Source organism: Pollicipes pollicipes, unplaced genomic scaffold, assembly GCF_011947565.3.
Source record: "Pollicipes pollicipes isolate AB1234 unplaced genomic scaffold, Ppol_2.1 Scaffold_4219;HRSCAF=4965_pilon_pilon_pilon, whole genome shotgun sequence".
NCBI classification, from domain to species: Eukaryota; Metazoa; Arthropoda; class Thecostraca; order Pollicipedomorpha; family Pollicipedidae; genus Pollicipes; species Pollicipes pollicipes.
Window position 1 is genome coordinate 18,831,096 of NW_023596448.1, and position 52,090 is coordinate 18,883,185.

Genomic DNA, 52,090 nt, shown 5'->3' on the forward strand with positions numbered 1-52,090 from the left:
ATTGCCTTTGGCCTGGTCACAATTATCACAATCACAAAACTGAAAAAGTTTTGCCTTCAACTTGGCCACAATTCTGGGAATCACAAAATTTCTGGAATACAAACATGTCATCACATGTCATTTTCCACACACTGAGAGAACACCCTGGACTGCTAGACAGCTATATAATAATCTTGCATGGCATAATAAACATCCATCACATTAAGGGTAATCAGGCTTGCAAAAGCCATTCAGTAGTTCTGACCACTATAGTGATGTGGACCATGCCTGCAAAACAACTTGCACTTAACAGGGATTCTGATGCCAGCAGTATTTGAGTATGTCATTCAAATAGACCATTGCTTTTCAAGATACTCGATAATGCATGATGAAACTTAACTTTATGAATATGTGGTCTTTCCTAATTATGATGGCAAATTAGGGCTACCTTAATTGGAATTGTGGTAAGGCTGCTGGAAGTTGCAATCAACTATGTCATATAAGCAATGGCATAAAAGCTATGCCGTTCCAAAAATGCCACCCATTTGAGATGAGTAGGGACAGCCCCAAATATTTCTTGACAGCACACAGCTTTCCAGGGCCCCCCTGAATAAAAGGGTCTCATCACAGAGGTGCCTCCTGGACAATACCATATTTTGAGGAGTGGAAAAATGTCATGTGACCCCTTATCAAATTATTACATGCATCAATATGCCTCCAAATAAATACCAACCACTAAAAATTTCAAAAAGGGGCCTTTGGTTTAAGGGCCTTCTGATCAGGAAAAGGCATACCTATCCTAAAACAGGGCTTCCAGTTCCAGAGGACAGCCTCCTTATGCATAAAGGTGCATCCTAATTCTCAACAACATCCTTTTGACTAGCAAAGGGATTTCAAAATCCAGCAAAGTTCCTCATTTTCCAAAAACAGGGCATCCTGGTCAGAAAATGAGGCCATCTGCAACATGAAAGATGCTTCCTGTTCCCAATAAAAGACCCCCTAATTAACAATGGACCCCCTGGGCCAAAAAAGGCCTCCTCAACACAAAACAGACACCCTGATCTACAGCATGAACTGCCAAAAGCTGTACACGCATGACCACAATCCAGGTCAGGCTTCTTAATGTGGAGGTCTTCCACATGTTTTTGTAGTTGCTAGCTCCATTGTGATGAGCCTCCTTAATCTGAATTGTGGTCATGTGAGGAGCAGCAACACCTTCAGTTTGGGTAAAAGGGCCTGTGATAATTTTGAGAGAACAAACACATACTTTTGTTTCTTTAGCATACCAGCAGGACAGCAATTATCCATCCCCTGCCTGTGAGCTCCTTGGTCCTGAAGTGATGTAAGTGTTGCAACAAGTTGGTGAAGAAGTTGATTTGTTTGGGAAATGAGCAGTACTACTTTGTGTGTGTGTTATGCGAGCTTAAAGTGCTTTACTCAATGCATCCTACACCAGGTGAAAGTAGCGTTCCCATCGTAAGATTGGCTTTGCTTCTCAGACTGTTTTCAGAGACATTGGGAAGCCCCGGATCTAATGACGTCCAGCAACAGTAAGTGCTTACACGAACATAAAGTCGTGTCACATCTGCGCGCAATCCGCACCACCTCACGCCCCAGGGCTTTGTGCCCAATTACACCCATTGATTACATGCACGGGCACACCGGGCTCTAGCAATACATAGCGGCTTGACGTTCGTCTTTCGTGCGTCAGTATCGCTGCGATAAACTAGAGCCCAAACTGAAGCTTTTGTCTACGTTTTCCCCAAACCAGAAAAAATATCGAGTCGCGCGGAGGCCCAGGCTCGGAGTCATACATAACGCGTAGCATTGATTCGGACTCATTTGACTGAGAGGCGAAATAAGTGTATTTGTTCAAGAGCAAGCCGTCACTGTTCCCATGGCAACGCCTGGTAACGATCGACGCGCTGTCGACATTCTGAAAAGGCGAGCAAGTGCCCAGACCTCGACTGCACGCGGGTGCGATTATCTACGGCCTTGATAGCATAACTCGGCAACTGCGCGGACGAACAACAAAGCGCGCCACCGCTACGCGCTTTACGTCTTATGGGCCTGAACTAGCTAATAATAAACTAGCTTATGCTTATTGCTCACATTTGGACTTTCAGGCGATCTTGCTAGATGCGTGTAACGCGCTTACATGCGACGTCGCAAGATGCTACCTCAGTAGGCAGAGCCCGGGCCCATGAAACTATGGGGAAATGGGCTCAGGTTCTTGACCGCCTTGACGTGCAGGCATACACGCAGGCGCGCAGGTTTCTTCTCGTCAATGACAGCTGGTTATAATGAATTGTCTCTTTATTTGCTAGAGTGTGATTTACCCACATATCCATACGCACACCAATGTCATAATTCATAATGGACAAATCACCGCACCGTAGCACCAACGTAACGTTTCTCGGCGGTGCCGAACAGCGCACCCACCAGGGTCCGCCGCCACGTCCGGCACCTAACTCCACTTGGCAAAGGCACTGATCAGGGAGCGAGTGCCCCTCCCCTCCCCCACACCCGTCAAAACAGGTAGCCACTGTCCAGGGTCGGTCAAAGCCCACACACAACACACCGTGCGTTTCCGCTGGCTGAACTCACTGGCAACTACGAGGGCGATCGGGAAGTTGTTGATCTAAAACGGTCCGCGAACGAGGCCGTCACTGCACTGGCGCGCAGCCTAAACATAAAAGCACATTCACAGCTGTGACAACTGGGGCCAATGAGTCAGTAGTCATCCATCTCGCGCGTCGAGTCTGCGCCCGGTCTCCATCCGTCCACACCGTCAGTAGCCACACATAACTCGGACATCAGTAGGCGCACATAACCCGGGCCTCAAAAGCCAACCATAAACCGGCGCGGCAGATCCCTGCGGCACCGAGGCTGCCATCGTTTACGTTATCGCGCCAACGTAACCAACCAACGCCACGTAGTTCAAGCGAAGGCCGGGTGGGCGGCCCGCTGTCCAATCACAGCACCGCTCCAATCCGAATCACGGACGCCGGGACAGAGCACAGGGAGTCGACGGCGCGGCGCCGGAGGCAGAATTTGTTCGCCAGCTCTGCGGCGCGCAGTGAGCGCCGTGCGACGAGCGAAGGCATTGTCGCCGCGTCACGACGAGCTCGATGCCTCGGGACTGAGACCACCCCGAGCACGAGGCAGCTCCCAGCGAGAGGCAACTCCGAGCGCGAGGCGACACCGCCGCCGAGACTATCCCGAGTCTGAGACCAGCGCGGGATCGAGACTTTCCAGAGCACGAGACTACCGCGGGCACGAGACTATCCAGAGCACGAGACCACCGCGGGCTCGAGACCGCCGCGAGCCTGAGTCTCGCCCTCCCCCTGCCTAGACCAAGACCACTCCGAACTCACAACTACCCCAACCCGAACAACACCCCGAGACGGAGACGGCCCGGCGCCCCGCGCGGCACCCGAGCCCACCCGGCGGCGCGAGCCCCGCCGCAGCGGTGGGGCAGCCAGCCCGACCGGCCGCCGGCGCCGGCCGCCGCGCCGGCCACACACTCGGCGCGCGCGACCTCAGGACAGAGCCGGGAAGTCGCCGTCTTGACAGTGCCGCGACGTGTGCTGCGCGAAGTCGGCGAACACCAGCACCTGCGAGCAGGTCGGGCACGCCGGGAACTTGTTGCGCTGGAAGCCGTTCTTGTTCAGCTTCTCGTGGGCCGCCAGCAGCTCCTGAGGGGATGGAGAGGGGGAGGGGCGTCAGTAGCGCCGCGCCCGTGCCCGACGGGTTTTAGAGGTGTTCGTGCAGATGTCGCAGGCGACAGGCGCGCTGGCGGACCGGCGTCATGGACGTCAGGGTCGGGCCTCATACCCGACAGCTGTCACAGCGACAGCGACGGGGCGTTGATCTACATCGGAGGCTCGCGCCCCACGGTATGCGGTGTGACGAAATGCGATCGACGGCCCGGTAACAAAATAATTGACCTTGGCAAACCCGGTACCGGTACTGGTGCCGGTAACCCGGTATTACCCGTTGACCCGGTATTGCCCGTTGACCCGGTAATCCGCTACCGATGCATTGCAATTGACGGTACGACTGAAAATGTTTTTTTGGATATACGATTTTGACCGCAAACTAAAGAGTTCGGCATACTTAATCACGAGCGAGCTCGCAGGCCACGTGTCCCACCTAGACAATTACAGAATATTCAGTTTGGGTCGATCAACATGCCGGCAAGCCTTCCAAAATTTACAGAAACTCCTTTCCACAAACTGTAACAACCTTTCAGCCACCGCAAACCTTTGCAATCACAAGCAACAAGAGGCCCAATTCGTCGCAACCAGAGCAGCCGGCTTCACTTCCTTGGGTTTCGATGCCTTACACATGACAGCCGAAACTTTCAGATCGACTGTCGCCGCGCTCGTCACATGCCGTGAGCGGCGTCTCACGTCTACGAGGCGTCTTAAAGGCGTCTCACGTCTAACGAGGCGTGTCCGTTGGTGTCGCCGCTGAGCAGCGCGCTCCGCACATGCCGTGAGAGGCGTCTCACGTCTACGAGGCGTCTTAAAGGCGTCTCACGTCTTACGAGGTGTGTCCGTTAGTGTCGCTGCTGAGCAGCCGCTCCGCACATGCCGTGAGCGGCGTCTCACGTCTACGAGGCGTCTTAAAGGCGTCTCACGTCTTACGAGGTGTGTCCGCTAGTGTCGCTGCTGAGCAGCCGCTCCGCACATGCCGTGAGAGGCGTCTCACGTCTACGAGGCGTCTTAAAGGCGTCTCACGTCTTACGAGGTGTGTCCGCTAGTGTCGCTGCTGAGCAGCCGCTCCGCACATGCCGTGAGAGGCGTCTCACGTCTTACGAGGTGTGTCCGCTAGTGTCGCTGCTGAGCAGCCGCTCCGCACATGCCGTGAGAGGCGTCTCACGTCTACGAGGCGTCTTAAAGGCGTCTCACGTCTTACGAGGTGTGTCCGCTAGTGTCGCTGCTGAGCAGGCGCTCCGCACATGCCGTGAGAGGCGTCTCACGTCTTACGAGGTGTGTCCGTTAGTGTCGCTGCTGAGCAGCCGCTCCGCACATGCCGTGAGAGGCGTCTCACGTCTACGAGGCGTCTTAAAGGCGTCTCACGTCTTACGAGGTGTGTCCGTTAGTGTCGCTGCTGAGCAGCGCGCTCCGCACATGCCGTGAGAGGCGTCTCGCGTCTACGAGGCGTCTTAAAGGCGTCTCACGTCTTACGAGGTGTGTCCGTTAGTGTCGCTGCTGAGCAGCCGCTCCGCACACGAACACCGCGCCCAGTGCGCTTACCTGCTGCTTACTGATGTCGGGCAGCAGCACCAGCAGCTCGGGAAACACCTTGCCGAACTTGTCGTTGCCCATGAGGGTCATGCAGCTGGCGTAGTAATCCTCGCCCGACAGACCGCCGCCCAGGTACGTCTCTAAAGAGCACAGCGCATGTCAGCAGCGAGATCATCCAACCCGGGGGCGGGAACGTGTCCAGGGCAAACATCGTCGGCGTCCAGCGACGCCCAGCACCAGGAAGCATCCGTTAGTGACGTGAATAAGAGGTCCGTCGCGGCCGGGTCGCGCCAGCCGCCGCTGTGTAACACCGTCGGCGCGCCCCAGCCGTGTCGCGTGCGTTTGGATCGCCCGTCGGCATCAGCAGCCCCAGCGACGTGACAGAACAGGCACAGGCGCAAGCTGGCATCGGCCAGGTGAAACACGGTCCAACAGTGCCGCCATCACAACAGAAGAAGTTGCAGAGAACGAGAAAGATGCTGGTTCTCCCACTTCCCCACCCGAAAGGCCCTCGGCGAACTGGAGAGACGCCACGCGAATGACTTCAGCAGATGAGGCATCCCAAAGCCACCCAGAAGAAACGGCCAGAACCGGGGCGGCAAACCTCGCCGCCCCGCGCCGTCCGCCACTCACTCGACAGGGTCTTGAAGGCGTCCAGGCCCTGCTCGGACTGGATGAGCTCGCGCGCCTGCAGCACCAGGCGGCCGTTGCGCGCCGTGAAGTTCTCCGGCCGCTGGTACTCGAAGCCACCGTGCCGGGAGCCGGCGGTCGGCTCGGCCAGGCCCGGCGGCGGCAGGCCGGGCGGCGGCCGCGGCGCCACCGACAGTCCGTTCACCGCCGCCGTCGCCTTGCGCACCTCCACGCTCTCGGCGGTGCTGACGCCGTTCTGCCGGCCGGCCTCGGCGCCGCCCTCGCCGGCCGCCGGCCGCTTCTTCTTCTTCTTGCCCTTCGCCCCGCCGCCGCTGGCAGCGCCGCTGGTAGCGCCGCTGGCAGCCGGCGTCGGCCGGTTGTCCGTGGCCCAGGCCGACTTCGCGGGGGGCCTGACACCGTCGACGCCCGAGTAGTTGCGGAAGTTGCCGTGCGGCGCCACCGGCGCCAGCGACGGGAAGTCGTCGGCCGCCGGCCGGTTGGCCGGACTCGGCGCGGGCTTGGCCGCCGGCTCGGGCCGCTTCGGCACCCAGGAGACCGGCCGGGAGGCGGCGGCCGGCGCGCCCAGCGAGGGGAACGCCTCCTCCGTGGCGGGCGGCGGCCGGCCGGCGCGTCCCGCGGGCCGCACCGGCTCCGGCGGCCGCCGCTCGACCGTGATGTTGCCCGAGCTGGACACCTGCCGGAGAGAGCGGGAAACACTGGTTACGCCTTGCCCCGATAGAAGAGAGCGGCACTTGACGGGGCAGACGTTGTTGTTGTTGTTCATTGGAGTTTTCGGGCGCGTCGACTGCAGTGGTCATTTTGCGCCCATAACTATGCTGTTACTTAATTAGTACGGTGTGAAAATGACTTGAAAATCAATATCTTTTAAAAACGAAAAGAGCTGTTTGGGACCAAGAAAGGAGGAACTGTCACCAAGCACATCGTTTATCGTCAGGGTCGAAGCCTGTGGACCAAACTGACGTCGTCGTTCTTCGAAGAGGCATGGACATGCTATAATGACATGATGGACAGTCAGGACGGCACCACACCGCTGGCATAGGGGTCTGTCGGCTCCATGTAACAGATGGCCATGGGTGGCATAAGTATGCCCAATGCGCAGCCTGCATAAAACCACCTCTTCCCACCGCACACTGCGAGAGCATGACGACCACAAGCCCAACTCTGTCTTTATTGCCCTGAGCTTATTGCCCCCCACCTGGTCCCAACAGCGCTGCAATCTGCTTCTCAGGAAGGTCTTGACTGCCGGGTAAAAATCTCTGGCAGGGATAGGCAAAAACCGGGTATATGGTGCTACCGCTGCTCGCTTAGCAGCGGCATCAGCCAGTTCGTTGCCCACGATACCGACGTGACTAGGGATCCAGCATAGTGCAACTCTCTTTCCAACCCGATTCAATTGTGTCAGGCGTGATAAAATGTCCTGTAAAAGGGGACATGATGGATAAAAAGACTTCAGTGCAGAGAGGCTGCTCAGTGAATCTGTAAAAATGGCGTGTGAAGATTCTTCACCCACTTCTATGAAACATATCGCCTTGGTGATTGCAACTAATTCCGCCGTAAAAACTGACGAGTGGGCCGGTAACGAGAACGATCGAGTGACGGACCCGCTAACGAAAGCACAACCCACGCCATCCGAGGTTTTGGATCCGTCTGTGTATGTCAGGGTATATCCTTCATAACACGCCAAAAGCTCAACTGCCCTGGATCTCAATAGGTGTGGTGTGACGTCTTTTTTCCTAATTTCCGTAAGCGAGGTGTCAATGAAGGGTGTGGTCATTTGCCAAGGAGAAGCCAGGCGGCTTACTTGCCTTACACCCCGAACAGGAATTCCGCTCTCAAGCAATAACGCTCTCATTCGGGAACCAAAAGTTAAAGCGTGCTGCTGCGGCCCATGACGAAGAGAACTTACTGCAAACCGCGAAAATATTGCAGAATATGTCGGGTGACGTGGGAACTGCCGCAGCTTCAAGGCATAACGCATGCCAAGCATTTTCCTCCTCGTCGAAAGTGGTGGTTCGTGTGCCTCCGTTAAAAGGCTGACGGAAGGTGATGCGCGAAACGCCCCAGTAGCAATGCGAATGGCAGTATGGTGGACGGTATCAAGAACACGCTTGCTGGATTCAGACGCGCCATCATAAACAAAGCATGCATAATCCAGTTTGGAGCGGACGAGGGAACGATATAAAAGCATAAGCGTGCTTCTGTCTGCCCCATACGATGTGCGAGACACACACTTTAGTATGTTGAGAGATTAAAAGCATCGATCGCGTAACATTTTAAGATGTGCGTTATATGTAAGGCGGCGGTCAAAGTGTATCCCAAGATACCTGGCCACGGCCTTATTTGGAATAGAGCGACCATATAGACGGATGCTCAGATCATCACATCGCTGGCGACGACAAAAAATGCATCGCAACGGTCTTGTCGCCTGAAAAACGAAACCCGTTCATGTCACCCCATCTTTCAACGCGGTCCACAGCCAGCTGGAGACGCCGCTCCATCGCTGGTGCTCTCGCTGCGCTGGTCCAAATAGTAAAATCGTCAACAAAAAGGGCACGTCCGACCGACTGTGGGAGCACGTCACAAATATCATTTATCATAACTGCGAACAGTGCAACACTTAACACGCCGCCCTGGGGCACGCCGTTTATTTGTTCGTACCTGTCGGAGGACGTCGCCGACCCGAACACGGAAGTATCGTTTGGCTAAAAACCTTTGGAGAAAAGCACCCATATGGCCACGTATACCATATTTAAAGAGCTTTTGAACAATACCATGGCGCCATGTGGTGTCATAGGCGGCTTCAATGTCGAAGAATACTGTGCCCATATGCGCTTTTTCTTGAAAAGACTTGCGAACCGTGGTGTCCAGTGTTAAGAGATGGTCCACCGTACTACGGTTTTTCCTAAATCCGCACTGCGAGTTACTAAAAATATCGTTGTTCTCTAAAAACCAAGTGAGTCGCACGTTTACCATCTTTTCCATGAGCTTGGACAGTGATGACGTCAGTGAAATGGGTCGGTAATGAAGAGGGTCCAGCCCACTCTTTCCCTGCTTTAGGATAGGCACCACAACAGCTTCCCGCCAGGCCGGAGGGAACTCACCTCTTGACCACACCCTGTTGAAGGCCGCCAATAGTGCACGACGTGCACACGGAGGCAGATGTCGGAGCATCTCATTGTGGATGTCATCAGGACCTTCCGATACACTACGAAGTCTTCCGATTGCCGACTCCAACTCCACCAAAGTGAAGGGCTCATTGTACGCCTGTGGTTGCCTTGTAGAAAAGTTCACTACGGTTTTTTCGGATTGTGCTCTTTGCCGTAAAAACTGTGGGCTCATGTTTGCACCTTCGCTACGGTGGGAGAGTGCTCGGGCGATCCCGTTAGCCACATCCAACGGATGAGTCACCACCTGGCCGTTAACATGTAACACAGGAAGTGGCACGGATGAAAACTGCCCGGAGATACGTTTGATCCGAGCCCACACCTGCGAAGTTGGTGTGAATCGGTTGAGCGTGCTTATGTACATACGCCAGGATTCACGTTTCGCTTCTTTTATCGTGCGGCGGGCGAAAGCCCTGGCTTTCTTAAAGGCTACTAAATTCTCCAAGCTACTTCTGGCGTCAAAAGCTCGGAAAGCACGTTTGCGTGCGCGAATTGCGTCACGACATTTCTCCGTCCACCACGGCACAGGAGTGCGACGAGGAAATCCAGAAGTGCGCGGGATGTAATCGCTAGCGCAATCTAGAAGTCTGTGAGTAAAATCCTCAATAGAGGGCGCCACCCTCACACCTCCGGTCTGACATAATGTCTCCAGTCGAGCCTCAAACTCTCTCCAGTCAGCCTTTTTTAAATTCCAACGTCGTGGTCTTACACCCAACGTTCCTCTTATTTGGAATCGAAGCCACACTGGGAAGTGATCGCTGCCCATTGGATCATCTGCCACAGACCACTCGAGGCTCTCCACCAGCTCGGGACTAGAAAGACTCAGGTCAAGCGCGGAAGTCTGACCAGACGGCAGTGTAAAATGAGTACGAGTCCCTGTGTTTAAAATACACAGTGACGAGTCACGGATAAAATGTTCGCACATCCTTCCGCGGGTGTTCGTGCTATCACAACCCCACGCGGTGTGATGAGCGTTGAAGTCGCCTAAAAGAAGACATGGTGAAGGCAACTCATGCACTAAACGTCTCATGTCTTCCAATGGAAAACCGACGCCAGGTGGAAGATATAAAGAACACACCGTGATGTGACGGTGATTAAAATGTAGGCGTGCGGCTACAGCCTGTAGCGTAGACCGCAGGTTAAACCTCCTGGCTGGCACGCTGTGGTGGACTGCAAGAAGGACACCGCCATGTGCGATACCGTCGGTTAACACATCATTGCGAAACAGGGCGTATCCCTTCAGCGTGCAGTGGTGACTAGAAGCAAGCTTGGTCTCCTGCAGCGCTACGGCTGCAGGACAGTGCTTGCTGACGACAGCCTGGAGGTCGAGGGCATTCGCCCTTATTCCTCTACAGTTCCACCGTAAAAAGGCCTGTAAAGGGGGCGTGTTAAAAAGCCGGTTGGAGGTCACATACTAAAACCGGGCACGTCCTAAAAGAACTGGGCTGCGCCAGTTGGAGAAGCAGACTTTTCTGACTGAGAGCCACGGTTGGAATCTTCAGGGAGGCGCCCCACTCTGGGACGAGTTCTGGGGCTCCCGCCGTCAGATGGAGACGGGGGACCGGCCGGGGCACGCTTGACGCCAGCGTACCCGGTCCGGGGTGGCGGCGGGGGAGGGCCCATCGGCGGGCCTCTACCGGGCGTCTGGGGGGTCAGCGGGGGCCCCCACTGGCCTTCTCGGCGATGGTGTGCCACTGCGAGGGGTGGGCTCCTTGCTTGCAACGGACAAGCGATTGGCCGTCTTAGCCCTCTCCAACTCCGCTAGGCGGGCCCGCTTGGCGTCGCGGGCGCGCCTGTCCGCCTCATGCCGTTCCATCGTTTCCGCTGCTCGTCCACACACACTCGCCAGCGTCGCCGGAGGCGACGAGGGCAGCGGAGTGACAGACGGCGAGGAAGGCCGAGCCCGCGGACCATGGCCGCGCTTGACCACCGTCCATCCCTCCTCCTCCCCCGCCTGCGACCCCGACGACACATGAAGGTCCGGCGGCACAGCGTTGGTAGAGCAGGACGCAACTGAAGGACCAGGAGGATCCGACTGGGCGGGGGTCGCCCGCCCCGCCGGCACCACAGACAAACCGAAGGATCGCAGGAGCGTGATGAGTTGGACCGCTGACATGTGACTGATGCTGGTGGACTGTGGTACAGAGGTTTTGGATTTTTCGGCATAAGATACCTTGGGGTGATTAGCCTCATACTGTTCACGCGCCTCGCGGAAAGAAATGTTCTTTGAAGTTTTGAGTGATATAATTTCCTTTTCCTTCATGAAGGCTGGACAACTTCGATCGAAAGTTGTGTGCGGTACCTGCCCCGTGCCACAGTTCACGCACCAGGGCTGCATAGAGGTACACTGGTCTCCCGAATGCTCGGAAGATGCACACTTCCCACAGACAGCTCGATTGCGGCAGTGTGGTTTTGTATGACCAAAGCGCTGGCATTGAAAACATCGCATCGGATTCGGAACGAAGATCCTGACTTTGACAACTGCGTAGCCAATGCGGATATCAGACGGTAAATCAGGCCGGTTGAATGTCAGTATAATGTTGTTTGTAGGGATTTGGTCATCACCCCTCCTGGTCGTGATCCTACGTGCTGCCGTGACCCCGAAAATTCCCAACTCTTCGATGATTTCCTCCTCGCTGACGTCACGAAGGTCATAGCAGTTTATGATACCTTTTGAGAAATTTTTGGTGTGGTGCGGTGTGACCGTGACCGGCACGCTCACGTCTTGCTTTGCACCCTCGGTTCTCGCGGCATATACAAATTCAGTTACAGTCAAAGCTCGAGTCGCATCGGTGCCGTTTGCGAACTCCACTTCGATCGCGCCGTCCCTCAGCTTGTCACAGCGGGTGACTTTTCCCAACCTGTCGCATCCGTTTCGGCGCTGAAACGGTGAAAGCGATGCCAGGTTCTTCACATCACTCCGGAAGACAAGAACGCGTGGGGCAGGTGGAACCGACTCCTCGCTGCACCCTAAATTCATCGCAGTCCGTCCCCCTCTCGGGGGGCGGGAGTTTTTTGGGTTTGTAGATGCCATGTAAGGTTGTTCTTTATTTCGGCACCGGGGCTCCCCACCCACCTCGGAGCCCAACTGGGGGACGGCCCACTCACCAGCTGGTGGTGGTGCCGCCAGAGCTACCTCGGTGCTATACGGGGCGGACGACGCCTCCCACACGGCCAGGTGTAACCGGGGAGACCCCTCCCCGTCCTGACCGTGGTTCAGCGCCGCCGCCCCTTGACCCCTTAAGCCGCTGCGCGCGGCCAGGCGCCCCAAGCGGAACCCGCAAGGAGCACCCAACCGCGATGCGAGCGACAAGCCGCTAGACCCGTGTGGGGCCCCACGGGCCCCCCGCGCCCCCGGATATCCTGGCCAAAGTGGAGTGTTGGGACGCGCCGTGACTGACCCGCACGACGCGCCCCTCAGCCACCAGGATCCGATCAACCCGGGGACGAGGGCGAGGGGGCACGGCGACCCCGATAAAACGAGGATCAGGAGTGATGAGTGGGCCGGATGCGGGAAAATGGGTAATGGGGAGGGAGCGAGCGGGACAAGGAGAAGGGGCTCACGTACCGGCAGGGTCGCTACGCCCTGAGAGGAACAGCTTGCGCTGTCCACCCGTTACCGGAGCTGGGACCCGAGGGGGCGCTAGTCCCCTACAACCGACCGAAGCCGGTGCCCCTGCGGGGAACGGGGCAGACGACAGCGTTTTGGTTTGCTTGGTCAGCTCATTGCCGGGTACAGCACCACTTCACTGGCAAGCCGGTATCTTGTTAAAATAACAAGCTATGGCGAAGCCAATATCATTAGTAGCCGTAGAGGTAACGACACGCGACAAAAATGTTTTCTAGTTGACAATGACCCTCTAGAGCCCACTGGACAAATAACAGACAAGAGATAACAGACAAGTCATTTCCGAGTCAATTCCTTACAGATGACAGTGTAGCGGCACGAGGTCAACACTTGGTCGTGTGGGTCACCAACAGATGGCGCCAACGAGTGCTGTTGTGTGTGTGGCATTGTGCGTCGGGTGAGAACTGTGGGCGTCCCCACGGCTTCGCTGCTCTGTTAATATTACGTAATGATATTAGTGATATGCCTACCACAGAACGGTTGACAGTATGACCACTGCTTGGCCGCTATTGGCATATCGACTGCCGGAACTAGGCAGATGTTTGCTGATGTCAAGTGTGGTAGTCGAACTGAGCCATATCGCTAACATACTTTTGTGCAACCTGACAGCGCAGTGTTCTTTGCTCTTCGTGATCCGTCCCTCTCTGGACACGCTTCCCTGTCTGTCAGTCCGGGCCGTCATCAGCTCGATGCCGGCCCCGAAGTTTCAAACCGGACCAGCACGACCAACGTAGAAGTGCTAGTCCCAGCCACTCTGCCGCAACCAGCCGGTTGACAGCCCGAGTCCTGAGGTGCGGGTGACTACGCCTGTGTCGCACCGCACGGGGGCTCGGGTTGTTAACTGAAGAAAACAAAGGGCAACTACGGCCACATTCTCTCTTTCGTCGCCGAATACAGTGACGTGCGCGATAATGGGACTTTTTCGGATTGTGAACAAGCCTGTGATTAACGCTCCGAAAAGCAGCCGAATAGCCAGTCGAATGATGCGTGTCCGAAGCTTGTCCGATATTGTCTCCCACGCCGATGGTGAACAGTGAAGTTCGTGCTTCGCGATAACACCGCGTCGTTCTGAGAGAAAACAGGTGCGACATGGCGAGTTCGTTGCATGCGAAAGTTCGTTGCATGCGACAGTTCGCTGCATACGACACATTAGTATCTGCCCGAAGTGAAGAAGCAGTAAAACATATCCAAGTTTGGAGGAACATTTTTGTCACCATCCACGCGAGTTTTTGTCACTTTTTACTTCTACTTTTAGCGGCCCGTTTCCATCACTCCACGAAGACACCAGCTCACACCTGGGCGTTAAAGATACCGGCGAGCAGCACCCCAACTCATTCGTATACCCCAAAATAACCACGCCCTGACGCCGACGTTGCCTGTAGCAGTGTCAAATCAAAACCGTCACACACCAAAAAGGTGGCCGCTCAATAGTGAACAATGACTGAACGTGGGCTGCTTCACACGGGGGCGGAGCGATCAGCCGCTTGCGGTCCCCACCGGCCAATCGCTGCTCGCGCTGAGGGGCGCCGCAGCCAGGGCTATATGACTACATCCAACGCCTCGACTCACTCACAGTGCTCTCCCACTCACCCATTCACTCACGCGTTCACGAACGCTCAATTATGTGGCAGAGCGCCGGAAATGAGGACGACGCAGTAACAATGAAGCATGGTCGCACCTGGCAACGGCAGATGAATGAAAGCCAGAAACACGGCGGGCGTGCACATGTGGCGTTGGACTTCCCCGACGCCGTGTCATGCGCAGCTGGACGATGGGAGGGGTCTTTGGTTGCCTGCCATCCGAGTTTCAGCATTAAGCCGGAAAGGCATAGCACAGTAGTAATAGCTTTATTCCCCGGATAAGATACTCAAAATAATATCGACATAAATAAATAATATCCCACCCAAAATACATCAGAGGAGCAATATCACGCGTCTATTCGGTGTAATGCCGCATATTATATATATATATATATATATACATATATATATATATATATATATATATATATATATATATACACAAGCGACATCACACCTATTCGTAGCCTTGGAACGCCGCAAATGGAATACGACACCACAATACACCGCCGCCTGGCCCAGCCGCAAATTGGTCGAATTCGGCAGCGCCCTAAGTACAAGCAGACGCGCAGCAGCCTGCAGCAACCACGACATGACGCTCAATGGACCAGCGCCTGACTTTTACGGCCCGGCTCGGACGGATGCAACGGCCTCCACTCGGCGGGGGGGGGGGGGAGGAGGAGGAAGGGGAGGGACGCTATCAGCACAGGCCACCGTGCAGCTTCCCACAAAGTGTCTTCCAGCGTGGTTCAGGCCGTCGGCCCTGATCGTGGTGAGAGGTCCGATACCGGCCTAGTCCACGTCTCTCTCCTACAGGCACCCGACGTCTAACGGTCCAGTTTCCCAGACTTCCCTTGAAGTTAGAGCCAACCCAGCCAAACACAGCTCTTTTCCGAAGTAACGTCTGGGAAGCGGCGATCATCACGGGCTTGTTGAGTTTCAGGTGGCATCTATCGGACGTCGCAAACGTGAACCACCGTCCCTGCAACGTTCCGAAGACACACGCAAGCTGCACCACAAATGTTGATATGATGGGCGTTGCAGTTTCAGGTTTTGGTTTTGTCCGCATTAGACCGGACATGTTTAAGGTAGTCGCCAGTAGACCCATGCAGGCTGCATGTCCCGGCCTTCGCCGTTCAATATGCAAAAATTGAGAGCTAAGTCGCAGGAAACACAACCGGTGGGAGCAGTGCGAACCAAGGCGGGACATCATGCTGAACGCGTCGCGTGCTGCCGCCTGAGAACTGAGAACCCGCTGCGGCCGGAGGTCGCTGAGCGTCCCCGGCCAGCACGCCGGCACCCGTCTGACCCGCCCACCCGTGACCCGCCAACCTGTGACCCGCCGGCCAGGGACCCGCTGGCCCGTTGAACCGTAGCCCCTACTTGTGACTCTGTGAACCGTGATCAGTGGCCCGTGACCCGTGACTTTCCCGGTGCCAATGAAGTGTTTTGTGTTCACATCCAACGTGTGTGCAGCTTCTTTAGCGGCGATGATACCCAGGTCTTCCAGGTCTTTCCCTTTACATTCATTTGGTCACGACGTGCTAGGTGGACAAGCATCGCGGCTTTGGACTCTTGACGAAAACGCATCTGTATATGTAACGCCACCAATTCCGAACGCACAACCCAACGAAGCACACCAAAACCGCGCGTTGTCAGCGTCGCCACTTTACGGTTCGCTACTTTTCGCGCATCCAAGAACACCGCCGCGGCTGTCCAGCCTGGAGCCCCTCGCTCTCAGATCCCCATTTCCCCGCCGAGAACCCTCCCCGGCCGCCGCACCGGCACGTACCTGAGAGATGCGCGGTTGGGCACCGCCCGCCTCCGCCTCTGCGTCGGCGGCGGCCGCGGCGGCGGCGGCAGCGGCGGCCGCCGGCCCCGCCGACGCCGGCCGCCGCTTGAAGTCGATCGTGACGTTGGTGGAGCGCGGCGCGCGCCGCTGCACGCTCAAGCTGAGTGAGGGAGCCGGCGCCGGGGGCGGCGGCGGCGCGGCGGCCGCCGGCGCCGGCCGGCCGCCCAGGCTCGGGAACTCCTCCTCGCTGACGGTGACGGGTCGGTTGTCCCAGGGCCGGCCGCGCGCGCGCGCCGGGCCCGACCTGACCGTGAGGCCGGCCGCGCTCGCCACGCGCTGTGCCAAGCTGCCGCCCCTGCGGGTACGACGGCGACGTCAGGCGCAGGAGGAGTCACAGCGCCAGCCACTCGCTGCACTGAGGCTCCCGTCACCGGGCGTCTCTCGGCTGATACCACCGGCGCGACAATGTGTCCAAAAACGTCACGTAACACATGTCTGACCTGTCTGAAAACGTTGCTTTATAAGTCTGGAACGTCTGACCCGCACCACATCCCAGCTCTGCGAACAGCCGAATGAGCAACATCAACTACGTGCCCTGTGAGATCTACCACGCGACCCCTGCTGTGCCCCTGTCAGTCGCCTCTCCCGTGAGCTACTGTCTGGCGGCCGGCTCCGCGACACCGCCGGCAACTCTGCCACGTGAGCGTCTGCCCACGTGTCGGGTGACCACGCGGGCCGGCACCTCTGCCACGTGAGCGTCTGCCCACGTGTCGGGTGACCGCGTGGGCCGTCACCTTTGACCTGTCGCTGAGCGTCTGCCCACGTGTCGGGTGACCGCGTGAGCCGCCGCCACTGACCTGCCGCTGATCTCAGCGCCTTCCGCCGCGCCCGTGCCCAGAGTCGGGAACTCCTGCGTGCTGCTTGTGTTCATCGGCGGCGCCTGCTGCGGCGGTAGAGGCGGAGGAGGCGGCGGCGGCGAGTGGGCCCTGGCGCCTTGCTCCCTCCTGCCGGCGGCGCGGGTCGAGGTCGTGAGGTGGGGTCAGTTCGGGTCAGGTCAGCGGAGGGATCAGGTGGGGTCAGTTCGGGTCAGGTCAGCGGAGGGATCAAGTCCTCACAGCTCGGCACGAGGCGAGCATCACATAACCCTGCCGCCGCTGTCGCTGTCGCGTCTGTCGTTGAGCACGCCGGACTTCTCAGCCCCAACGCCCCTCTCCACACAACCGCCCCTGCCGCCAGTCCCATCGGCTGCACCAGCATCCGTACCCGTCTGCCAATCGCCAAAGTAATTTTACCTGTCGTCTTTCTGTCAACGTGACATCCTCAGCCGCCCCACCGTCGCCGACCCAGCCGCACGAACCGTCCCTATCCTCCCAAGCGCTGTTACGCAGGTCACACATGTCCCATCTCCCTGTAAATCACATCACATCACCCGCTGCCGCTGCCGCTGCTGCCGCAGCAGCGGTCGCACCTGTCGTTGCGCGCGTCGCCGTAGCGGTCGTTGCGCCGGCGGCGGCCGCCCTGCTCGGCGCTGAACTCCAGCGTCAGCACCCGATCCTGGCGCTGCTGCGCGCGGCTCTTGTTGTCCGAGTGGGCCGTGGCGCGGTGCGCTGGCGGCGGACGGCCGGCCGGAGCGGGTCAGACGCAGGGTCCGCAACACAGAGGCAGTGGGGGCCAGACAAGGACGGCGGGCTCAGACACTGAGCACGGTGTCGGGTATGGACGGCGTGTCCGAGGGTGCACGCAGAAGGGGCAGAAGGGGGTCAGATACAGGGTCCGCAACACAGAGGCAGTGGGGCCAGACAAAGACGGCGAGTTCAGACACTGAGCACCGTGTCGGGTATGGACGACGTGTCCGAGGGTGCAGGCAGAAGGGGGTCGGACACAGCCGGTGGCGTCCGAAGCTGCGAGCGCGGTACATACAGGGAACCGTTCACGCACGGACAGCAGATCCGGTGCACAAAGAGGCGTCAGGCAATGACAGATGGCTCGAAAGACCTTGCATCGGCTACATATAGGATACGGAAAGTGGCTTATACACAGAGTGGATCAGACGCAGACATCAGAGCAGACACGCAAGGTAGCGTGCTTCACCGCGGCAGACACAACTAACGGGATCAAACGCAAAGAATGAGTTCATACAACCACATTGGGTTCAACACAAAGGGTAGACTCAAACACGAAGACTGGGGTGATACACGGAGGCCAAAATTTGAAAAACCCACAAAAAAACGTTCAGGCAAAAATGCAACCAAATCTTCGCATTTCTCTTAATTTGCCGCAGCACACATTAGTCACCGCAGCAAATGTACTTTGGACTATCATCGAAGGGCCGCTGTCGCCCTATTGACAACCACAGGCAACAGCAAGCACACGCCAGCATCACCGTCCGTCGACAGTGGCGCCAGTCGGGTTCGGGCCGTGACGACGGCGACACAGCGAGTGCCGGCCAGCCGCACTCACCTTGCAGGTCGATATTGGTCCTGAAGACGATGAACTTCTTCTCCAGACACTCGCCCTGCTCGCAGAGGAAGTGCTCTTCGCGAAAGTGATCCGCCAGGTGGCTGTAGTCGCTGCGAGAGGGTAATGTGACGTCAGAAAATGATGTCAGTGCAATGCAACAGCTGATGTGACCTGTGATGTGACCTCTTGCGCGGACATTTGGTGGCTGTACATTTGGCAGCATTTGGTAGCAGTAGCCGTCACTGTCACAGTTGCTCGGTCATCTACTGCACGTGCAGCTGATCGAGTTACCAGCGTCACGAATACTGATGGAAAGCGCAGCTCGCAAAAGTTTCACCAGGTGGTGATCGAACCCCCGTCCTCCCGCTCTCGACACGACAGTAACCACTCGGCGAACTGGCGCTTATTTGTTTCCAGGCCGACTCGGCCAATGCCTTCCATTCTTTGGAGCACTGTCCGTGAATCACCCGGGGAATGGCATTGGCGGGGGTGGCGGGGCAGTTCTAACGTCGCTACACATTCCTGTCTGCGTCGCACAGTGGAGCTTGGTGGACTACCCGTCGGCGGCTTCCTGAAAGTGTACAAGAACCCCGCGACCGTAGGCGGAGCAGGAGTGGGCACGTGGATTCCGAGTCACGAATAATACGTTAATATCAAGCATGCGTCTCTCCTCTCCAGGGGACTCCACGAGCTTACTGATATACCACAGCACCTGAGTTGTTACGGAGTCTTAACACCAGCTAGCCGAAATTCGTGGAGTTTTAGCGGCCTGACCTGGCCGGTCACGCTTTTGATGAGCTTCAGTCCGTAACGGCTGATCGTGCCGCGATGAAGTTTCCAGCAACACACAGCGCATTTTATTACACGCTGTGCTGTGATATTCGTACTTTCAAGCACTCAAATGCAAGCCATTTGTTCCGGCGACATGCTTCTCTCTACTTCCACAATATCACCACTATCTCGTGTCCCTATTCCGTCAGCGTGGGAAACGTAATGCTTTCTAATTGTAAACATCAAACCGAAGAACATGGGCAAGAAGTAAGTTCCGATGTCGCCAACCAGGCGTAGTGACGGCCCTTAAAGCCAAATACTTTTGATGAATGAAACAAAAGCCAAACGCGCGGGCCGAAATTCAGATCGGCGCGTGCTGAACATCACGCGCGACCGCTCGCAAAGCACGAATTCACCCGTTTCTTGGGACATCCTTAACAACAGGTGCCGGATCTCCGCAATCAGAGCTAGCGGAGGCGTACGACCAGCTGCGCGACGTCGGGGAGGCTCCAGCTGCAAATAATTGAGCGATCCGCACACCGTTCGGCAGAGCCGGGCTGAGATGAGCCGAGCAGAAAGAGTCAAACGAGTTGAGGACCGTAACAGTGCTCAATAACACCCACTCAGCCCAGGGCCTCGCTCTAATGATCATTAGCGCGGCACATCCTGCAGCCAACCGGGGCGCTCGACCAGATCTGGAAACGGGAATCCCAACGGTGATTCCAAACGGGCGTCCCGAAATCCCATACGAGACCTCTCGGGGTCAAACACGGCACGCAACACAGCCCCCTCCCCCCTCCCGAGCGGACTTAGTGTGTCACCGTCCGTCGTACCCCGTCCTGTCCGGCGGTGACCTGCCGTGACATGACCCGCCACATCACCTGTCCACTCTGACCTCCCAGAGGTGAGCGGTGACCCCGGGCCGTCCCACGAGTGCGCCCAGCAGTGGCCAGACGTGCCCCTCAACATCGCCTGTCCACTCTGACCTCCCAGAGGTGAGCGGTAACCCCGGGCCGTCCCACGAGTGCGCCCAGCAGTGGCCAGACGTGCCTCTCAGGAGCGCCACTCACTCGTAGAAGATCTGCTCGCCGTCAGCCTCGCACAGATGGCAGTAGAAGTGGTCCCGCCGAAGGTGCAGGAACAGCTCGTCGTTGTCCACGTACCTGGCGACGACGTCGTTAACGATCGCAAGGCTTTCCTCCCAGGGCACATTCAGTTCGCATCCATAACCGGATCGTAAGCGCGAAACAAGCAAGTCATTACTGAGCCCTTCATTGGCGAGCACAACGCCTGAGCGGCACCTCACGCCGCTTCGTCGCCATGGAACCGCCTGCGGCAGGAATTGAACCGCAGACGTCGTCATTGGGGGCACGGCGCCTCAGACCACTCGGCCACCTTATCCCATGCCTCACCGGCAGTGTAGCACACCGGACATCGCGGTACGGCAGAGCAAGCACTCGAGCTGTCAGTAGCACAATGCCGCGTGCGTCGCCGTAGCGAGCGGACGGGCATCCGCGTAGCCGGCTGCGCGCCGCGAAGCTGTTTCGTTTCGGTCGCCACAGACCACCGAGCGACTACAAGAGCATCTCTTGCCAACCCCACGACTCACTGAACGATCCTGAACTCACTTGAACTGAGCTCTTGACTTAACGCAAGATGTACGGTGCACCGTCCGCGTAATCCCTGCACGGAGATGCGAAGAAGCACAACACATCCAATGCGAGTTAGGAGCATAAATGCGGCCATGGCGCTGCGGAGCTCGCAGGCCCCGTCGAAAGAACCCCAGCACGGACTACACGGCTTCTGACCGCCCCACGTACCGTTTTTCGCAGTACTTGCAGAGCGGGTGGCCGCGGTGGGAGGAGTTGTCCGGGTCGCCCTTGCGCCGATGCAGCGCCAGACGCTCCCGGTTATACAGCTTCCGCTCCGATGTGAAGATCTGCCGACAGCGGCGGCCGCGTGACGTGGGAGCGCACCGGTGGTGTCACGGGCAGAAAAGCGACGTCACGGATCGGGCAGGCACGATACACATGATCGATCACGGATGTCCGCGCTGCCATAAAAAAAAAATGGGACCAATTGCAGCTTTAGGGAAAGATTAAGACGAGGCATTAGTAATACGGATGGAAAAATTGTTTGGACTATCGTCTTCGCCTGGTGCGTACAGTTTGTACATTCTACAAACTGCCCACACCAGATCACAACAAACTGCACACACCGGATCACAACACGTCATGATTTCTGCGTAACATTTATGTACGCCGGCACCGATACTGCATGCCCTTTAACGGCGAGGCATTCCGCCCTGCTCCGGGCGGCGCCAGTGCTTACGCGCGAGTGTATGCGTAAACTATGTACCAATCCATCAGTACAGGCAGTTGGTCCCCTGGGAGGGCGGGAGGGGGAGGGTGCAGGACACGCTCTGCCCGTCCAGCCCCGCGCCATCCATATTCCCGTCAGCTATCATTCGGCAGCACCTCCTTCCACCACCACCACCGCCACCGCCCTTCGACAAAAAGCGGAATATTCTAAGGTGGAGCCAGCATATGCAGAGAACCCTTTGCTGGACCAGAGGGATTTGGCGCGTCACAGTTCAACCGCGGAATGTCCAAACCCGCGTGCACGACCATCGCGCATCCGTCTTGGGACCTAGCTCAGGGGGAGAACGAGCCATCCGCGCGGCTTCGTGTGCCCCTAGCATGTGAGGAAGACGTACTGTAGAAGTGGCTCATTGAATGCCAGAAAAGTAGAAAGCGTGACCTATCGTAGTGGCAAATGCTTACCATCCCTTGACCAACTAGCCAACCTGACACACGTGACACAGGCAGGCATGCCTAAAAACCATCGAAGTGCTCGCCTTCGACGCTCATTCCTCGACCCACCACGCCTCCACTAACACCAGGGAGAAGGCAATGAGGGCAGGTGGTCCCCACCGCCGCTCGCTGCAGTGTGGGGAGCCAGCCCCGCGCCCGTCCGCACCCTCACCTTCAGGTGCCCCACGCACAGGTCGCAGTACATGAGCTGATGCTCGCGCAGCACGTGGTCGCTCAGCTGCTTGAACGTGCCGAAGCCGCGCCGCTGCGGACAGACGGGGCAGTTGTGCGCCAGCAGGCCCGCGAAGGCTCGGCGCACCGCCTCGTCCTCCAGCGCCAGCTTGTACTTGTCCTCGTTGTACAGCGCGCGCATGAAGAGCGACCGGAACGAGCCTTTGTCGCGCGAAAACACCGCCTGCGGGAGAGGGCGCGGCGAGGAGGTGTCAAGATCGGCGACGTTTGCGCCAACATGCGCGTGCCAAGGGCTGCTATCGTCGTGAGTCATGAAACACACTCTGCACCGCACCAGGTGCCTCTTTGTCACGGCACATGCCCCGAACAACCATTGCCGGAGGGTATGTAAAGTAAATACCGGCAGCGCTCGGCGCACCGCTTCGTCCTCGACGAGGCGGTGAGGACCTGTAAAGCAAATTATACCGGTGGTGGTGAGCATTGTTCAGTAAATAGCCTGTAATCATATGCGTATATGAATGACACTGACCCGAAACATCTGTTATATCATAAGTACGCTACGTGCATATGAAATGGCAAGCGGAAACAAAAATAGATGAAACGCAGCTTTTAAAAGATCTTTCACGTACCAACTTACAAACCCTACGTGGCAGCAGACATGTGTACCAAACGAAAGGCACGTCTGAATGGACGCTGCCCACTGTATGAGCATACAGAAACAACACCCTACTACGACCTGTGCATCAATATCGCGCCTTCACATCCCAGAGGTACAAAAGAAGCAACATATTGACGATGTTTCACGTAAAGCCCATGGCGAGAAGACCGCCTTCCTGACTTAATGCCACAATGGACCCGAGCTTTAAGCACCTGGCCCCACTGGCACAAAATGAAATCAAACATGATCAATGCTATGTCCATGACTACCCTTGGCTACTATAGGTACTATCAAGGCACAGCCGGGATACCCTTTGGATTCTGCGGCGAATTTCGCGTGAGAGTCTTATTCTGCGTGAGAACCTCATTCTGTGCAAGCGCATCAATGTACGACAAATAGCGCGGGGCGCACTCCGATAAGCATGTCACCTCAGGCTCCCGCATCTCCGCCATCGTCAAAAACATGTCATGTTATCCTCCCCGGCGCGACCCCAGCTGCGTCATCAAACCTCTCACAGATACGCCATCTAAACCCCGCGGCGCTCTTGCATACTGACAAAAACTTTAGTACAAACTTCGCTCTCTGAACTCTCTCCACAAACTTTGCAGCATGGGGGAACAAAATGTTTTTACTTCTTAGCTCCACGAAAACTCCGCGCTTCGCTCCCGAAATGTTTGAAAGGATACCTGCCAAGGCATCTCACGTGTGGCACCGGGCACCGAAGACGCGGCCAGCGCTTTTCCGTTGCGCCCAGCGGTTCTACAGATCACTTCTTTTCCAGTCATGTGACATGGTTGGGCTTCTTCTTATAGGAGTGAGCATATAGGAGTGAGCAATATTTAAGGCTTTGATATATCAAGACATGGTTTTTATGTATGTGGGTGCTGTGTTATGTACTGCTAAATGTTGTGTGTTTAGTTGTTTGAATCCTTTCTTCTATTAAACTCAAACATGCAGGATGACCTGATGACTTTATAAGCAGACATGCATGATGACCTGATGACCTGATAAAGAGACATGCAGGGTGACCTCATGACCTGATAAATAGACATGCAGGATGTCCTGATGACCTGATCAGCAGACATGCAGGATGACCTTTTATATCACAGTGTTACTGCTAAATGCAATAAAATTAGCATGTTTTGCCTCACTTCTGACTTGAACATCACATATCCCACCAAGTTTGTGGCATAACTGTTCAATTATTTCACTAAATTTGCAATGCATGTTTTCTTTAACTGAGGCTTAGGTGCATGGTGTAGATCACCATACATGCAATACATGTATTTTGCATAACATTGCTTCTAAAGCACAATAGACAACTATAAGACAAAATGGCATTTCAAACATGAAGTAACCTGATGGCAAACAAGGATATGGGTGTTGAATTGCACATGAAGCCCACTAATCTGAACCCCTCAGCTCATGAATTTGTGAATTTTTCAAGCTTACATATCAACACAGCTATTGGGACATTTTGCCCAAAACTCAATGAAGCTTACTGGTTTCATCTTAGCATGTTCTTGTTGGCCTAGTTGACCTTTAACATATGCAAAATACATGACAGTATCCCACTTACTACCTATGTTATAATGTAGGATCCTGTACAACTCTTCAGAAAGGTAATCAAATAAGAAGCTTACACCAACCACAATGATAAAAAGATGAAGCATGTAATTGCCAGTGTAATAGTCATATGCCAGATTACTGCACTATTGAGAACATTAATGCATTACTATCAATACAGTAATTTATCATGTGTTTCATGCAGTTTGACTTATATGCAGAATTAGGAAGAAATAATAGGTTCTGGTATTTGGTATATTATAGTGCTCAATACATAACTGTAATGCTTTGTATTAAATAGAAGGCCCCATTATTTTTACTGAGAAGATTCCAGACTCCCCAGTATTTAGGGCCAAAGTTGAACTCCACCATATGGTGACAGCACAGTACATAAAAGAGTATGCCTCCACAAGCAATGTTTATCAGCAAAGGGGTCATTGCATAAACAATCAGGGGACTCCCACAAAAATTGTGACTTTTAGGGCATTATTTCCAAGCATCACCACATGCTTAATGTTTAAGTCCCACATTATGTGAGACAGGTTACAAGCACACAATTGGTAGTTCAGTTCTCAGACCTTGGCGTTACAAAACATAATTGCCACAAGGAGCCTGATAAAATACATTACTCTTGATCAGCTTGTGAATGCATACTGATGATTTTTATCATTTTCTGGGATGTTACATTCATGCATGGCCCCTACCATAATATTGGCAGGATCAAGATTGCATCAAAATAATATTGGAATTGTCATCATGGTTAGATAAGTGAACATGTGGTTCTTAATCCAATACACCCAAGATTTGAATAACCAGATTCCATGAGCTTCCAGTGCCCACATTTATATGAGAGTAAACTACACAACCACTGAACACACCGGGTTGCAAGATATTTGACTTATATTTCAGTTCAATGCTGCTCACCAAAAACTATGAAGGCTTCCAGGAATGACATAATACCAGCAATTTGCTAATGAAAGATGTGTCTTATAAAACTTTGGGATGTGAATCTGGCACCTAACAAACAAACTACTTCCTTTACATGGTGAAAGTCACCAATAAGAGCAGACTAAGTTACAAAGTAAGCTGTATTAGCTAGAAAAGACATATACCTGATATAGGTACTTCATGAAAAGGGTTGAAGCTTTGTGTGACCATTATCCAACTTTAACATCTAAATGAAGATGGAAGCACTAATGATGTCTGTACTACTGACACAATGCCAAAGGTAGCAATAAAAGGGATGATGATGGGGCAGAAAATTTACTGCAGTCATTCATATGCCCTAAAATGGAAATGAGGATCATCGCAGAGGAACTATGTTGAAAAAGATGTGCCATGTTATTTGACCCATATATAGCCATTTAGCACACATAATTCATAAGCGGGACATGACTTTATCAAAATTTACATTACATATTTCAATCTATCAGAAAAGAACTGTCTACAAAAGACAACTACTCTAAGCCATATCATGCAAACAGAAATGAAAAAATGATAATAATATATTATATTGGCCTTAAACAAAAATTATTAATTAAAGTATCCCACTGGTGAAAACATTCAGAAGGAGTGTACATATTATTGCTGATTCCTCACTGTGGATTTGCCAGCAAGTTCACTGATCATGGACCAAGCCCACTCCCCCTCCCCTGTTAAGTGTGACCCAAATGAAAAGATAAAGTTAGGCTGTATTGGGCTATGTCATATCTGCACTAAATGCCAGGAAAAATTTAATCTTACAAGGTTACTGAAGTAATTTGCTATGGAAATTCCTCCTGAGTGGAGATGCCCTGCTCAAACACACACATGTGCATGTTAAAAGGCATTGTGCATGGCATTGTCAAGACAGTGCACCTTTTGGAAAAAGACACTGTATGCTAATCAGGGCAGTGTACAGATCGCTAAAACATTGTAGGCCATCACCTTCACATGCACATGTTGCAGGTTGTTGGTTTGTAGATTTATGTCAACATTTCAGTCCATGACCCAGCACATGCACATCAGCCATGAAAACTGGCCATATGACTGTGACACCAGTGTTTACTTTAAGTGCCACAGAGCAGCCCACTTTCCTGACCTACACCCCCACAACCCCCAGACCTTGCCAGGGCAAAGGCCACAATTGAATACAAGAGGTAAATGAACTTACATACACCACTAATGAATTCTCTCTGGTATTCCCCGTACTTACAATTGTTGTTTCCTGACGACAAATCGGACATTCCAGCTTTTCACACAGAACTCTCAGTCTTGTTGAGCATTCGTAGCATATGGTGTGTTCACAGTCCATAATGCAGCGAATAGTAAATTCTTGAAACAAACAATGCACACATCGTCATCCACAGAAGTGGACGTTTTGGTTTTCCTGGCTGACATATCAGGATCTTCAATGAGTGGAACCAGATGCTAACTTGTTTATCGCGCACGACTCTACAAAAGCTGCCCCTGCAAGACCGCTACCAATCCGCGACTTCCCCTTCTCCCTCGAGACGGACAGGAGCATGGGAATGTACCCTGTACGTGGGTGTCACGCTATGGCGTAATGAGCAGCTCGTCAAATATGCGTCATAGCTGTCTATGACTTTGAATGCTACCATATAGATGTTTCCTTACCTGCACCCCAAAATGGCGCAAAGAGCGGAAGAGCAAGATACATGTAAGCAGAGGCGGATGCAGAGGAGCACGGGGCCATGCCCCACCCCTTTGGCCCCGCAAAGACCCAAAGGCTCCGAGGTGTTCCACAGCCGGCCGAACAGATGCAGTTTTTTTAACCAAACGCAACAACATTGGACGTCTTTGGACTTCCAAATGTTCAAGAACAGGCAGAAGAATCAAAGACAAGCTTTTCGCCTCGTCGCTAATATTTGGACGAACTCTATCTCAAGCATTCCAGGCCTTCCTATTTCAGCACAAATATGACTGGCGTTGGCGCCTCTGTCGGCATATACAAACGTAGCTTTCTGTCTAACGGTGCTGCCGCATAGGTTGGATGGAGAGCCCCAAAGTCTGTGGTGAACAAGCAAGGGTGCAGCTCCCTGTTTTGTGGTGGTGAGGGAAGGGGGGGGGCTCCAGCCAGACCGACTTGAACTTAAGTCTTCCCCTGAACTTGGTGACAAACGTGGATCAAATCCGTGGAAAATCCCGTTTGGTGGCCTACCTTTGGATTAGATGTCGTCAATTTTCACTGTTCAGCAGGCCCCCCCCCCCCCCCTCCCCAACTCTGTGAAACAACGACTCTGTCAACAAGTGTTGGGTGACATCTTACGGTTCTGCTTGGACTGCCCTTAACAACTCGCATAGGTGCTGCTGGTCTTTCATTATCTCTTTTCAAGCTTCATTCGGCATTGGAGGCACTTTAACTAGTCCAGGCACGGAACGAAAGTGAACTGAGGGCAGTGTGATCAGATCCCTCGTAATAGCCCTACCAATTGGTCCCTGGAAGAAGAGACACCGGAGTCGTCTTTTTCCAGCTCGATTCGTCTATGCCCGCTGCTGTTGCCACGCACGTTCACAGCTGAGCCCTGTGGTGCCAGCACCTCTGGATGCGCATCGCTGTCTTGAATGACGACCGTCGAGCCGTCAGGGCCCGCCGGCTGGGTGAATGCATAATCGCTGGAACGATATTTATCGGCGCCGTGTTGGCGTCGCCCTTGCCACTTTAATCTGCTACACGCGAAAAGAACATGCGGTAACACTGTTAGGAGACATTTTCGGGGGTCGTCCAATATTCGCGGGTCGTCCACACAGGCGTAGGAATGTTTCAAAAAGTGTGTGGGGGGGGGGGGGCAAGCTCAGGGTGTCCTTTAGCAATATGGAGATGTACGCATCTGGAGCTGTTCTCGCTGTGCACAATATTGCCAATCCGAATAATTTATAATTTGGCAAATAAGGCTATTCAGCTTCCCAAGATTATTCGTTCATTGTAACGTTGCCTGTCCTGGGGAGGCGAAATTCCACGAGCGGGGTAGGCATTTTGGTTCATTGGGGAGCATCTCCCTACACAGTGTAGATGTCAAAATACGGCCAGGATATCTGCTGGTGAGAGTTTTTTAAGTGGAGACCGATGGCTCACAGTGCGACAGATTTTTTCATGTGCCTTCGTCTCGCTGGCTGCTTTTCAAGAGATAAGACTCGTGGCAGCATTTTAGGCGAAGACGAATTCGGGAGCTTGAAGCTACCAGAAACAATGCGACGAACGCCACAAGACTGGAGATCCTCTTTTAAGAACCAGGCCACATAGTAAGGCCCATCTGCCATATGTTCCTTATCTGGACCTGGTCCTGTCCGCCATCGGTGGCCACTGCCCTGGCCCGATGTCTCCCGCATGACTGACTGCGAACTGATCGCATGGCTGCTTTGTTGCATACTTTTGGATCAGCGTTACTACTACATGGTGCGAAACATGTGTTGGACACCTGCAGCAGCATCTGTTCCGAATTATCTTCCCTTACACCACATCATCTCAGAAAAATAGCCTCCGGGAAGCTGTCTGCCTTAGGTATGAATTGGCCCGGCGGACACTTCATTGCCCATCATGCAACGTACACTACTTCATTTGCCTTTGTGTGTGGGCAGGGGCGTAGCCAGAGCCTTGCCAAGGGGAAACGCAAGGTTGACAAAAGCCCATCTTATGGTGATTCCCCCCAAAAATCCCCGGATGCAGCTTACTTGTTGACAAGTGGCATGTTGTTCCTCGCCTTATTGTTATTTTTACGTTGTGACCAGAACAAAAACCAAGAGCTACCGTGAGCTCAATTTTGTTTGTATTTTGAGGTCAATAACATGTGGAAATCAGTTGTTGAACGACTTTGTTTCTGTAACACATTCTAAGAAATGAACACTCTCAGGCAAACATGCCATGATCCCGCTCTTTTGTTTTTTAGCTCATTTCGACCCACCCTTTTCAACAATAATGAGACCAGCAATCTACTCAACAGTAATGGGACCCCTTATTTCCTTCCGGGCAAGCGGCTCTTGAGTAGAACACCAGAGGAACAACTTCAGCCCTTAACCGTTTCCGGTCAAGGGCTGAAGGACCGTTCCGTCCCATCGCGAGGTGTCTTCAGGCTATCACTCTGGTGACACGGGGCGGGTCCTCTAGGTCGATCCGGGGGGCCATAGAAGGATATTTCATATGACATTGCTCCCATCCCTGACACGGAAGGCCTTCTGATCCGCTCAGTTAGCCCCGGACCAGCACAGGAACCCTTACTGTTGCAACAACATCCCTGATCACCGCAGGTAGTCGAATAATTGTCACATAGACTCCAATTCCGTGTTTTTCTGTGTTCTTCAGGGATATTGGGTTTTCCCTGACCTTAGATTGTAAATGAAATCGGGTTTTCAATTTGTATTAACATGGCTAACACATGCTCGCTTTGAAATGCCCAAGTTCGTGTCGAAACTGATTACTGATAAGAAAACTACGCAATATATTCTTGAACACGCGCGCTCGCGAGCCATAGCAACAGCAGCCTCCACGCCCGGCGTTGCAGTCTCCAGTGCGGCGTCGGCCTTGCGACTGTAATACTAAGCGATGGTCGATGAGCAAACGAAATGGAGAACGCATCTTGAGGAAGATGGCTGGTGAACTAGGTAGATCAGCACAAATACTTAATGTGGTGCCAAAGCAAGCCAAATACAACCTCAATCTGAAAAGTGTGTGTGTTTGAGGGGGGGGGGGGGCAGTTAACACTGCTATCACCCACTTTGAAAAGTGGGAGAGGCCACGGCCCCTGCCCCCCCCCCCCCCCCTGTTCTTACGCCCATGGTCATCCAGTAAGTCGGAAATGAATCGTTTAGCAGAGAGCATGCGTTTGAGCCAGACAGCCTGAGGCCTGCAACGACGGTGCTTATCAAAGCCTTAGCTGAGCATATATGTCCATTTTGCCCCACCACCTTTTGCCCAGCATTTGTGCTTTTACCTTAGGCCTAAAGGAAATTGCGGAATAGCGCAAGGTGTCTGTGCTATTCATTGAATTTCAGTGATGTCAGCTGATTTGTCATCGCGTTATCAGCTCAGAGACAAAGACGCGTAAACATGTTGCGTAGCCAGTCTTTTTTTTGAAACACGTGAGCGTTTGGGCAGCCACCAGCTTGAGGTACCGCATACAGGCTTTGCATCCACAGGTGAATGCTGCTCCTCGTGGTGTCTGGTGTTACCTGCCTCCATGTGGTCATGATGGCCTCCTTCAGTTTGTCCAGGATGGGCAGTTTCCGGTGATTATAAACTTTATCGTCACGAACTTCCATGCGGTCATGATGGCTGCTTTCAGCTCGTCCATCTTTCGGGGATCATGAACTTCGTCATAACCATGAACTTCATGAAATTCATCATCACCATGACTTTAATGAACTTCATCATCGTCATGAACTTCATACACTTCGTCATCACTATGCACTTCATGAGCTTCATCATCACCATGAATTTCGTGAACTTCAGCATCATACTGAACTTCCATGCGGTCATGGTGGCCTCTTTCAGTCCGTCAAGGATGGAGAGTCTCCGGTGATGAGACTGATGCGTGTTTCCTCCGAGGGCGCTTTCCATACGTAATGGTTCAGAGGCTTCAGGTAAGGGAGTTTGCTGGCCGCTCGCCCTTTCTAATGACGTGGCAGCGCCCAGCGGGAAACCGTCTGGTCCGGCTACGTTGGGAGGGGACATGGGGTCCTGCTGTAAAATGAAGCCTGGTGAAAGGACCTCCACGCAAGCCGCCAGCAGCTTCTATTCCAGGAGGCGAATGTACGCAGCTGAGCGGATTCCCGCGTTTCCGATCTCCAAAACAGGCTTTCATCTTTTCCTTTTCAGTAGGCGTCAGTGTTAATCGCGATTTTTTTTCGCGGTGCGGTCGGCTCGCCAGGGCCCTGCCCTGGCTGCCGCTCCCATAGACACGACTGTTGTCAGCTTTCAGTGGCAGCCCCAGCGTGAAATCCTTCTCATCGTTTAAAAATCACGTCTTTGATCTGGAGTTCAATTTACGTAATTTCACAAGTTTTTTTTTGCACCCTATGTTATTCACATCAATGTTTGTTACTGAAAGCAGGGCCAAATGCTATATGCAACACCAAAACAGAAGATCCTCTGGATGCTACTCAAAAGTTGTATTTACCCCAGTTTATTCATGTCTGTGGAAGTATTTGTAACCTGGTTGACCGAATGATACTCCAGTGACTTGGCATCGATCCAGGATTAATGCTTAAATTATTGAAAAGACGGCAAATTTCAACCCTTACAGCAGCTCTGCTTGCAATTATAAATCACCTTTTATATATATATATAGAGAGAGAGAGAGAGAGAGAGAGAGAGAGAGAGAGAGAGAGAGAGAGAGAAGAGAGAGAGAGAGAGGGAGAGAGGGAGAGAGAGAGAAGAGAGAGAGAGAGATATATATATATATATATATATATAATATATATATATATATATATATATATATATTTAAGTGGTGTGTGTGAAATGATAAACTCACATTCAAAATATTTATGATCAAATGATTGAAACCGACGAGAAGTTGAAATGATTGAAACGAACCAAAATGTTCATATTATTGAAATTTGCAATTGTCACGCGCCCGGGTGGCCGGTCGGATACCCTTGCTTGGGTGGAGACCAATTTGACCCCCTGAGATCTTAAGAATGGAGACAGCTAGAAACATCAAATCTACAAGGTGTTTTGACCTGTACCTGAACATTCTGAGGTCAAAATTTAGGGTCCCTAGGTTATAACCGTTGGGTAAAATAAGGTCAAACAAAGTCAATCTCCAGGCTGGTCACAGAAGTGTCCCTAGAACCTAGATACCTGTTATATGCAAAACGAGACATGATCATTTAAAGTCAGGAACCTTGTTTGACCTTTCGAAGGTCGTGGTGACCAAAATAATACAAGACTGCTTTGAGTTCTGCATCTGAATAAGCCACAAAGACTACGCTGGGCAGCATGCTCCTGAAAACAAAATTTTGATCTGGGTCATCTCAAGTCAATGACCTTTTTGGACCTTTGAAGAGTGCATGGAAGATGCATAATGCGGTTCCTGTTATCAATAAATTCGAAATGAGCACCGGAAACTACCCCACACAGCAAGCCCTAGAGTACAGGTTGGCTTTGACCTTGGTTTGACCTCAAAAACTGACCTTAGGTCATGCAATTTGTTCCTTTATTGTTGCAGTGCCCAAGAAAAGTATCTCAGAGATGTATGACTTCGTCTAACACTCCGCTGTTGCATCACATTGAACGATTCCTTAGAAATTGACTCCGCAGAATCCCTGGCCTGATTTTGACCTGCCGTAGGTCAGCGACCTTACAAAGTATATATAAATCTTTAAAACCAAACGATCCGCTATTCCACTGTCTACAGCTATGCAAGATGTGGCGCGGCTGCGCCGCGTCGTTCGGAAAGCATTCTGGAAAAGCCTTCCGGCGGCAATTTGACCGCCACCAGAGCGCGTGTTATAACAGATAGGAATGCAGTGATAAGCAGGCATTACCAAAATAGCTAATTAGACAAATACGCAATCCGTCCTCTGGGTTTTAGTTCTAACCGTGGACGTAAAATTAGGATAGTCCACAACTGTTTATCTGGATGTGAAAGACTTGTCTTGACCGCGGATAAGCAAGTGGGCTGTGTGATGTGCATAATGCGAACCCAGTGTAGATGGTGAGAAGTAGCAGTGTGAGCGAATAGTTCCACCTAAGTACAGCCTCCTATATACCGTCTGGACCAGTTTCTGATTCAAGGGAAAATTTGGTACTCAGCGGACCAGATTTTACGACGCAATGGCGCTTTCCTTGTCAGTTATGCTAATAAGTACAAAAACAGCAAAAAATATTATTTTCAGGCAGCAAATTTTCCCCATGTTGTTACGCCTGATACCAAGAATAAAAAATGCACCATGACAAAACTTTTGCACAAAAAGGCAAGCACAAAAATGTCATGGCAGACGTATACAGCCATAATTTGAAGGCTACTGCATGTCTGAGTGTCTTCAATTCGGGTGCAAAATACACAACCCCTAGTACTGCTACTGCGATTCTCGCACAGCAACAAACATACTCAGCCTCACGGGCGTCGATTCGCGTTCTTTTGTGAGGGACCTGCCTCCCCCCCCCCCCCTCCGCCTGTTGCGTTGTGACCCCAAATGTTGGCTTGGCCCCCAAATATTTTTTTGGCCTGAAATATTACAACATTGCGAAATCGTAGGGAAAGGTCGGTCATAAAACAACGATTACATTCTTTAATCCTTGTAGTGGCGTAGCCACGGAGGCCTACAACGAGTTAACTTGGCTTGCAACCTTAAAATGATTTCATGCAATTAGTATGTAACTGAAGACATTAATGGTGAAACATTCTATATTTGACTTTTTCCGTCGAACGTAAGCCCAAACGCTTTTCTCTGTATGGCCCAGAACATGACATTGACGCCACTAACTTGCCTATCTCGTAGTCTCCTTTATGAGACTTTGGAGACATTTGGTCCCCCTCCACAGGTGAGGTGCGAACCTGATATTGCTTTACTTGGAGTGGAAACTCGAAGTGCCTGATTGCAAGGTCTCGTGAGAAAACAAAGTCGGTTAGGCATATTTTTGGGCGCGACATCGTTAGACCAGGTTATAAGTCCAGCTCAGGTACAAAATGATCAACAGTTCGGTACAAGACTGCGGAGACGGATTCTGATCTGAATCCGTGCCGAGCGTGGTTCACTGCCAGCACTCTGAACCCACCATCCCATTACTGCAGTACACGTTCAACGAACCCATCTCGCCTCGGTCGTTATCTAAATAGTACGAGAGGACCTTTACCGCCTCATACAACTACATGACTATCGGCTGCCCTGTAACCAGACTGACACTATCGAGGCGAATGCCAAATGGCCCTCTCTGGCGAACCACATACAAACACTGACTCTGGGAGGCGAACCTGCCACTACGAGTCTCGGCATAGCACGAATTGCGGCCAGCGTACCTTCGGCGCTCTACCGCAGTTGGGCTTCCACCACGACGGTTGGCGTGCCTGCGCGGTAATTTAGTTCTTTTTGCGAGAACTTTTCTCGTTACAGCCAGTTGGTTCAATGAAAGGCGATGCCTGTGAACTGCCCCTTGACCAATGATCTCTGTCAAGAGGTATTACCAATAGCATAGAAAGCAATCAAGCATAATTAAACACGGATAAATGCCTGACACCATTAACTGGATCAATGATATTGTTTTTGGCATTCCTGACACCTTCCAGAACCATCTCTGGGCAAAGCATGAGGTTCACCCGAATTACTGTGTCCTATTATTACCTTAGCTGCGTTTTTTTTATCATTGTTGCATTTTGCAGTTATATTACACATTCCCATACAATAGACACGGTTGCGCCATCAGTGTTAGCAGCTGGACTCTGATTTATTTTCATGCACTCAGGCAAAAGAGTTTCGCGAATTTCGTACAATGTCTCGCTCAGTTTTAGTGTCACGTCTTGCCCGGTACTTGTCGAACATTCACAAAACACGGATCAAAATGGATTAACCAACGGTGGCACCAGTAAAAAGATAATTGTATTCCATATAAGGATATGGGGGACACTGTTGCTCACATCACATTCTAGATAGCATCGGGCTGTGCTTTAATAAAGCCCAACACCAATGTAGTCACAAGGACAAGAGTAAATGCGAGATTTGAGCGAGTCAGTGATCTTGTGACCCGAATGAATGGCATGTTAAGATCGCTTAATTAATGCAGTTATGTTTCCGCATGGTGTCTTTAAGAATCGATAATGCCGACAGATGATTTGAATGATTGGCATGAGCTCCAGTGATGGTGGGAGGGTCATGGCCTAACGGCCATTTTCCATCCCTTGCACGAACTCTACAGCCGTAACTGTCCATTCACAATTCAAAATGTTGTGTTATTGGAGCCTTCTAAGGGTTTCACCCTCGTACGTAACAGAACTTCGACTTTTGGTTCGTCACACGGCGGACCGTTGCTTATGCCACGGCAGGACACTCAGGGTTTCCAGAAATCCTAAACTCTAGCATTTGGAACAGCTCAGCACCACCAAACACTGAACATACAACATATCACGAGTGAAAATATGCAGACGTAATCATCGGGCGGGGACAAAATCTGTTTGTTAATAAAAGGGCACAGGTTCGCGAGGTAGCTGAAATAATTAAATCCACGGGCGAATCCGAGTGCGATGAGGCCATCTCCTTCCATGCCACGCGCCAAATGCTGACGACGCTTTAGCCTCATATCCTTCTCACTTCATGCTTGTGCACATAATGCCACGACAGCCGCTCAGTTGTGCATGTCTTCTATTCCCAGACTGTAATCTGGTGGCGTCAGTCAGACCGGGAGCCTCTTCCTACAGTTTTTGGTGGAGACGCGTGCGCCGTGATATTTTGTCTGCAAGCATTTAGCAGTACCGCAGGCAGATGGAACATGTTTATTTCCGTAAAAAAATCTGGGAATTACATTGAATGCTCGTTAAATACTCGGTGTATCTCGACCTGTCCGACCCAGCCCTCTCATAATATATGATGTCGTGACCTGTTTAGTCTTCTCTCGAGCCGTCACACCGTGATGACACCTCTCTTGGATCGCCGCCTGACCCCTCGCGTTCGCCCGACGGGTCTTCACACGCTGCCATCGATCGGCCATCCACCCGGTACGCGGCTGCCACCGTATTGCCCCCGAGCCGGACCATTAGCGCCGGCCGGGGCAACGGCGGCGGCGTATCTCGGCCCGCCGACCTCCTGACCGACTGCCGCATCTCCATATCTGGCGGTGCTCCGACCGCGCTCGCTGCGCATCATGCGGCGGAAGTTTGCTCACATTCAGCCCAGGTTCGGCCGAGTTCAGATCTGGCAGCACGAATGTAGGGAATTCCCTTTACAAAGCAATACCTCCTGGGAGAAAATCACGGCATACTTTTTGAAGCTTTCAGCAGATCTATCGCCTGTCCATGGCTTGGTTATTCCAGTGATATATTGATTTATAAAGTGCACTCCCTACAGCTGTGCTGCCAAATATGTGCTGGAAGTGGGCTATCTTCCGTTACATCCGCGCATCTTGATCTGGAGGCGATGTTACACGAGCGCCGATTCGCAGACTCTACCACCCATGGAATGCATGCTAATCTTGCTGTCATCTATCAACGACTTTTCAAATCACACCACCTGATCGCAGAGGGAAGCGGTAGCGCTTTGGCCGCATGGCCACTGCCATCGTGATGATGACGACCATTATCATGTATTCATTGCAAATCGGCTTATATACAAGGCCTAATGCTTCATCCGAGACAATGTGCTGCTTATTACGTGATCAAAACGATGATGCGGCCATGATGAAAATACACCAGAAACAGAGAAAAGCGCGTGGAAGCAAACGCTACCAACAATGCTACATTACAAAAAATCGATATGAACACGGCACGGCTCTGGGGGCCACAACGACTGGCGGCACACGGTTATAGGAAGAGGACCCACGATATGAAAACACTCCGCGCCAGCAAAAATATCACCCTTTCATCTTGACAACTCCGAATTCACAACTCCCTCTCCGTCCGCAAAAATGTTGGGAGTTACATTCTACTGTATCCTGTATTGGGAGTAAGATACCAAATTGGCCAAAAAATGCAGTGCCGTCCTGCTTTGTCGATATCGAAATCAGATTCGTTACCATTTCGCACATGAAAACTCTTGTAATGCGTCTTACTCTGGAATGCATGGTCGCTGCCTGCTACCTCAGCCGAAAACAAAAGGTGATTTTCGCAGCCTGAGTCATCTCGTAGGCGCAGGACCGGGGTATTTTTCCAGCCTTGAAGTCGAGTGGGCTGGCGCGGCGTGACTGACTTGGCTTGATTTGACTTGCCTTGGCTTGACGTGAGTGACTGTTTCACGCTGTGGCCACATTGACGCCTTCAGGATCTGAAATGACCTCTGCGTCCCGATGGCAGTCCGGTCTCTGCGCATCGCTCTCACCGCTGTCTGCGCATCCCTCTCACCGCTGTCAGCGCATCCCTCTCACCGCTGTCAGCGCGTTACGCGGTCGGTGGTGGCCGCCGCTTTGGGACTCCTCGCTTTGCAGCCCAGACGGCCGGAACGACAATGTGAAAGACTGTTAGAATGGCGCGCAGGGGCCTGTCTTCCTGGAATGTGAAAGACTGTTAGAATGGCGCGCAGGGGCCTGTCTTCCTGGAAGACCTCGTCCCGTAACCTGACGTCTATCACCGCCTGGCGCCAGTCGTGGTTTCCCGGAGCCGTGCTTTGTTAATATCGGGACTTTATCAATGTGACCCAGAGGATAGGGGTCGCTTTTATGATATCTTCTCACGCTCTTGGTGTTTTTGTTATTACTGCATCTTCATTTCCATTGTACAACAAGAAGCCCATTAACTCGAATCAAACATTAAGAGGAGTGTTTCGCACAGCTATGGAGGTTTGAGCTGAATTGACCACATTTATGAGCATTCGGCTCACAGCCCTGCCCTTCTTAATAATCAAAAGCGTTTAGCTTCTGAGCAGCCCTCCCGCAAAAATGTGCAGACTTTTTCATGCAGACTATTTCAAGGCCATTCAGGCATGCAAGACGCTATAGCAACATCGTTCAAATTCCACCACCCCATAGCCCAAGCGGCGTTCGAGGCTAGAAAGAGTGTTATCGTCCGTTCGTTCAAATCTGGCGTCCGTGAACACGATTTCCAAATATGGCGGACGCCAGCTCACTCCGAAACAGCGTTGAGCAAGCTATGCAAGCCCGAATAAAGAATCACATTTTGTGCTACATAATATAGGACGTTGGGCATGGTTTTTTTACTTACTTGTTATGACGAAAAAAGGGCTTGTGATCGAATAACTTAAGAATAACGTCATAATGGAGTATGTGAATACGTTAAAGCATTTCAAACTCACTGATAAAAATGCAAGAACGCCAAGAGAAACAGCCAAAATGCAAGCAGACAGCGATATCTGGCTTGGCAAGCCATTCCAAAACCGCCACTACAATCCCTCGGCGAATGTGAAGCACTCTAAGCAAGCTGCTATTTCGCACGGCTAGTCTGGCACCACCTTAACGTCATGCAAACGTTCCTTGATGCAATGAGACAGTGACGTACTGAGGTGCAACTTTCCTAAACGTAGCAACTTTGTTGTTCACAGCAGCGTCTTCCACTTACAAGTATATCAATAGATATAAGTGAGTTTATTTCATCATATCTGGTGTTTGCTTTGATATCTTCAAATATGGAACATTTGCTTTAAGCTATTGTTGTTGACCAACTCGTAATAAACACATGATAATGATGACCACGGTGGCGGCAGCCGCAGTCAAGAGTTCTACTGTGGCAAGCTGCTGTGACGCGGTGTGATTTGAAATATAGGCGACAGATGACAGCAGAATCCGTAAACATCCCGTGGGGAGAGTCTGAGAATAGTCGCTCGTTATTTTACCAGCCATCTCATCCCCATATCTGGCGGTATTCTGATCGCGCCAACTGCGGATCCGCAAGCCTTTTTCGCGTCCGTGTCTGGCGGTATTCTGATCGCGCCAACTGCGGATCCGCAAGTCTTTTTCGCGTCCGTGTCTGGCGGTATTCTGATCGCGCTAACTGCGGATCCGCAAGCCTTTTTCGCGTCCGTGTCTGGCGGTACTTTGGGCACTCCCATCGTCGATCTGGGCTCCGCCTCCATCCCAGTGTTACGTCTTCATCTTTGGCCGCCACCGTCATCACACAGAGCGACACGGTCTCCCTAGCACCACTGTGGTTTGTGTCGGGAGGGATGGGAAATGCCGCCCTCCCTCCGGGCTGCGGGGTTAAGGTGTATATCTATACACCCCAGGCTAATCGCGGCACGGTCCGGGTCGACACGCCCCACTTCCTGCGCTAATGGGTCTGTCAACTGTCAGGCCTGGTGATATGTCTCGCCGGCACACAGCCTGAGCGTAGCGGATCCAAAACAATCCTCGCCGAACGGTCGCCCCGCAGTGCGAGCGTAAGGCAGGCAGACTCTAACCGAAAATGCCTGAAGAGTATCGCCACTACGAAGCCGACGTAAAGCAACTTCGAAACAGGCCGCAAGGCGCAAGGCCGAAGGATGACTAGCGAGGTTACAGCGACAGACGCATTTGGCGAACCACGGAAGTCCCAAGTTATAAAGCCGTTCGTTTTGTAGACGGACGTGTAACTCCGGAGCATGAGCCGTCCCCTGTGTTTGCCTGAATCGGAAGTTAAACAGAGAGGAAAACACCACGTGTCTGGGCGTCTCTGCAGCTCACCTGAATCGAAACTCAAGCAGAGATGAACACCGCGTGCCTGCAGCGTCTGTATGAAGCTCACCTGGATCTGAACTCGAACAGAGATGAACACCACGTGCTTGGAGCGTCACTGGAGCTCACCTGAGCCGGTAGTTGAGCAGGGACAGCACCATCAAGTCGCTGGGGTGACCCTGGAAGGTGGAGTTGCAGGTGCCCGTGGTGCTGAAGAAGCCGGTGCGCTATCCGTGTTCGCTGAAGACAAAGCCGCAGGCGGCGGCGTCGCCGGCTTTGGCCTCATTTACTGCCAGCAGAGCCGAATATGATATGAATTTACATTCTTTACATATATGGAGAGGGAGAGAAGGGAGAAAGAGAGAGAGAGAGAGAGAGAGAGAGAGAGAGAGAGAGAGAGAGAGAGAGAGAGAGAGAGAGAGAGAGAGAGAGAGAGAGAGAGAGAGAGAGAGAGAGAGAGTGAGAGAGAGCGAGAGGGAAAGATAGAGAGAGAGAGGAAAGATAAAGATGGAGCTAGATATACGGATAGATAGAAATATAAACAAATACATATATATATATATATATATATATATATATATATATATATATATAACATTTTTTGTTTACATAAAATGTGATTCCAAACAATGCCAGTGCGACGCTTTAATGAGCATATCCACGACCGGTGTAGGAGAGCAGTGAGGAACGCGTCATCTAAAATCAGAGAAACTTGCAAAGACCATGAGTGTAGTTGAATGCCACTTCTGCAGGAACTGTGATTGCCGAAGCGTGTGCGGGAAACACTGACGATATTTCCCTTGAAACATAATTATTTCTCGAGGATACTGGCACCTCCAGACCTGCAAAACCAGAGGTGCGTGGTTGGATTCTCCGTGGTGCCCGCCCTTCCCGCCAGGCTGAGTGGCAAGTGACGCTACATACTCTCAGCAGCTGCGTGGGTCATAAAGTTACAATGACGACGACTGCAATTCTGAGCAATGTTTCACGTTACCATCCAGATTGTGTTCAGGACGAGCACCGCTGCTGGCGATGGACGTATCGAGGCGCTTTGACCTTTTGCCCTCGAGGAATGCCTTGATTGCCATCCTCGAGATCGGGACAGAGGCCCCTAATCTTGCACCTGATATCATCCCTGACGTTCATCTTTCTGATGGTCTTGCATAATGTGTATGGTGCGCATGTTCAGGCGCCTACAAGGTAGCTTATACAACACGCTTATTTTTTCCTTCCAATGCGCAGCTTTTTTATGAGTATCTCATTCGTATTGCACACTTATTGGTGTGATCCCACTTTGTTTCGGCGCGAAGGAGAACGACATTAAACGCCTGAAAATACTATATGCGCCACTAGGATCAGACTGCGATCCAGAGCTTTGCAATAGGTACAGCGAACATTAACGGGACCTCAACGCAAGCCGACACGTTCATTGCTGTGTTGTTATGCCACTGCTTGGGACACTCGGGCAAGTCACTTCTGGCCGATAAAGGGCGTTTCACGAGAATTTCAGCTACCACTTTCGCTTTGGCCGGTCTCGCAGTTACATTTCTGTGCGTGATAAATTGAAATTACCTGCATTTAAAAAATTCAACATGATTCTCAGCAATGTATCTCGCCATTCAATTATCCAATTTTGCGCTAGCTGATTCGCAACTCATTTGCCACCTTTTGAATTGCCCTGTATAGCATTACTGAGGTGTGCTACTTCCAAAATCAATAGCGCTGCCAGGTCCCGCAGAGAAAACCAAGACAATTTCAAGTGAAGTGTGGTGAAAATGCAGTTCAGGACTTTTTGTTTGTTTGTCAGGCATTACGAAACCTCTCCCTTTCCGCCAATTACGCTTTTGGGGAAAGTGGTGGTGGAGGATGGGAGTGGGCGAGATCCAAGGGCTTGCACTGCGCAAAGGAGACTCCAGAACCCTTTAATACCAAACCAAGCAAAACGGACCACCTGCAGTGCCTGGTCATGGTGGCAGAGAGCATGTCACCAACTAGCCGGTTCCGAGCGACTATCCCAGTGTTCCACTCCGTTGACCTGCCTATGCTGTCACACGGATTGAACGTTTCTCGTCATGATGCTATGATGCTGGTGGATTGTGATTTTACATAATAAGGACCTCGCCACTGACTCTGAAGGAAACCAAGCTGTTCATTTATGAGTCTCACCTGGTGCTCATGTTAAAATCAGGAGGAACACTTTATAAATAACGTGGCGGGGGAGGGCAGGACCGACGACTAGCATTGCACAACGAATTTGGAGACGAGATTGCCCTAAAATAGAGATATCTGAGATGGAGATGTAAAACAAATAATACGAAAATGCAGATTTCGCGCAAAACATAGACGGGCATGACGAAGTCGTTGAAGATTTGCTCCTATAAAATTTATAAGCCGTCATCTCGTGAATGCTCTCTGGTTAACAGCTTATCTTAGCGTGCCTGCAACGTTTCGAACTAGAGTGATGAGACCATTGGCAAACGGCCAGTTTTTCGGCCTCAGTCCGCAGGCCACTGCGCAGGGAGTGGTGACAGCTGCTTGAAGTGTTATTAACGTCTTGCGGACATCTCATCCTGTTGGAGTGGACGCCCCACTCATCATTAGTCAAACCCGTCTTATCCTGTTTTCTCGCCCCTGAGAAGACTTGCCCCGCTCCCCCCTCCCCCCCCCCCCCCCCCCACCTCCAGCTCAACGTGGAACAGCTGGAGCCGTCGTGACAGGCCGACACAGATTGCTCTTCTCGATCTATGTCTCTTGCTCCTCTACCTCAACCTCAATGCCATCAGCTTGGGCGAGCAGAAAGTGCGCTTGTATTTTTTTGAGATCAGAAGTAAATTTCGAACGGGACGATAGCAGCAAAAAAAAAGAACTGGCATCACATGCAACGGTCCGCTTCGGTCTTGCTTTCAGTTCCTTTTCTGTTAAAAAGGCAGCATTTGCTCGGACAGAGTTTGTCGGTATTTGTTGTGTCTGGCAAGACGACAGAACTTGTAATGACACTGTTGGTACTGCTGAGCCCACTGCAAAACCTTACACACCGACTTGGAAAGTAGTTTGTTTGCAATACACTCATCCTGCCTCACAAACTTGTTGGAGCATATTTCACGTCAGGCTCGCACGATCGATCAAACTGTCACAATGCATTAGGTACTACGGAGTCACTGGAATTAATTATTGTAGAAGAATGCGCATATCCGTAGCGTGACTCCTGAAGGAAATCACTACGAGCACTCTCCCGCCACTCACTCAAGAAGAACGGCAGGCCTCCGAGGTAAATCACCTGGCACATGGCATCTCTGTGTGACACTCACGGGACATGTCACATCTTCATGATCACTGACGTAGCACATGACAGTCCTGTTAACGCTCAACATACACGTTGCATATCTAGTACTCAACGGTCACTCGCGTTGCGAAATGTGTCTGTGGCAGAGACTTTCGTGGATTTGATAAGTCCTTGGATTGGACGGCACTGGATCAGGAGGCTTGTAAATCATGAGGAATAGGATATATCGGATTTAAGTTGTTGGCCCGAATGGGCTGGGAGAGATATACAAGTTGAGGACCAAATGAGGAACTAGTAAACAAGGCAATATATGCCACAGTTGAGATTTGATGCAAAGTGTGACCGAAGCGTGATCGACCAATTCGAACTTTTGTAAGTACATCGCAAAACATTTTGAAAATTTAAATAATGTCTTTCAGATATTTTGCAAGACACTTCTTTCTTAGACTGCACCGAATTTTGGCGTTCGTCAAACACGGGAATTCTGAGCGCATTGCCTTTTAGACTGATCAATTGGATTGGGCTGGATCCTGGAAGTTCACTCCATGAAACGCTCTAATCTCTGTGGTCACTTACGGAACACGCGGCATCTCTGCTCTCACTCACGGAACACACGGCGTCTCTGCTCTCACTCACGGAACACACGGCATCTCTGCTCTCGCTCACGGAGCACACCGCATCTCTGTTTTCACTCACAGAGCACACCGCATCTCTATCCTCACTCACAGAACACACACAATCTCTGCACACCTCATCTCACACACCTCACCTTTCTATCTAACAAAAAATACCGCATCTTTGCTCTCACTCACAGAACACATCCCATCTCTGCTCTAACTCACGGAACACGCCGCATCTCTGCTCTCACTCACAGAGCACACCGCATATCTGCTCTCGCTCGCGGAGCGCACGGCATCTCTGCTCTAATTCACAGGGCACAGTGTACCGCCAAGGTCACGCACATAACGCAGCGTACCTCCGCAGGCACACCACGGGCACTCACGGAGCGGGCCGTGTTCCTCCAGCGGCGCCACGAGCGCGGGCACGCCGAGCGGCCGGCGGCCGGTAGTCAGCTGATGCGTGACGTCACGGAACCCGACTGAGGCCATGCAGCCGCTGTAGCTGAAGGGCGACGCCGACAATCCCGAGCTGCCGGGACCAGACCAGGAGACGGTGACTGACACCAGGTCCGGAAACACACCAGGAGACGGTGACATACACCTGGGATTAGTCCAGGAAACGGTAAATGGCGGAGAGCAAAGCGCCAGAGCAGAACGTGATGCTTATAATTTTATAATCAAACGTAAAATAATATCTGGCAGCACGAGACCTCAGATCATACTGGGACATGGCGTCCTGGACCTGGGAATTGATAGCGATATGATACTGAGTCTATTCAGGCTGACTCATGCAAGCTCAACGGAAAAGCAGTACAATTACCAGCGACTGCTAGGAAGAAGCAACAAGAGGCGTAGCAAAAATAATCATTGATCGTTCCAGTGATGTACTCCCAAGGGAAATGGTGCCCACAGTCACGAAATGTATTTAGATGAACATACGATACATTTAATACTTATTGTTTTTTGTAAATATAATACAGTAACGCGAGCATCATTTGTCAAGCAGATTTTGCTGACCGAAAAAACGTGGGTGGGCGCGGTTGCTGGGTAAACACAGTGATTATTCAAGTGTTCATCACCAGGGGTGTAGTTACCTATTCAGTTTTGGGGGAAGGGGCTTTGACCCGCCCCCGTCCCATCCCCCAACCAATTTGGACTCAATTCCCCTCACAACTTTGAAAAGGGAATCGGACAAATTCTTGGGGAAACCCGTTTGCCGGTGAATTTTGTGGTAGGTTTTTTAATTTTTCACCACTCAGCCCACCTCCCCAAGCCATGTTGCGAAATAGCGTGCTTCCCCATGACCGCCCTTGGAGCAGGACATTTATGTCGAATTATGGCTTGGAAAACACGCATTGCATTGGTGCTCGCCCTGCGACTTATGGCCTTTGATAGGCGTGCATCTACTGCAAATCCCTATGTAAGTCAACTACAACGGAGCAGCGCAGAACAGACTAACGCTAACAGCATGAAATCCTGATCAATATCCCGCCAATCGAATTAATTCTGAGAGGCTCCGGAATATATCAATATCATGCCTGACTTGCCTGCGTTCTATGAAGCCTGAATTGGTAAAAAGGACCAGTGGTCATCCCGCGGATATTCTGTGATACGCCGCGACATCTATGACGCATCGGCGCTGAGCGGCCGGTCGGTATTGCATTAGTAGAGCAACACTGGACTCCAGTGACGCCATGTAGGCCCTCGAGAAAAACTACATTACTAGGACCAATCACGGCCTTCACATGGGTGCATTGCGGTTCTAAGAGCACTTGTCAGATCACTTGGTATGCTAGGAGCAGCATGCAAGGGGGGGGGGGGGGGTGCGTGTAAATTATTGTAACATTTAGGAAAGGGCTTCAAGTCTCTGAAATTACTGTTGGAGACTCAATCACTTCCGAAAAATCACGTCGTTGATTTAGCATCGTGCAATTTTAGTTACCCAACTAGTATGTCCAAGCATTATGTGGAACACGAAAACGTGACAAATATCTGACCTGTTGATGGGCTAAAGAGGGTGTGGATATATTACAACTAAGGCATGTACCCTAGAAATTCCTCGTTTGGAGGGTGTTTACCGGGAAGGAACGGGGCGGGGGTATGGCTTCTTGGTCATCCCTTTGGCCCGTCCCTAACGTAATCTAACAATTTTGAATTTTATGATTCGAAAGGAAAACTGGCTTGCAATATTCATCGCGGCCTTTCCACATGTTTGAAGTACCTTAAGTATGTGAACATTCATGTGCCAACTGTGCATCAATCATAACTAAGCACACTTCTTAAGCTGGCCCCCGGTGGCCGGTCGGATACCCTTCGCTTGGGTGGGGGTTAATTTGACCTCCCTGCGATCTCAGGAACTTAAAAAGCTAGGGACACCAAATTTACAGAGTACGTTTGTCTGTACCTGAACTTACTCGAGTAAAAATTTGAAGTTCCTAGTTCACGACTTTTGAGTCAAAAAAGGTCAAACCAGGCCAATCTCCAGGCTGGTCTCCAAAGTGTCCCCAGAACCTAGATACCTATTGTAAGCAAAATATCACATGATCATTTAAGGTCAGTGACCTTGTTTGACCTTTCCAAGGTCAGGGTGGTTAAAATCACACAATACTGTTTTTTTAGTTTTGCATTGTGGGCGACAAGGACGGCGCTAGGCAGTATGTTCCTAAAAAGAAAATGTTCACCTGGGTCATTCTAGGTCAGTGACCTATTCTTACCTTTGAGAAGTGCATAGAAGATGTATAACGCGGTTCTTGTTATCAATAGATTTGAAGTGAGTACCAGAAGCTATCCCATACAGCGAGCCCTAGAATAATAAACAGATGAGCTTTTGAGAGTGTGGCACCCGGTCTCCCACTGCTGAAGGAGGAGAGCGCAAAGCCCGGTCTACCACTGTCGAAGGAGGAGAGCGCAAAGCCCGGTCTGCCACTGTCAAAGCAGGAGAGTGCGAAGCCCGGTCTGCCACTGCTGAAGGAGGAGAGTGCGAAGCCCGGTCTGCCACTGTCGAAAGAGGAGAATGCGGCGTCCGGTCTTCGGCCGCTGAAGGAAGAGAATATGACGTTCTGGCATGTCACTGCCGGGGTAGATGTGACACCCAAGGCTATCGCTGCTAGAGGAGATTGCGCTGCCCTGGCCCTCTGCCGTTTGCCACGTGGGTTCAGTGGCGCAAACAGGGGCTAAAGAAGTACGTTCCCTTCTCCTAAGCCCTGAGGCGTCCAAAGGACGCTTCTAGACTGACGCTTAAGGGGTCAATGGGGGAAGGGGGACTGGAGGGCTGACCGGAGGTCGAGTTAGGGGTGCCCGCTTTGCAGACCGGGGCCCCAAATGCAAATCAGAGAGCCCCTTGCGCCGATTGGGGATCCCTGAATGGCTGAAGGCCCCTATATCGGCCAGGCACCACCAGAACCGCTTAGTTGGCTCCATGTCAGTCTGGGTCTGAGGGCCCATCTCGTAAGCAGAGAAAGGGCAGGGGGCACCGGTTTAAAATGATCGGGCCCCAAGTCCATGACGACAGCGCTGTCGGCCAGAGGCTCAAAATGACTCACAGAGGTGCTGTGTTGGCAAGCACCCCAGAGTCGGTCAGGGTAAGTAATTAAGGGGCCCCAAGAGAGGTCCGAATAGGCCTTTGCCATCGACGACCAAGGGTGTAATTGGAAGGCCGAGGGGCTGAAGAGCTGGCTGTAGGTCACATTTAGGATCCCGACCCGCAGTGTCTTAAACTTAAAGAAAATGCTTCACATTTGAAAGCAGTGAGGTAAGAGTCAGATATTATGAAACAAGCTCACTTATAAATATTGGTCTGTTTTCAGGTAGAAATACTGCTCCAGACAACTCCTTATTTTGTTGGATAGATATGCTCACCGATGCGCCATCGTTTGATTACGCCATCGTCCCCTGCACAATAATGAATGAGGGCCAATTGACAGCCGTTATATCTGGAAATCGTCCTCACGAGCCCCAAATTTGGACGACTCAGCTATTCGATTTTCCCAAGCCTTGATCGCCGCATGGCTTGCAGAATGACGCAATTTAATGACGTTATTCTGATATCACGAATGCCAAGACGACCTTGAAATGCTCTCCGACAACTCCATTTCTACATCTTTGTGACCTTCAAGCTCAAAAGCCAGAGGGATTTAGGTCTTAAAAATGGCATGTCAGTGAGCTGCCTTGGAAGGCCTCCAGTTCCACTATTTCATTTCAAAACCCCATACAAATGTGGAACACTTCCTTGAAAGTCAGTTAGAGGGTATCTTGCTCCGCTCGACACCCTGGGACAACGCTGGCCTTCATTTCGGCCAGAGACCACCAATGCCAAACAGTTGGCTCCGTGCTGGTTCCAACCTCAGGGTCTCTCTTGTCGAGCTTGAAGAAAGCCGGTGACGGCGGTTTGCACTGGTTGAGGTCCATGCAACAGTGAGGGGTCTGTGTTGGTCAGGGGTCCACGGTGACCAACAGGAAACCCTGTGTTTGGAAGTGCCCCTGAGTCGGCTTCGGTCCCGTGGAAAAGGACCGAAGGGGCCCAAAGAGGGGTCCGAATGCCCCTCGGATCAAATGTCAAGAGCATTACTGGAAGGCCGAACGGCCCGAACGGCTCGCTTCAGGTCACGTTAAGGATCATGCTCGTAGAGCCGCAACTCGAATGCCACTCAGAGGGCAATAAGGAGACCCTGTGTCGGTCAGGGGCACACAATGCCTAACAGGGATCCTGTGTCAGAAAGGGGTCCTCAGTCGGCCAGGGGAGCACTTGCTAAGCATAGAATGGTACTGGGCCCCAAATGTCAGGGGTCCTTCTGTGTTGGTCGAGGCCCTCTAACAATGAAAGGAAATATGACAACATACGGCGAGAGTTCACCATAAAAATTGAGAGGCTCAGTGTCAGTGAGCCCCATGTCTGGAACTGGGCCACGCACTTCATTTCAACCAAATATCATTAAGCCGAACTGGTTTTTCTGCGCCAGTTACTGGACCACCTGCGACGATCAGGAATCTTAAGTCAATGCCGGCTCCTGCGTCGAGCTGGGACCAAGTGCCAGAGTCAGACTACGCCTCCCGCTGACACCTCTCACGAGTCAGACTACCCTCCCGATGACACCTCTCACGAGTCAGACTACCCTCCCGATGACACCTCTCACGAGTCAGACTACCCTCCCGCTGACACCTCTCACGAGTCAGACTACCCTCCCGATGACACCTCTCACGAGTCAGACTACGCCTCCCGCTGACACCTCTCACGAGTCAGACTACGCCTCCCGCTGACACCTCTCACGAGTCAGACTACGCCTCCCGCTGACACCTCTCACGAGTCGGACTACCCTCCCGCTGACACCTCTCACGAGTCAGACTACCCTCCCAATGACACCTCTCACGAGTCGGACTACCCTCCCAATGACACCTCTCACGAGTCGGACTACCCTCCCGCTGACACCTCTCACGAGTCAGACTACCCTCCCGATGACACCTCTCACGAGTCAGACTACCCTCCCGATGACACCTCTCACGAGTCAGACTACCCTCCCGATGACACCTCTCACGGGTCAGACTACCCTCCCGATGACACCTCTCACGAGTCAGACTACCCTCCCGATGACACCTCTCACGAGTCAGACTACCCTCCCGATGACACCTCTCACGAGTCAGACTACCCTCCCGATGACACCTCTCACGAGCCAGACTACCCTCCCGATGACACCTCTCACGAGTCAGACTACCCTCCCGATGACACCTCTCACGAGTCAGACTACCCTCCCGATGACACCTCTCACGAGTCAGACTACCCTCCCGATGACACCTCTCACGAGTCAGACTACCCTCCCGATGACACCTCTCACGAGTCAGACTACCCTCCCGATGACACCTCTCACGAGTCAGACTACCCTCCCGGTGACACCTCTCACGAGTCGGACTACCCTCCCGATGACACCTCTCACGAGTCAGACTACCCTCCCAATGACACCTCTCACGAGTCGGACTACCCTCCCGCTGACACCTCTCACGAGTCAGACCACCCTCCCGATGACGCGTCTCACGAGTCAGACTGCCCTCCCGATGACGCCTCTCACGAGTCAGACTACCCTCCCGATGGCACCTCTCACGAGTCAGACTACCCTCCCGATGACGCGTCTCACGAGTCAGACTGCCCTCCCGATGACGCCTCTCACGAGTCAGACCACCCTCCCGCTGACACCTCTCACGAGTCAGACAACGCCTCCCGCTGACACCTCTCACGTCATTGAGAGGACCAGTGTATGACCTATCTTTCTCAGGGCCCCCGGATCGACCTGGGGGCCCTGCCGCCGTGTCGCCAGAATGGTAGCCGGCATTCGCCCCGCGCTGGAACGGACTGGACCTCCAGCCCCTGACCGGGAACGATAACATCCCCGCTAATGTTCTACCCACGGCCCCCTCGTGCGGGGAAAGATAAGGAGCTCATTAGTGTTCAAAATAGATGGCTAAGATGCTGCCAGAAACGCTAAAAGGCCAACTAAACTGCCAAGGACGCTCATAATTTTCAAAGTCGGCAAGTGGAAGAGTTTGACCCTGTGCGCTCACAGCCTAAAGAGCAAAAAACAAAACGAGAATTAAAAAAGTATTTTCATTAATGTGTTTCAAGCCTTGAACATGTCAGCTTCTTTCAGTTTATTAACATTAAATGCTAACATAATTGCATCTCATCGAGACTTCTGGCTTGTGCATCAGTTAAAAAATTTAAACTTAAAATGCACCGAAGAAAAACGTGCCACATTGAGGTCAAGTGGGGCGTGCCTGGCACTTTTAGCCGGGTGGCTTTTTCAACCCTGCGCCCCCCACCCACCTTATTAAAGCTCGATCCACCCACCCATGGCAAGGTGTATTCGAGTCGTTTTGGGCACTCGCTATTTGCCCTTGACAGCCGCGTCTTCGGTTGCGGCTGGGGCCGCGGTTAAGGTCGGGTGACGTCAGAAGGAAGGATGGGCCGCGTTTGAGTGGTTCGGAACGTTGAACTATCGCCACCAAATATTGCCATTGGCCTGAAAATTCATGATCAGGTGGTGGGGGTCAGGGTCCACACGACAAGCGCTTCCCATCGCGAGCTCTGATCCAAGAAATCCTTCCTTCCGGAAGGTTGGGTCAAATCATACAAATAGCTCCACGGATACCGCGGGTCATAAGAAACCGGGGAGGGGGGAGAACAATTAATCATAAAAATACCACGGTTGACAGCCGAGTCAGTAAATTACAGAGGTCATTGAGATGAGGGAAGGTGCAAATGTTAACCAGGTTGATTGACTACCTGAATGGTATGTAACTTCCGAAATGCTAACGCAGCTTGTAAATAGCCGAGAACCTTTTCAGACGCATTTGTGGACATAGGGACTCATATGTAAATATGTCGATTCCGTCGTTGTGCTCGTAACTCCATATGTGCCCATAATACCGCAGAAAGTGCAAACTAGATGATATTGTCCTCAACTTTCCTCTGTGCTTGCCAATGTGCTTTTCTTCCATTTTTAGAATAAGACGCAAGCTTTTCGCACTTTCCCGGCATAAATGCAGCATATCAGGTCAGGCGGTTCTTCGCATCCCGGGGAGTTGACTTCACTCACGAGTTTATACCAATGGCATGCGACGTGCGCGTATCTAGTGCGCAAACGCCGCTCTTCAGCAGACGCATACCTGTGCGAGTCGCTGATCGAGCTGCTGCGAAGCGGTTATGCAGAAGACCTGTTCGTGAAAGAAGCGTCGTCTGTAGCGGTCAACAACCAGCCTTGGACGAAGTGGCGGGTGGGGTGGGCTTGCATGTGGAGGATACCGTCACCGGTCTCCGCGGGAGTGTTGTATCCAGCGTCGCGGTGTGAGTGGCCCCACTCCCCGAATTTAGCCAGCTCGTCGCCCACCGCGAGCTCGTCGCAAAAGTGCCCCAGGCTGAGGAAACTCCTTGACTAAGCAGGTTGCCACTGACGGGTGATCTGTGATGAAACTTGGACTGCCTTTTAGCTTTTTTCGAAAGGCAGATGTGCTGTGTGACATCGCAGCAAAGTATGCCCTGCCCAGGCTGAGTCTCTGGCCCTGCCTGACGATAAACGCGGTGTAATATTCGCAATTCCTTAAGGTGCCTGTTGAGAAGTTTGAAACAGATGAGGGTCTGGAACGCTTTGCCATACCATTCTTGGTGTACCCACACATACTATGAGACCATGCATGGACTGCATTACCATTCCCCCCCCCAAAAAAAAAGAGCACAAAACGTATTTTAGCAGAAGCCACGGACAGGATTACTACCAATGTACGAACGCAGCAAGAACAAGAACGATCCTAGCTATTTAGTACAAGCTGCAAGACAATTCCTTGCTTTGAAAAGGCCAGTACCAGGGGGACCTTTGCACTGGCTCTGCACGCACAAGTACGTCTATTGTATTGCAGCAGCAAGCCCCTGTGAAATGTTGGTATGTTT

General features: G+C 52.2%; 1 protein-coding gene across 1 annotated transcript; it reads right to left on the minus strand.

Annotated features, from left to right (window-relative positions):
* Positions 1 to 3,511: 3,511 nt before the first annotated feature.
* Positions 3,512 to 26,810, minus strand: LOC119094962 (E3 ubiquitin-protein ligase ZNF598-like). The gene is made up of 11 exons (XM_037217873.1): positions 26,704 to 26,810; positions 22,266 to 22,508; positions 21,101 to 21,219; positions 20,351 to 20,443; positions 18,510 to 18,619; positions 17,518 to 17,656; positions 16,907 to 17,053; positions 16,302 to 16,404; positions 5,868 to 6,348; positions 5,244 to 5,374; positions 3,512 to 3,677 (listed from the first exon to the last, which is right to left on the minus strand). Exons 1-11 carry the CDS (start codon positions 26,800 to 26,802, stop codon positions 3,522 to 3,524), a joined length of 1,821 nt encoding a protein of 606 aa, XP_037073768.1. The 5' UTR covers positions 26,803 to 26,810; the 3' UTR covers positions 3,512 to 3,521.
* Between the last annotated feature and the right edge of the window lie 25,280 nt (positions 26,811 to 52,090).

Excerpts from the sequence above, each read along its gene's own strand:
- LOC119094962 (XM_037217873.1), bottom strand. The coding sequence starts at position 26,802 with ATGGACTGTGAACACACCATATGCTACGAATGCTCAACAAGACTGAGA. Across the intron at positions 21,220-22,265 it reads TGTGCGTGGGGCACCTGAAG|ATCTTCACATCGGAGCGGAA; the intron begins GTGAGGGTGCGG and ends CGCTGTCGGCAG. Across the intron at positions 16,405-16,906 it reads GGCGCTGAGATCAGCGGCAG|GGGCGGCAGCTTGGCACAGC; the intron begins GTCAGTGGCGGC and ends TCGTACCCGCAG.